The sequence below is a fragment of the Scyliorhinus canicula genome, chromosome 2 (assembly GCF_902713615.1).
Source record: "Scyliorhinus canicula chromosome 2, sScyCan1.1, whole genome shotgun sequence".
NCBI lineage: Eukaryota > Metazoa > Chordata > Chondrichthyes > Carcharhiniformes > Scyliorhinidae > Scyliorhinus > Scyliorhinus canicula.
This window is the reverse complement of record NC_052147.1, coordinates 110,249,576-110,307,019: the sequence shown is the minus strand read 5'-3', so window position 1 is coordinate 110,307,019 and position 57,444 is coordinate 110,249,576. Positions and strand designations below refer to the sequence as shown.

At 48.9% G+C, this 57,444-nt stretch overlaps 1 protein-coding gene across 1 annotated transcript; it reads right to left on the bottom strand.

Moving 5' to 3' along the window:
• Positions 1-6,129: 6,129 nt before the first annotated feature.
• slc10a1 (solute carrier family 10 member 1) lies at positions 6,130-40,018 on the bottom strand. Its single transcript, XM_038784714.1, has 5 exons — positions 39,313-40,018; positions 33,582-33,783; positions 27,405-27,583; positions 24,792-24,994; positions 6,130-6,869 (listed from the first exon to the last, which is right to left on the bottom strand). The coding sequence occupies exons 1-5, from the start codon at positions 39,714-39,716 to the stop codon at positions 6,748-6,750; spliced, it is 1,110 nt and encodes a 369-aa protein (XP_038640642.1). The 5' UTR covers positions 39,717-40,018; the 3' UTR covers positions 6,130-6,747.
• Positions 40,019-57,444: the final 17,426 nt, after the last annotated feature.

Genomic DNA, 57,444 nt, shown 5'->3' with positions numbered 1-57,444 from the left:
GCCCCCTCCGTCTCCCCCACTGCCCCCTCCGTCTCCCCCACTGCCCCCTCCGTCACCCCCACTGCCCCCTCCGTCGCCCCCACTGCCTCCCCCGTCACCCCCACTGCCCCCTCCGTCGCCCCCACTGCCTCCCCCGTCTCCCCCACTGCCTCCCCCATCTCCCCCACTGCCTCCCCCGTCGCCCCCACTGCCTCCCCCGTCGCCCCCACACTCCCCCCGCTCTGGACCCCCTCCCGTTCCCAGGGATGCCTTGCCCCGTTGTGGCCAGACTCGAGCGGTGCGCTGAGCGGTGCGCTGAGCGGTGCGCTGAGCGGTGCGCTGAGCGGTGCGCTGAGCGGTGCGCAGAGTGGTGCCCTGACCTCCTCCAAGCAGTCGTCAACCAGGCGAACCATTATGGAGAACCATTATAGGCTGTTCAAGCAAGGGAGAACCAACCAACCTTTCCTGCAGAAAAGACTGATGTAAACAAATCCACTCTCTCTTCAGAAAAGGTAGAGGCCTGGAACTAAACCACAAACTGAAAGCACAGTTTGATATGAAGCAAAGGGGCCTCTTCAGGAAAAGCTGTGACTAATACGTTTTGAAATTTCAGGCTGTAAAGCAAGGACTTTAGTCAACCAGCGTGCTGTGAGGAAAGCATGCTAAAGAACCACCATTTGAAGCAAAGGCATATCTTTCCTAGCTCTGTGTTTGTCTGTCTTGTATGTGTGGGTAGAGGGTGGGGCAGTTAAAGCGGGTTGTTGTTATTCAGATGCATTTACTGCATATTTCATCTTTATTCTTTTTAAAAAATATATTTATTTTTTTCCAATTAAGGGGCAATTTAGCGTGGCCAATCCACCTAGCCTACACATCTTTGGGTTGTGGGGGCGAAACCCACGCAGACACGGGGAGAATGTGCAAACTCCACATGATGGTGATCCGAGGCCGCGATCAAACCTAGACCTCGGTGCTGTGAGACAGCAGGGATAACCCACTGCGCTACCGTGCTGCCCTTCCTGGAATTCTGATTTTGATTAATTCACTTGCGTTGTTACTCTGGGTCACGTGAGGCTGGAATTGACCGTACACTTACCCAGGGTGTTGTAACATCTGCAGCAGTACTTTAATCTCCTATATCCTAGTGGCAAATCTGAACACCTGCCTATGTGACACACCCACAGGGCCCCAAGGCAAAAGTGTGATGAAAAGAACTGATGTGCATTTCCCATACCTAAGGCTAGAATCAAAAGTCGTGTGAAAATCATCTCCATTAAATTAACTAATGCCTGTTTTTCACTGCTCGCCTATGGGTGGCTTTGTGGTGCAGCAGTAGGGTCCCTATCTCTGGGCCAGAAGCTCTGGGTTTACGCCCCAGGCCAGGTCTTGGTGGTGGAAGGAGTGTGCATGACGTGATTCAATGGGCTGCTAAACTGCTGGGAATCCTTCCACCATCTACCCTCCAGAGAGGAAGAATGTGCGTGACAATGTGCTTTAAAAAAACCCAAATTACTTGGTTACACTTGCGGGTAGAGCAAGCGATTAGTCAGGGGAATAAGGTGCTCAGAACTGTTAGCCAATAAATAATTGCTGTGGTGTTGACAGTTCAACCTTGCAAGATAGTTCTAGTTGTTGGCAGGAATGCTTAAATCTATCTGGTGATGTTTCACTGGCCATTTCAGAAGTTTGAGAGCATATCCCACGCTCACACTGAAATTTGATGTTCTGGGGGCGGGGGAGCCAGAAAGCTGTGCACAGGCACAGTCCTCCTCTAACATCTATTTACTAACTACAAATTGGGTGTCTGCTCATTTAGTCTGTTCATTCCTTGATGTTAATCTATTTTTGATTGTAAGGTTGGAGCGGGATGGTAAACCTATTAGCAGAAAATCTAAAATGATTTACTATTCATTATTGTCCCAGATGCGTTGTAAACTATTCTGGATTGAAGAATAATGAAGATTAAGCACAATTGATCACAAGCTTTGAGTATTTTCAATGCAGGTAAGACACAAGGGGCAGGATTCTCCGTTAGCTAACACCGAAATCGGGAAAGGAGGTTGGGCGGAGAATCAGTTTTGACGGCACAATCGCAGCGGTTTGACGCTGAATCGCAATTCTCCAGCACCTCGACAGCGGTGTCAATGTGTTCCGTGACGCACGTACAGTAATCACTGTTTGCATATCATTAGCTGACACGACTCGGTATTCTCCTGGGCCTCTACGATTCTACGCCTCTGATGGACCGAGTTCCCGACGGCGCGGTTCACTTGTGCTTTTAAAACCCGTGAAACTGGCGTCATGGCTGCTGAAGGAGAGAGAGAGGAGGTACGACCCAGAGAGGAGCGATTGCATACTTCCCGGCAAAACATTGGCCGTGCTGGTTGGGGGTGGGGGGGGGGGGGGGGGGGGGGGGGGCGGGGGGGGGGAGCAGGGGGGGGGAGCGGGGGGAGCCTGTCAGAGCCGAGGGAGATGCGGGAACAGGCTGAGTGGCTGGGGTGACCCCACACGGGACTGGGCGATGTGCAGCCACGGGCTGCCTTTACCACAGCCTGCAAGGCAGCCATCTTGCTGCGCACCCCACTGACCATCCACCCTGGCCGCTGGTTCTGCAGAGCGACACCAACCATATGGGCACCCCCCACCCATCCCCACCACACCCCACCCAGTCGTCGCCAGCTGGCGGCCCACCCAGGGCAACATCCGCAGTAGCCCCTATGGGGGCTGTGGTGCCTTCCACTTGCGGGGGCAATGCCAGTCAATGGGACCCCTGGCATCAGGGGCGAGTGCCAGGGCCAGAGGCACCCACTATGGCGGCCACCGTCGGGGCCTGGGGTGCAGGGATGGGGGGCAGGGGAGGGACATGCAGAGGCGGAGCCCGCAGTGTCAACAAGGGCCACCATGTAGCCGGTGACCTGGTTAGGCACGGGGGGTACGCACCATGCTAACTTGTCGGCCTATCACCCCCTGCAGACAATGGATATTGGAATTCAACCAGCAATGGTGGCCTTCCTCCTAGTCGCCGCAGCCCTGGGGATGCCCTGCAGCTGTATGGGCTGGATGGAGTTACTCGAGAAGGAGGAGGAAGCTGCTGCAGCAGAGCGTGCAGCAGCGGGGCGGGACACAGCAGAATAGGAGGCAGCCACCCAGAGTGGAGAGCTGGCTGCCCAACAGGCTGAGGAGGAGCAGGTGCCAAAGAGGCCCCGCAAGAGGCCTTGTGTGTACTGCCAGCACCTGCCGGACCAGCCATGCCATCGAAGACTCTGGCTGAGCAGAGAGACAGTGCTACATATCTGCCAGATCATGGCGCACCTGGCACCGTGGGCTATGGGGGAAGACACCCACTCCCGGTGACCGTCAAGGTGACAGTAGTCCTGAACGTCTACGCACGAGCTCCTTCCAGGCACCGAGTGGGGTCCTGTCTGGGATCTCACAGGCCTCAGTGCACAGGTGCATCTTTGCAGTCATGGAGGCCCAAACCGAACGGAGTTCCACTCAATGAACATGCAGCTGATTTGTGACCACCAGCTGAGCATCATACATGTGTGCGAGTATGGGGCATGGATACTGCATTGCAACCCCACACTCCCTTACCACCACCCCCCCCGCCTGCAGCCCCATCTGTGATTCCTACCTTTCATGTTATGGGGTGGGGGCCCTGGGTTGGCAGTAACAGTGGGTCTGATCCATGGGATGGAGGATGATGACAACCCGCTCTGCGATGAGCTCTGGTGCTCCACATCATTTGACAATGTCTGACTCCTGCCCACGGTAGCATTCTCCACCGTCCATCTGGATGACCCCTGCATGCGAGTTGGCCATTACATCACATGGTCCCATCGGATCCCTGGGGTGGCGGTGGTGGGGCGATGCGGGGGGGTGGGGAACCGGGGCCTACCCAGAGGGTCTCCCCATTCTCCCCCTACCCCCCCCAACACCCGCCCATTTCCCCCCATGGCCAGCCCACACCAGCCCAACCCACACACCCATCAGACAGAGCACTGGGGCAGGTTGTAATGGTGGCACGCCGCCATCCTATCCCCGTAACCCCACCTGACCTTTTGGACACTAAGGGCCAATTAAGTATGGCCAATCCAGCAAACCTGCACATCTTTGGACTGAGTGGCTAATGCTTCAGGATGTTCTGGACGTCTGCAGGAGATTGACTTCTCAAATTCTGAGACCATTAGACCATAAAACATAGGAGCAGAAGTAAGCCATTTGGCCCATCGAGTCTGCTCCTCAATTCAATGAGATCCTGACTGATCTGATGCAATAATCCTCAACTCCACTTTCCCGCCTTATCCCATAACCCTTCACTTACTGACTAAAACTCTGTCTGTCTCAGCTTAAATATACTCAGCAACCCAGCCCACAGATTCACTGCCAGCTGAGAGAAGAGATTCCTCCTCATCCCTGTCTTTTTCCATCAATCCTGGAGAAAAGCCATCGGTACAGCCAACAAATGGGAAGCACATTAGAATTTTCTTTGCTCGCTTTCATTTATTAGTTATTTTTTAAAACACAGGTGATGGGAACAAGAGCTGTTTGATTTAAGTTAAAAATCATTCCATCAGTCAGGTAATGTATGAATTGCTTCTGAAGGTCATCTTCGATCTGAATTGGTGCTGGGAAGGTGCAAAATCAGTATCGTCCTATTGCTCGACGAATGGTGGGGTTAGAGCTATGAAATATGGGTGGTCACCTGGTGGAACCTCCAGGAATAACATGTCCAACCAAAGTTGGCAACCATTGCTATCTGAAGTAGGCAAAGGACGGTACCATTAAAGCACCATGGGTGGGATTCTCCCATCTGAAGGCAGAGTGTTGACGCATGCCAGGCCATGGTGGACCCCCCCCCTCCCCCCCCCCCCAAACCAGGCCGTCCCCGACAGGATGGACGGCGAGGTTCCGCTGGATAAGACCAGATGTGAATGGCGCTGGCGGGACTCGGGCTTTTTTGGGTGCCACTCGGCCCATCCCAGACGGAGAATCGCCGGGATCGGACCGGCGTCGGGATGGCGATGCGAGAATTACGCCCGGTCCGGTGATTCTCCGACCCGGCGTGGGCTGAGAGAATCCCGCCCCATATTTCTGTCTTCCTTCAGTTATGTTAAAATAATAAAAATATGATAACCTTCGGTATTCATTCAGTCTTACCCAATTTTGACATAGTTTTTATATTGGACCATGGCTGGCTGAACGTTTTTGATCTCAATCCTCAATGACAATATAAACTCATGGAGAAGATGATTTTAAAATGTTAGCATTTATAATCCTGCCTTTTTAAAGCAGCACATCCTAAAAGTGCTTCACAGCCAATGAAGCACTTTTGAAGTGCAGTCTCCACTGCCAGGTATGCAGCAGCCAATTTAATGTTTAACAGGAGTCTCTATTCCCACAATGACCAAACAATCTGGAGTTTTAGTAATGTTGATTATGGGGGTGTGTGTGTAAATATTGAGGAAAATATTGTGATAACTCCCCTACTCTTCTTCAAATAGTGTCCAGGGATCTTTTACGGTCAGATGATAAAGTAGACAGGGGGCGCGATTCTCCGCCCCCCACGACGGGTCGGAGAATAGCGGGAGGGCCTTCCTGACATTGTTCCCGACCTCCCGCTATTTTCCCCCCCTCCACGGCCGCCCCCCGACACGAATCGCTGCTCGCCGTTTTTTACGGCGAGCAGCGATTCTCCCCTAGCCGATGGGCCAATTTCCCAGGCCTTTACGGCCGTTTTCACGAACTGCAACACACCTGCTCTCACAGTTCGTGAAAACGGCCGCAAAGTGCCGTTCTGGGGAACCATGGCACCGATTGGCACGGCCGCACCACGGCCGTGCCAAGGGTGCCATGGGCCCGCGATCGGTGGGCACCGATCGTGGGCAGCGGGTCGGAACCCCGTGCACTCTTTGTTCCTCCGCCGCCCCGCTGGATCAGTCCGCGGGGCGGCTGAGGGGCATAACGGCCCGCGCATGCGCGGGTTTCACGCATATGCGTGATGACGTCATCCGCGCATGCGCGGATTGGAGTCATCCAATCCGCGCATGCGCGGCTGACGTCATCATTTGCGTCAGCCGCCGTTAACTTTGGCGCACATGCTTAGCGAAATTCGCTAAGTCCGCGATGCCGAGGTTCACGGGGCCGCGCTGCTAGCCCCGACCAGGGAGCAGAATCAGGTCCCGGGAGGGGGCGCGGAGGCTGCCGTGAGACACGGCCGGTTTTACGCCAGCCTTCACGACTCTCCGCATTTGCGGAGAATCGCGCCCAGGATCTCAATCCAACATTGGAAAGGGTCACGGTCCTTTAATTCTACACTGAAGTACCCATGATGATCTCCTCATCACTGGAGTGGAATGTGAACGAACAACCTTCTGAGATAAGAGAGTGACTATTGAGCCAGCTTGACATCTAAGCGAAAAACCTGGGAGAGAAAATTCACTGTCAATTAATAACGTACACGTACTCAGAGAAACATATTTAGAGAATAGAAGCAGGTGGAGGCCATTGGGCCCTTCGAGCCTGCTCCGCCATTCATTATGATCATGGCTGATCATCAAGTTTAATACCCTGATCCCGCCTCCCCATAGAAACTCTATGCAGGTACACACTATTTAGATTCCGTTATTTTTCTAACTATGTTTACAAACCACTTGGAAGACAAGTCCATATTATATGACGCAGGGAGTATCTAAGAACAATGAACTTTTGCACAAAAACAAATAGTTGTAATGAATTTCTGAACTTTTCATTGTTTTGACTGCATCCTTATTTGGGACTCTGTGTTTCACTGCTCTTGAAGGTCACCACGGGGCCACAAGGCTTTGCTAGTTCAGGAAGTGTAAGCTGTTCCCTCGTGTCCTCCACTGGCACGTAAATCATTTTGGCACCTAAAAGAAACCAAAAATTATTCTTCAGCAATTAGTTCATAAGTTCATGTGATATAGGAACAGAATTAGGCCATTTGGCCCATCGAGTCTCCTCTGCCTTAACTCCACCATCCTGCCGTTCTCCATAACCCTTCAATCCATTAAGATTAAAAATCTGTCCAATTCTTTCTTAAGTTTATTCACTGACCCACATCCACTGCACTCAGGTAACTGTGTGGAGTGTGCACTTTCTCCCCGTGTCTGCATGGGTTTCCTCCAGGAGCTCCGGTTTCCTCCCACAGTCCAAAGATGTGCAGGATAGGTAGATTGACCAGGATAAATTGGCATTAGGTGGGGTTATGGGGATTGTGTGGTGTTTGGGCCCAGGTAGGGTGCTCTTTCAGAGGGCCAGTGCAGACTTGATGGGCCAAATGGCCTCTTTCTGCACTGTAGGGATTCTATGATTTTCTGATCTTGTATATCTCAATTTGATCTCTCCACATTCTTCTATAGGCCTAAAATGTATAGGCCTAAAATGCTTAATCTCTCTTCATACAACAAACCCCTCATCTCTGGAAACAACAGTGAACCTCCTCTGAACTGCCTCCAATGCTACTACATCTTTCCTCAAATAATAGAATTTACAGTGCAGAAGGAGGCTATTCGGCCCATCGAGTCTGCACCGGCTCTTTGAAAGAGCACCCAAGCCCACACCTCCACCCTATCCCTATAACCCAGTGACCCCACCCCACACTAAGGGCAATTTTGAACACTAAGGGCAATTTAGCATGGCCAATCCACCAAACCCGCACATCTTTGGATTGTGGGAGGAAACCCACGCACACACGGGAAGAACGTGCAGACTCCGCACAGACAGTGAACCAAGCTGGGAATCGAACCTGGGAACCTGGAGCTGTGAAGCAATTATGCTAACCACTATGCTACCGTGCTGCCCTCAAGGGGACTATAACTGTGCACAATACTCCAGGTGTAGTCTCACCAATGCCTTGTGCAGTTGCAACAACACTTTCTTACCCTTATACTCTATTCCTTTAGATATAAATACCAACATCCGCTTTCTTTATTATCTGCTGTACCTGCATGTTAGTTTTCTGTGACTCATGCGCATGGACCCCAGAAAATTAGCTCCTCCTTCATGTTCACACCTAACTATGTTTTCTGGACCAGTTCTGCAGCTGTTCAACGATCTTGAATGCTGCCTAAAATCCTGACACAATGTCCATCATCTACTATTGTATTTGCCTATTTTATCAACAGATGATTTCAGATGTTTTTGGCATTGTGAACAAACTTTTAGATTTTAAAAAATTGGACATCCGGTGGTGTCTATGAAGGAGTAAGTCGCACATTTGGTGGCTCCCGCTCGGGTCGGACTTTTGGACGTTTTCCCCCAATTTTCTACCGGACTTGAAATGTGAAACTGATGACAGAGGCAATTGTGTACTGAATTCCCACATCGGTGCATGGAAAGAAGGACTAGAAGCGCTCGCAAAGGCAGAAACAGAAAGACAGAGAAGGCTTGGGCTGAAGCTGCAGCAGGAGACAGCATGGCGGAGGACCAGACCTCTGGCTTGTCGACCCAGCGGTCAACGGAGCAGCTGATGCAAGTTATTCAGGAAAGCTTTGCTAAGCAGAAACGGGACTGCTTGGACCCGATAAAAGAGTAATTTGAGCGGCTAGAGCTTAGATTGGATGCCCAAGATCGGCCGATCCAGAAGGTGGAGAAGGCGCTGGCTGAGCAGGAGAACATCAAACTGCGGTGGAGTTGGAGGTGGGGATGCTGAGAAACCAGCAGAAGAAGCTCCTGGAGAAGGTGGAAGACCTAGAGAATAGGTCCCGCCGGCAGAACCTGAGAATCGTTGGGCTCCCGGAGGGGTCCGAAGGAGCAGACGCTGGGGCATACATCGCAGACATGTTTGAGAAGCTGCTGGGGGATGGGGATTCTCCCGGCCCTTGGAGGTGGATAGGGCTCACAGAGCACTCGCGAGGAAGCCGCGAATGGGAGACCCCCCGAGGGCAATGGTGGGGAGATTCCACAGGTACTTGGATAAGGAGCGCATTCTACAGTGGGCCAAGCAGACACCGAGCTGTAAGTGGGACAACAGTATCCTGCGGGTCTACCAAGAACTGAGTGCAGAGGTGGCCAGGAGAAGAGCAGGCTTCAACCAGATTAGGTTGATCCTTTTTAAGAAAAAGGTGAAGTTCGGACTGTTGTATCCGGCGCGTCTCTGGGTCACGCACGAGGAACAGCATTCTTATTTCGAGTCGCCTGAGAACGCGCAGGACTTTGCGAAAAGGAAAGGACTGGTGGTAGACTGGGAACTTTTGAACTTTGCTGCAACGTTCTTGGTTTTTTCTTTGTTTTTCTGTTCTTTTAAAAAAAATAGTTCCTCGTTTTTTGTTTTGTGGAAGCTGTTTGTAATGCCATTTGCATTGATTTGGGACCAGCGGGAGAGCTGAGTGAGTTAAGGTTTTCATTTGGACTGTTGGCGGATGGAGGTGTGCTTGTTTAGATCTTGGTGTTTTACTGTCGGGCACTTGTGTGGGGATTGTTTGATGTTGGAGTTTGTTTGTATGAGCGGGGGGGGGGGGGGGGGGGGGGGGGAAGGGTGGGGAAGGAACAATAGGTAGGAGACTATCCGGCGCCAGGGATGGGGGCCACCAAGCTAGCTGGGTGGGCTAGCTCACAGAAGCGAAGTGGGGGGGGGGGTGCATATGTTTGGTTTATTTAAGGGGCTGGGTTACAGAGTGTTGTTACTAGGGGGGGAGGGTAAATGTTCTGCTGACGAGGGAGAGACTTGGGCTAAGGGACAGAGAGGAGGTTGGGGGTGGAGGCTGCCTGGGGATGGGCTGGTGGAGGTGCGGAGCATGGGCTTATTCACCTCAACTAGGCTGATGACCTGGAATGTTCGAGGGTTAAATGGGCCGGTCAAGAGGGCACGTGTGTTCGCACATCTTAGGGGACTGAAGGCGGACGTGGTAATGTTGCAGGAGACGCACCTTAGAGTAACTGACCAGATTATATTGAGGAAAGGCTGGGTCAGTCAGATCTTTCACTCTGGACTAGATTCAAAGACTAGAGGGGTTGCGATCCTGATCAATAAACGGGTGGTGTTTGAGGTGGGTAGAATAGTCTCGGACGTGGGAGGTTGGTACATTATGGTCAGTGGGAAACTGGAGGGGGTGCAGGTGGTATTAGTAAATGTGTATGCACCAAATTGGGATGATGTGGAGTTTATAAAGAGGATGCTGGGGAAGATACCGGACCTGGACTCGCACAGGTTGGTCATGGGAGGGGACTTCAATACAGTTATTCACCCTGGCTCAAAGTCAAGCTCAAAAACGGGCAGGGTGCCAGCAATGGCAAAGGAACTAAAAGGGTTCATGGAGCTGTTCGGGGGGGGGGGGGGGGGGGGGGGGGGGTCCATGGAGATTTGGGCAGCCGAGGGTGAAGGAGTTCTCCTGCTACTCACACGTGCATAAAGTGTACTCCCGGATTGATTTCTTCATTTTGAGCAGGGCCTTACTGGCAGGGGTGGGAGACACGGGGTACTCAGCGATCACAATCTCAGACCATGCTCCGCACTGGGTTGACCTGCAGGTTAGTAAAGACAGTAACCAGCGCCTGCAATGGAGGTTAGATGTGGGACTTTTGGCTGACAAAGGGGTGTGCGAGCGGCTGAGGAAATGTATTCAGAGCTACCTTCAGGTCAACGACATGGGGGAGATTTCAGCAGCGGTGGTTTGGGAAACACTGAAGGCGGTGGTCAGAGGGGAACTGATCTCAATACGGGCCCACGGGGAGAAGGTAGACAGGGCAGAGACGGACCGACTGGTAAAGGAGATACTACAGATCGATAGGAGGTATGTGGAGACCCCAGAGGCAGGGCTTTTAAGGGAACGGCGGAGGCTACAGGCGGAGTTCGGCTTGTTAACCACAGGGAGGGCGATGGAGCAGCTGAGAAAGGCAAGGGGGGATCTATGAGCATGGAGAGAAGGCCAGCAGAATGCTTGCACAGCAGCTTAGAAAGCTGGAGGCAGCCAGGGAGATAGGGAAAGTAAATGACGGAGATTGGAACCTGGTTGGAGATTCAGCAGGGGTGAATAAGGCATTTAAGGATTTCTATAGTAGGTTGTATAGGTCCGAACCCCCGACAGAGCCGGAGGGGATGAGGCACTTCTTGGAGGAGCTGAATTTCCCAAAGGTGGACGGGGAGCTGGTAGAAGGGCTGGGGGCCCCAATTGGGTTGGAAGAGATAGTGGAGGGTCTGAAGGCCATGCAGACGGGTAAAGCCCCGGGGCCGGACGGGTACCCAGTGGGGTTTTATAAAACGTTCTCTGAGATATTGGAGCTGGTGTTGATGAGGATGTTCAATGAGGCAAGGGAGAGAGGAGTGTTGCCTCCGACGATGTCACAGGCCACGATTTTGCTGACTCTGAAGCGGGACAAGAACCCGGAGCTGTGTGGGTCCTCCAGGTCGATATCCCTGTTGAATGTGAATGCCAAATTGCTGGCCAAAATGTTGTCCTCCAGGATTGAGGATTGTGTTCCGGACGTTATTGGGGAGGACAAGACGGGGTTTGTTAAGGGTAGGCAGTTGGTGGCCAATGTAAGAAGGTTGTTAAACGAGATCATGACACCCCCGGAAGATAGGGAGGTGGAGGTCGTGATCGCAATGGATGCAGAAAAGACTTTTGATTGAGTAGAATGGGATTATCTGTGGGAGATACTGGGACGGTTCAGATTTGGGCGGGTCTTTATTGACTGGGGTCAGGTTGCTGTATCAGGCTCCTGTGGCAAGCGTACGGATGAATAGGACAACATCGGACTATTTTAGACTGCACCGGGGGACGAGACAGGGATGCCCCCTCTCCCCACTATAGAGCCACTGGCAATTGCTCTGAGAGCCTCAAGTGGCTGGAAGGGGCTAGTCCGGGGAAGGGTGCAGCACAGAGTTTCGCTCTATGCAGACGACCTGCTTCTGTATGTATCGGGCCCAATAGAGGGGATGGAAGAAATCATGAGGCTTCTAGGGGAATTTGGCCGGTTTTCGGGGTATGAGCTAAATATGGGGAAAAATTAGATATTTGCAGTCCAGGCGAGGGGCCAGGAGAGGCGATTGGACAGGGTAGTTTCCAGAGGGTGAGTAGGAGAAGGGAGCATCTCTGATTTTTACGAGGAACTTATGGGGTCAGAGGAGATGCAGACCGAGGAGCTGAATCGCAAGTGGGAGGAGGAGCTGGGAGGAGAGATAGAGGATGGTCTATGGGCGGACACGTTGAGTAGAGTCAACACGTTTGCAACATGTGCCAGGCTCAGCCTGATACAATTCAAGGCCGTTCATCGGGCTCACATGACAGTGACCCGGATGAACAGATTCCTTGGGGTGGAAGAGAGGAGTGCAAAATGTGCGGGAGGACCATCGAACCATGTCCATATGTTCTGGACATGTCCGAAGCTGAGGGGATTTTGACAGGGGTTTGCGCATGTCATTTCCACGGTGTTAAAAACAAGGGTGGCGCTGAGTCCAGAGGTGGCGATTTTCGGGGTGTCGGGGTTAGTGTTGTGTTTGTTTGTTTTTTTGTTATTTTCGGTGGTCTGTGAAGACAGAGCCGTTCGGGGAAATATCTATTTTTGCACTATGTTAATGTTTAACGCCTATTGTTCCTCTTCTGTTTTTGTTATAAAAATTTACAAATATTTCTAGACCTGTAAGGGAGGGAGACAGCTGTTGCGCTATGTTTATAGTTTCATGTAGTTGCAAAGGTTCGGCAGCGCCAGCCCATCCTTCCCCCGACTGCGTTCCAGCAGCACTCTCTTCACTCTCGGGGCCTTATTCGGCCACACAAGTCCCGAGATGATCTAAGTAACCCACTTGAAAAAGGTTTTAGGGATGAAGATGGGAAGACACTGGAATACAAATAAGAAACTGGGGAGGACTGTCATTTTTACGGTCTGTACCCTCCCCGCCAGTGACAGCGGGAGCATATCCCATCTTTTAAAGTCCCCTTCCATTTGTTCCACCAGCCGGGTCAGATTGAGCTTATGCAACAAATCCCACTTCCGGGCCACCTGTATACCCAGGTAACGAAAGCTCTTCTCTACCCTCCTCAGCGGCAGCTCCCTCAGTCTCTCCTGTCCTTTAGCCTGGATCACAAACAGCTTGCTCTTCCCCACATTCAATTTATACTCTGAGGAACTGCCAAATTCCCTTAAGATCTGCATGACCTCCCCCATCCCCTCCAATGGGTCCAAAATATACAGGAGGAGATCAAGGAGATCATCCGGCCCTGGAGCTTTGCCCGACTACATGCCCTCCAGCTCCTTAATAATTTTGTCTGTCTCGATCGGTGGCCCCAGCCCCTCCACCAAACTCTCCTCCAGAACTTCAACTGGTCCAGAGATTGCCTCATCCCTTCCCCACCCGCCGGGGGTTCCGACTCATATAGTTTGCTGTAGAATTCCTTAAAAACTTCATTCACCCCCTCCGGGTCTGAGACCAAGCTGCCCTCCTTATTCTTTACTCCCACAATCTCCCTGGCCGCCTCGCTCTTCCTAAGCTGGTGCGCCAGCATCCTGCTCGCCTTCTCCCCATATTCATACACCGCACCTCTCGCCTTCCTCAACTATTCTACCGCTTCCCCTGTGGTCAACAATTCAAACTCCGCCTGAAGCTTAGGCTGCTCCCTCAGGAGTCCCGCGTCCGAGGCCTCTGCATATTTCCTATCCACCCGGAGTATCTCCACCACCAAACTCTCCCTCTCCGCCCTTTCCCTCTTTTCTCTATGGGACCGGATTGATATAAGTTCCCCTCTAATAACTGCCTTCAGGGCTTCCCAGACCGTCGCTGCCGAAACCTCTCCCGTGTCATTTGTTTCCAAATAGTTCTGGATACTCTTATTCACACGCCCGCAAATCATCTCGTCCGCTAACAACCCCACATCCAGCCTCCACAGCGGATGCTGCCCTCTCTCCTCCCTAAGCTGCAAATCTACCCAGTGCGGGGCATGATCCGAAACTGTAATCGCCGAGTATTCTGTCCCTGTCACCTTTGGGATCAACGCCCTGCCCAGAACAAAAAATCAATACGGGAATAAACTTTGTGGACGTGGGAGAAGAAGGAGAACTCCTTTACCCTCGGCCGTGTAAACCTCCAGGGGTCTACGCCTCCCATCTGTTCCATAAAGCCCTTCAGCTCCCTTGCCACTGCCGGCCTCTTCCCTGTACTGGATTTTGAGCAGTCCAATTTAGGTTCAATAACCTTGTTAAAGTCCCCTCCCATGACCAAGTTGTGTGACTCCAAGTCCGGGATTTTACCTAACACACGCCTCATAAAATCCACATCGTCCCAGTTCGGGGAGTAGACATTCACGAGCACCACTCAGACCCCCTCCAACTTCCCACTCACCATGATATACCTACCCCCTTTATCCTCCACTATTCTCCCAGCCTCAAATGTCACTCGCTTGCTGATCAGAATTGCTACCTCCCTTCGAGTCAAGCCCGGAATGGCACACCTGACCCACCCAACCCTTCCTTATCTCATCTGGCCTGTGACCTTCAGATGTGTCTCCTGGAGCATTGCCACGTCTGCCTTTAGTCCCTTTAAATGCGCGAACACGCGTGTTCTCTTCACTGGCCCATTCAGACCTCTCACGTTCCAAGTAATCAGCCTGGACTGGGGGGCGGGGAGGGGGCTACCACCCCCGAGCCCGTGCCCCACCTGCTTCCCCGGGCATCCCCTCAAGCAGCAGCCGCCGCCCCTGACCCTCCTTTTATTCCCTGAAGAAAATTTCTCCCTTGCCCGCAGAGCAGCCATCCTTGCCCCCCACCCCCTCCCCCCCCCAACACCAAAAACCTAACCTCCCAAACCCAATAGCAACTCAACACTAAGTCACCCCCCACCACGCTCCCGAGAGTCAGCTGATCCATGCTGACCCCGATGGCCCCCGCCCCTGGTGCCGGGCAGACTATTGCCCTATTGTTCGGGCCCCTCTCCCCACAGAGAAAAGCCTATTTACAGGATCACATTCCCCAGTAAGTAAACATCAGCTCTCCAAAACCATTAGCTTAACCATAAGCCAAATAGACACACTCACTTAAAACAGAACCCAGTCCCCCGAAGGGTAGTGCTAGCATCAGCTCCCCCCCCGCCCATATCAACCACCTTCTAAATGAAGCGCCCTCCAACCCACTCTCTCGCCCATGACTAACCACAATCTTATTTAAAACAGAACACAAGTACAAACCGCCGCCTCCCCCATCTTCGAAGCATTAAGTGTCTCTTAACTCGAGTGCAACTTCTTCTCCTTAATAAATGTCCAAACATCATTTGGCGACTCAAAATAATATAACGGTCCTCGTGCGTTACCCACAGTCTCGCTGGGTATAACACCCCAAACTTCACCTCCTTCTTAAAGAGGGTCGCCTTTGCCCAGTTGAACCCAGCACGTCTCTTGGCCAGCTCCGCACCCAGGTCTTGATAGATGCGCACCTCATTATTCTCCCGCTTGCTGCTCCGCTCCTTCTTGGCCCATTGCAGGACGTGCTCCTTGTCTGAAAATCGGTGGAAACGGACCACCATGACCCTTGGCGGGTCGTTCGCCTTGGGTGTCCTTGTGAGGGCTCTGTGGGCTCCATCCAGCTCCAGGGATCGAGGGAAAGCCCCCGCTCCCATCAACCAGTCCAGCATACTCACCACATACGCTCCCGCATCTGATCCCTCAATACCTTCAGGAAGGCCAATGATTCTTAAATTCTGCCTCCTGGTTCTGTTCTCCAGCTCCTCCGGCTTCTCCTGCATCTGCTTGTGGCGGTCCTCTAGCACCTCCACCTTATACTCCAGCACAATTATCTCGTCCTCTTGGTTGGAGAGTTTTAATTCGATCTCCTGGATCACTTTCCCCTGGGCTGCCTGAATCGCGACCATTTGGTCGATCGATGCTTTCATCGGGTCAAGCGTATCCCTTTTTAGCTCGGCAAAGCAACTCTTGAAAAACTCCATCTGTTGCTCCTTCGGCCAGTGAGCCGCCGCTCCCTGGTCCTTGCCGTCTGCCATGCTTCGCCGCACTGCCAGCTCCCCTCGCTTCCCTCTGTCGTGACTGATTCGTTTCACACGGCCAAATCTGGTCCAACAATCCATACACCGGGGGGGGGGAGCTATCGAATGTGCGACCTACTCTTCCATGGCCGCCACCTGAAGAGCCATCAAAATGCTTCTTAAATGTAATGAGGGTTCCCACTTCTATCACCCTTCAGGCAGTGAGTTCCAGATTCCCATCACCCTTTGGGTAAAAACATTTTTCCTCAAAACCCTTCAATGTCCTGTTCCTCAACCCTGGTTATTGACTCTTCTACAAAGGGGAAAAGACATTGTATCTACCTCTATGTTCTTCATAATTTTGTACGCCTTGATCATGTCTCCCCTCAGCCATCTCTGCTCTAAGAAAAATAACCCCAGCCTAACCAGCCTCTCTTCATAGCTGAAAATGTCCAGCCCATTCTGCTGAATGGTTTCTGCACCCTTTATAGTGCAGTCACATCTGGTGTGGCGTCCAGAACTGTGCACAGTATTCTGTGGCCTAACGAGCATCTTATACAGCTCCATCATAACCTCCCTGCTCTTATTTTCTATGCTTCGGGTAATAAAGGCAAATATCCCATATGCCTTCTTAATCGCCTTATCTACCTGCCCTGCTACCTTCTGGGATCTTTGGACATGCATCCCAAGGTTCCCTCTGGTCCTGTCTATTTCCTATTATCCTGCTGGTCAACAAAATGAGTGCTGTATGGTCTCTCCTTATAAATACAGGAGGCAGGCTGGTTCATCTGATGGCCCGTGTTACATGATGCTGCTCACTGCCTCTACAAGAAGGCAACAATACTCAATAATGTTGAAAAGAACAACAGCCTGAATCAGTGTCAGCCCCAAACACCTTCTCTTCCTTTGCCTGATTAATCATGACATATGGTTGGTTCACTGAATGTGGAATGCTTGCCAAGTAAGTTCAGCTATGGTGATGATGAATGCATGTCTGTGTGCACCATATTAAAAAAGTAATGATGATTAAACAAAAAAATCAAACTGATAAGTGAATAACGAACAGAGATTAAATTAAATAACAGGATTTATCAGAAATCCTTATTATTTTGGAGCAAGAAGTAACAACAAAGTGCAAATCACTGCTACCTGTACACCTTAAATCGACCACACTGTCTTTATAGCGAATCTCTCTGTCACAAACCCTATAGCGGGAAACGCACAGTTGTCATTCTTGCTTGTAAAACGTAGGACAACTACTTTATATCAAACTACCACCTCCCCCCCCTCCTCTCCTCACACCCATGTTCAATTCCCCCTTAATGCAATAATCTATTATGTACACAGAAATGGAGTCCTCTCTCAAAACCACGTTTTAGCTCTGCTCCCAGTCCTGATCTGATCCTTTGCAAGGTGATGCCATCATGACTGCACACTAAGGGGCAGCACGGTGGCACAGTGGTTAGCATTGCCGCCTACGGCGCTGAGGACCCAGGTTCGAATCCCGGCCCTGGGTCACTGTCCATGTGGAGTTTGCACATTCTCCCCGTGTCTGCGTGGGTTTCACCCCCACAACCCAAAGATGTGCAGGGTAGGTGGATTGGCCACGCTAAATTGCCCCTTAATTGGAAAAAGTAATTGGGTACTCTAAGTTTATTTTAAAAAAAAATTAAAAAATGACTGCACACTATGTTCATGATCTGATCACACTTAGTGCCAAAGAACGGCTGGTAGCTGGACTCATCCATGGCATGTGCACTGTCAATGGGAACGGTTAGCCTGGACAAATTTTGGAAACTTGCTCTTGCCCCTGCTTTCCATAAGCTCTCTGCACTTGGCTGATCTATGGTGTGAAGGTTTTAAAGGTGACTAGGCAGTGGCTGTTTGCCATTAAAGGGAACAGGGCAGCAGGCAAAGCACAAGCACTGTTACGAGGACAGACAGGAAGTAAATTCATTGTCTAAAATGTGTGTAGTTAGGGAGGATTCATTGAGCTTCCAGTTGACTCTCAGAAAGCCCCCCTGCCTATTAAAATACAGATTCGAGGTTGGAGATTGAGCGGTGAGTTAAAATACCTCAGAAGGATAATTTTAGGAGAAGTGTAAAGGTTAAGACACTCTTTGTTTATAGAACCCCTACAGTGGAAAAGGAGTCTATTTGGCCCATTGTGTCTGCACTGACCCTCTGAAAGAGCACCCCATCCAGGCCCATTCCTTAACCCGTAACCCGACCTAACCTTTGGACACTAAGGGGTATTTTAGCATGGCTAATCCACTGGACCTGCACATCTTTGGACTGTGGGAGAAAGCTGGTGCACCCGGAGGAAACCCACGCAGACATGGTGAGAACATGTAAACTCCACAGTCACCCAAGGCTGGAATTGAACCCGGGTCCCTGATGCTGTGAGGCAGCAGTGCTCACCACCGTGTAATCTTGCTGCCCTGTTTAGTTATTGCTGTTGGGGCGTGGAAGGCATGATATTAATGTAAATGTTCATCTCATTGTTCTCAAGGAAATAGCATAGAAACAATCTTTTTACAATTTCTGCATTTACTTTTAATGCATTGAAGTTGACACACAATCCTATTAAGACACAACTGTGCAAAGTGGTCCTGTGATGGACCGCTACCAGAAGCAACATACATTATGCATTGCAGTATCCTTGTATTGGGGAGCAGTTACACTGGGCACTGGGGTAGGGGTCAGGGGAAGAGGGTAGGTGCTAGTTAATATTTGGCTAAGGTGGCAAATTGAGTTTGTTCCTCTGTCACTATTGGCTATAAAATGGAGGACCGAGAGAACAGCTATGTCATATTAACTTGTACAATTTCTGGAGATGACTTTAGCCCAGTCTGGTTGTAAATCCAGGGAGGATACGTATGAGGACGGGTTTGGAAATGGGTGTGAAGTCACAGTAAGTATTCCTCATTTATTAATATAATTCCTACACTCTATTAAATCATTAGTCCAGGATCAAACAGCTGGAAGATGATGCACAACAGGATTTGCAACCTTCCCTCTCGTTGACCGCAACCTTGTCTATCTTTGACCCCATGTTGGAACCAACAGTTCTACGGACACGTGCTTGTAGGATTAGAATAGCGGTTTTAATATACTCACAACAGAGCCAGCCGGTTAGCCATTGAACTTTCGGTGAACTGGCCAGCTGACCATGTGGCACTGAGCTTTTATACAGGAGCTTCCGGGGGAGGAGTCCTGGGCAGAGCCAAGGGAGAAGCCCCATACAACTCGAGCATTCCCAGAGCTACTCCCCCTGGAGGACAGGTAGTGCAACTGCACTTACAATACAGACACATGTATATACAGATTACAATCCGGTGTGAATCACATTCACCACACCCCATCTCTCCCTATTGTTGACTGCACCCTTCCCTCTCTTTACTGCCAATTTCATTTCTCCCTTACTCTGGGCTATTCCTAGGATCATGATCGATGAGAAAGGGATACCTTGGAACTGGGCACATTAAACACTCCACGTGTGAAGCACCCTCCCCCCCCCCCCCCACCCCCTCCAGATCGGAGACCAGTTGTGATGCTGATCATTTCAAGTCAGCAGGAAGAGGAAGGTGAGGAAGAACGTGAAGAGGAGGTTGATGTGGAGTCACATGATGCGCAGGCCGCAAGATAGGCTTGTTAACGTGATCGAGAATTACTTTCAGTATCGGATGTGCCTGTTCTCAGCCCGTGTTGCCTCTTGAATGAAAGTAGAAGACGTTTTCATTATCAAACGGTGGTCAGTATATTTTCTGTTTTCTGCTATTGATGCTCAGTAGTCATCTTTCAGCCTCCTCTCATCGTTAATTACCTTTCCAAACCTTACCCTGGATTGGATTGGATTTGTTTTATTGTCACATGTACCGAGGTACAGTGAAAAGTATTGTTCTGCGTACAGTCCAGGCAGATCGTTCCAAACATGAAAAGAAAACATTGGACATACATAAATACATTATGTAATTACATAGACACAGGCATCAGGTGAAGCACGTACTACTCAGTAGAGAAGATGTGTGAAGAAATCAGATCAATCCATAAGATGGTCATTCAGGAGTCTGGTAACAGCGGGGAAGAAACTGTTTTTGAACCTGTTAGTGTGTGTTCTCAGACTTTTGTATTTCCTGCCTGATTGAAAAAGTAGGAAGAGTGAATAACCCGGGTGGGAGGGGTCTTTGATTATGCTGCCCGCTTTCCCAAGGCAGCGGGAGGTGTAGACAGAGTCAATGGATGGAAGGCGGGTTTGTGTGATGGACTGTGCTGCGTTCACGACTCGCTGTAGTTTCTTACAGTCTTGGGCTGAGCAGTTGCCATACCAGGCTGTGATGTAGCCAGATAGGATGCTCTCTATGGTGCATCTGTAAAAATTGGTTAGAGTTAATGTGGACAGTCTGAATTTTCGTAGTTTCCTGAGGAAGTATAGGTGCTGTTGTGCTTTCTTGGTCCTAGCACGATGTGGGTGGACCAAGACAGATTGTTCGTGATATGCACACCTAGGAATTTGAAGCTGTCTCCATCTTGGCACCATTGATGCATACAGTACTTTGCTACCTGAAGTCAATGACCAGCTCCTTAGTTTTGCTGACATTTAAGGAGAGATTGTTGTTGTTACACCATGCCACTAGGTTTTCTAATTCCTCCTGTACTCTGACTCATCGTTGTTCGAGGTCCGATATACTATGGTCGTGTCATCACCAAACTTATAGATGGAGTTGGACCTGCACTGTATAATAAAATGATTATCATTAACATGTTGATACTTACAATAAGCAGTGCTCAAATCTCTATCAGTATGTTTCCCTTTTAAGGAAACCCATAATGTGTCTTTCTTCAACTGTCCAATCTTGTGTTTCATGAAGTCATGGCTGAGAAGATTGATCTGGGATATATCAGGTTGCTCCAGGTTATTCTGTGTCTAGAGATGGCAGCAGCATTAAACCTCAGGACACAGATTCTGAGATAAATCCAGAATCTAGAATTAATTCTCGTTTAACAGCATCTCGGGTGTTACACTTTGGATAACTCCATGTTGACTTTTCAACACCCTTGTTTTCCTGGCCTCCAGACTGCTCTTCATCCTGACTTCACTCCCGATACAGAACAATGCAAGTTGTAGCAGACAGTTCTTACATTGCAGACTTGGCTGGAACATTATGCCAGGTGGGAGATGAGAAGATTTTGTTTTTGTATTTGTAGTTGGCTATTCTGACCTGGAATGCACTGCGTGAAATTGTGGTGGAAATGGACCAATGGTAACTTTCAAAACATTATTGGACATGTTGCTAACAAGAGAAGAAAATGCAGGACAGAAAGGAGAGTGCAAGAGAATGAGACTGATCAGTTAAGAGGAGACTTCCGGTGGTGACAATGTGGTGAGCAGTCACACACGTGGTGGGTCCTACCTGGGTACTGGTTTTCAGCTTTTCTGCCCGATTTGGAGCAATTTCTTGGAGAACATTGATGTAATTTGGGGATTAAGACTCTCTTGTTTGAGTAATGTCTGGTAAAAAATAGTTCAAAGAAGTCAGGCAAGGGAGCAGCGTTGGAATCAAAAGTTCCTTGATCATCAGTCGGGGGAACCAGAGCAGCGGCTCCTGCTGAGATGGAGGACCCTGGCAGCATGGTGGCACAGTGACTAGCACTACTGCCTCACGGTGCTGAGGACCCGGGTTCGATCCTGGCCCCGGGTCACTCTCCGTGTGGAGTTTGCACCTTCTCCCTGTGGGTGGGTAGGTCTCACCCCCACGACCCAAGCTTGGCCGCACTAAATTGAAAGAAACGAATTGGGTACTTTAAATTAAGAAAAAAAAATACGGTGGACCCTCAGCGGAGAATTGAGATGTTGGGTGGCTTCTTGACCAATGAATTTGCTTGGAGTTGTTTCAAACTCTGGGGGCGGGAGGGAGGGAAGCTTCCAGAAACTTCCAGTCCACCACCAAACTGGATCAACAGCAGGCTTCACAATCTCTGCTCCAGAAGTTGCACTTGTCCAACTTGTCTCAGGTTCCAGGGCTGCCTTCCCTTGACCAATGAATTTAAGAGATAGCGGCAGGCAGTCGCTGAGGATCTGGCGAAGGCAATAGAGAGGACTTTGGCCTCAATTCTAGCAGCCATGGACAAGATGGCCCGGCAGATAGAGGTACATGGGGCGACGATTCAGAAGGTTGAGGCGGCTCTCTCGGACCACAATGATTGGATTGTTTCCTTGGAGGCAGAGATGGTGGTGTTGGTGGAGGAGCGGGGAGTGCTAAAGGTCAAGCTTGACAATCTGGAGAACGGCTCCAGATGGCAAAAACATAAGGACCGCCGGTCGGGCTGTTGGGTGTGCTGGAAGGCTCCAACTCCATGGACTATATGTCCAGGATGTTTGCAAAGTTGATGGGGCTTCTGGACCCCTCCTGAGTTGGACTGGGCCCGGAGACAGTGATCGCTATATCGGATCATGCTCCGCATTTTGTGACCTGGGGCGGGATTCTCCGACCCCCCGCCGGGCACTCTTTTCCTCCACCTTCGCCATTGTCTTAACCATGGCGGAGGCGGAAGAGACCCCCTCCCCTGCGCATGCGCGGGGATGACGGCAGCAGCCGCTGACGCTTTGGCGCATGCGCGTACGTCCGCCGGCCGGCGAAGTCCCTTCAGCCCCGGCGCCAAAGGCCTTCCACGCCAGCCAGCGGGACGGGAACCACTCCGGCGCGGGCCTAGCTCCTCAAGGTGAGGGGTTGGCCCCTAAAGGTGCGGAGACGTCCGCACCTTTGGGGCGACCCGACGCCGGAGTGGTTCACTCCACTCCAACACGCCGGGACCCCCCGCCACGCCAGGTAGGGGAGAATCCCGGCCCTGATGTTGGAGCCAGGCCACTCTCAGCAACCCCGTGGAAAATGGGCACGGCACTGCTCGTGGATAAGAGATTTTGTAAGCGGGTATCTACTGCCATTGGGAGAATGTAGAGTTCAACAGGACGGAGGTGGTCTCACATCCCACACTCTGGGAGGCTCTGAAGCCTGTGGCTAGGTGGGAGATAATCTCTTTTAAGGCGCATAGGGATAACTCTGGGAAGGTGGAAAGGCAGAGGCTGGTGGTCCGCCACCTTTCCTCAAACCCCCCCCCCGCTGAGCCCCTTAACTCATACTTTATCTTCTCTAACCGCAGGAAGTCGTACAGGTCACCCAACCAAGCTGCTACCCCCGGTGGCGATGCCGACCACCACTCCAGCAAAATTTGCCGCTGTGCAATCAGAGAGGCGAAGGCCATGACATCGGCCTTCCTCCTCTCCATGAGCTCCGGCTTCTCTGAAACCCCAAATATCACCCCAATGGATCCAGGTCCACCTCCTCCTCCACTATCCTGGCTAAGACCGTCAACACTCCCACCCAGAATCTTCACAATTTTTCACAACCCCAAAACATGTGCGTGTGATTCGCTGGTCCCCGCCCACACCTCGCACACTCATCTGCTAGCCCCTGAAAGAACCCCCCTGAAAGAACCCACTCATTCTCAAATGCACCCTGTGCACCACCATAAACTGTATCAGGCTCTTCCTTGCACAAGAGGAGGTTGTTAAATGTTGTCGCCCTCCTTAGAGACTAAGCCAGATGGGTCGGAGCAGGCATTCGATAGGGTTGAGTGGGGGCACATCTTGAAAATGAAAATGAAATGAAAATCGCTTATTGTCACGAGTAGGCTTCAATGAAGTTACTGTGACAAGCCCCTAGTCGCCACATTCCGGCGCCTGTACGGGGAGGCTGGTACGGGAATGGAACCGTGCTGCTGGCCTGCCTTGTTCTACTTTAAAAGCCAGCGATTTAGCCCAGTATGCTAAACCAGCCTCTTTGAGGTGCTGGGGTGGTTTGGCTTCGTGCCAAAATTTATTTAATGGAGGAGACAAGGCCCCCATTGCAAATGTACGCACGAATGCCCTGAACTCGGGTTACTTCCAACTGAACAGGGGTACAAAACGGATCCCATTGTCTCCGCTTTTGTTTGCCTTAGAAATCAAGCCAGTAGCCATTGCATTGCGGTTGTCTACCGGACGGAGGGGGACAGAGCATGCCTTATATGTGGCTGATCTGTTTCTATGTATTACTGACCCTCCCTCCAATGTGGGAGAAATAATGGAACTGCTCAGGAAGTTCCTCTCCTTTTCGGTCAAGCTAAATTTGAGTAAGAGTGACTTTTTTCCAGTGAACCCCAGGGAGGCGAGCTGATCTGGGGAGACTAGGAAGCGTACGAGTGGGTTCTCCCCCGGGTGTGGAGGACAGGTGTAAGCTGTGCTCCAGGGGGCCAGTAAATCACATGCACATGTTTTAGTCTCGCCCCAAGCTCGTAAGTCTCTGGGTCTCCTTTTTTGATACAATGTCAGGGATTTGGGGCATTTGGCTGGAGCCGTGCCCATTGAGGCTCATTTTTGGAATGTCAGACTCGCCGGTGCTGCAGACAGGGACGAGGGCAGATGTCCCAGCCTTTGCCTCACTAATAGCATGGAAGTGAGTTCTGCTGGGTGGAAATCCCCAGTGCCGCCTCGGGCATCGGCATGGTTGGGTGACCTGGTGGAATTATTGCACCTTGAGAAGATCAAGTATACCATGGAAGGGTTCTTCGAGGTGGCAGTCTTTCATCTCCTTTTTTCAGGGAACTGATTACCACCAGCTGTTGGGAGGGGCTTATCTTTTTAGTTGGGTTAAGGTTTTGTTTTCTTTATGGTGGGGTGAGGGGAGGAGGGGGATTGGCAAGACTGTAGGTGCATTTTGGTAATAAGGTGGGGTTGGAGTTGTATTTGTTACAATGAAAATTTTGTTTGAATAAAACTATTTTAAAAAAACTCTTTGAATGAGCAGGCAAATGTTTCTATGACAGAAAGTCGGTTACTTACTCGGTTCCTTCGTTTTTTTTATCCTTTCGTAACTTTGATAGATCACTACAAGGATTAACGCTTCAGAAAGTTGAAACGCCAGGAAAATGAATGGGAATAAGTAAAGAGCACCAATATCTTCTTGGCGGAAAGCAACTTTGAGGATGGTGGCACACAGCTGAACATTCTGGCATCCGGTTTCCATAGAAACGGTCCGTTTGCACCTGTTAAAAGAGAGTAAATGGGTTGAAAGAGATTCTCTGTACTTTGATCTTTGGTGTGCTATTGCAAGCGGATGATCCGTGATGATGGTTTGGGTTGTTGTACTATTAGGGCTAATGTTGAATTTATAGCAAATAGAATGACCAGCTTGGAGATGGTACAGACTGCTTCATTGCTAATGGCTGAATTAAAAAATTAATACCATATACTTATTGTCTGAGATATTAACATTCCAGTACTTAATACGTTAACACTTCCACTTATATAACAGAAGAAAGAATATGATATAAATATTGCTGGCGAGGCAGCACGGTGGCACAGTGGGTTAGCCCTGCTGCCTCACGGCGCCGAGATCCCAGGTTCGATCCTGACTCTGGGTCACTGTCCGTGTGGAGTTTGCACATTCTCCCCGTGTTTGCGTGGGTTTCGCCCCCACAACCCAAAAAGATGTGCAGGTTAGGTGGATTAGCCACACTAAATTGCCATTGAAAAAATTAATTGGGTACTCTAAATTTATAAAAGAAAATGAATATTGCTGGCGGGAGACAAGCTTCTGATGCTTTTTGTCAAACACAAGGCCAAATGTAAGCATGCCAAATTTCAAATAATCACAACAATTCATACTACATTGCAAAAGTGTGCTGGTCGGTTGGTAAGCAGATTCTCATTGACTGAGGCTTTGGCCCATGGAGAAAACAACAGGGAACAATAAGTTTCTGGGTAATTCAAAAGGGTGCACGGTTTGAACATATTCCTTTGGTTTCAGAGAACAGGTCCCAGCGTATAGTTGACTTGTGATCTAATAACCCCCTTTTCTCCTGTGGTATAAATTGCTGTGAGGGTTTGAAATTTTGTATTCTTGTATTTTTCCTGATGGGTGGAAGAATCTTCTTGCTGCAACATTTCTCTCTTTTCAGCAATATTCAAGTTCTATATTACCATGCAATAATTTGATTTGAATGATTATATGATATATAGAATGATACATTTCATTAGATCACTGATTATTTTCTCGCTCTGCTCTTTTTTTTCACGTGGACACCTAAATCAAGGAGAAAATATGATTTAGTGGTATTGCCACTGGACTAGCAATCCAGGGGCACAGGCTAATGCCCTGGAGCAAGGGTTCAATTCCCATGATGGCAGCTGGTAAATTTAAATTAAACTAATTAATTAAAAATAATGGATTGAAAACTGGGCACATGACCATGAAGTGATCACCAATTGTCAGAACATCTGTTTCTCTGAATTCTCTTCAGGGTAGGAAATCTGTCATCTCTACCTGCTCTGGCCGACATATTGTTCCAGTCCCACAGCAATGCAGTTCACTCTTAATTGCTCTCAAAGAGCAAGTAGGAATTGGCAGAAAATGCTGCCTATATCCCACATAAGAATAAATTTAAAAAAAAATCTCATTGCTCCTCCATAGCTCCTCATCTCCTGTCATTAGGAAATAATCAGATGTCTCTCTTTTTTGGATCAAAGCCTTACATTTGCCCACACTGAGTAACATCAACTCTAGTTTTGTCCACTAATTTAATCTGTCTATAGAACGTTCCTTTGTAATTTTCTGCTCTCATCTACTTAGTGCATCTCCTAACTTTGTGTCATCTACAAATATGGATATACAACTCTCTATTCCTTCACCCAAGACATTCCCTCTCGGTCATCTGACATAGATATAAATAGATGTGTTTTAGTTTAGAGATAGTTTCTACTTTTCTTTGAGTCAGGAATTTTCACTCTCATCATAACACTCAAAGTTCTTTGACTGTGTTACTGATAGTCCCCACTGGACACTAAACGTCTACATACTTCAGCTTCTATTTTACAAGCAGGTATTTAAATGGTTGTTTGGTAGTTCAGACGTTGAGTATTGCTGAAAAACAATATGCTGTCAAATCTTTTCATCTTGCACTCATCAGAACAGATTACAAGATTATCAAGAGTAAAGGCAGCAACAATTTATACTGCATGGGAATGGGAGTGCTGATTGGTTGGCAAGTGGACTCTGATTGGTTGAGGCATTGCCATGGAGAATGCAACAGGAAACAGCTAACTACCAAGATATTGTTCAGTTAAACCAGCAAGGTGGGTTCTGATTTGACAAGGCATGGACATGGGGAATGAACCAGGGAATGCTGTCCCCCAAGCTTTTGGCATTCCCCATTGCAATGGCTTGACCAATCAGTCGACCATCCTGATTTGAATTTGTACAATGGCTTGGCAGCTGTTTCCTGCTGTATTCCCCCTAGCAAAGTCCCCACCAATCAGAGTCTAAATAGATGCAAAATATTTGTTATTATTCAGATGGTGAATCCAAAACAACTGCTGAAAAAGAAGGGACAAAAGAATACTATTTTGAATGTTAAGACAAAAAATAGGTGCGCTTTAATTAATTACTCACATTACCTTTCTGATAACCTGCATAAGCATGAGAGGGCATATCCCAAAGTATATCCGATAGCTGGCATTAGGGCCGTGGTGACAAGCAGGCGAGAGGAGAAAAACATCCAGAGAGCAGTCCCAATTGACATTCCTGACAAGATGCCAATTATTAATGCTGCGAGGAGGAGAATAAACAGGCCAGTCTGAAAGAGAAATGTGTGAGATTAATAAAACAAAACACTTCCAATAAGACAGTCTCTCAAAGGCTCAAATGCCCAGAGCATGTCCCTCATTGCTAAAGTGGCTCAACCAGTTCCTGAGGACAACTCAGATGAGTTGGGAAATGTCTCAGTGGCCACCACTGCCATGGCTGCAGTACGGTCAGTGTTTTGGGGCAGTTGGTCGGAGTTAACCATTAGTGTGGTGTGGTACTGGGGACAGGCTGATAGAGGGGAAAAGACATATAGGCTGAAAACAGGAACAACCAAATAAGGCCCTGGCTGGAATCAATATTGGCTATCTGCCAGCCCACTCAAGTTAGGGTTAGGGCAGAAATTAATTATCGCTGTATGGAACTTTGTGATTACCCACTGACAGTAGTTATCATATTTTTACAAAAGACCATGCTAAGAATACGTAGCTAACTTCAAGGCAGGAGTGATCAATGTTGCAGCAGGATGAACGATGAACAAAGGAGCCATCAGACACCGTAGTGAGCTAATAGTTGGTCAAAAATGAGTGTTTCAGAGGTCAATGGATCGTGATTGAATAACCCTGCCTGAACAGGAGTATCCTGTTTATTTTATTAATGAATTTAAGCCTTAATGAGACAATAGAACTCAGGCTGGGTGTTTGTGTATCACGATTCAGCACTAGCAGAACCTGGATAAAAGAATGGACATCAGAACACATCCCTGGGCTCGGAGCTCAGAGGAGAAGACATCCACACCGAGTAATTTGCAGCCCGGTCAGCCTCCTTCACAACTTGTGGGTAATACCTGGACCTCAGCTGTAAGTCATATTCTGTGTGATTGATTTTCTTGTGTCTATCTGAGCTGATTGAGAATGATTTTCTCGGTCAACAGTAGAAATCACGCTGTTAGTGGGCAAACACATATTGGAGTCTGCCGTATGTTATTTCAGCCCAATTGTTGAAAAGTGTTTTCTTAATAAATTTAGAGTACCCAATTACTTTGCTTTTCCAATTAAGGGGCAATTTAGTGTGGCCAATTCACTAACCTGCACATCTTTGGATTCCGCCAGTCACCGCATCCGGAGTGGTCCTATATGAAAACAAAAAATGAGCCTGTCTAGTGTCCATTGACCCGTAAGACTGTTTCATTAGGCCCCGTTTGAAAGTCTGCACTGCGAGCTCCGCCAACCCATCGGAAGCCGGTTGGTATGGAGCGGCGTGGATATGGTGTATGCCATTCACCTTCATGAACCTCGTAAACTCCTCACTTGTGAAAGGAGTGCCGTTGTCTGTGACGAGCACCTCAGGGAGGTCATGCATACTGAAAGACAAACGCATCTTCTCGATCGTTGGGCAGGACGTCGTGCCCACCATCATATGCATCTCTAACCATTTAGACTGGCCATTGATTATGAAAAGGAACATGGATCCTTGAAAAGGGCCGGTGAAATCCGCATCCAAGCTCGCCCAAGGGCGCCCTGGCCATTCCCAGTGATATAGGGGCGCAGCTGGTGGAAGCTTCTGATGCTTCTGGCAAATGGAGCAGTTTTGGGCCACCTTCTCAATGTCAGTGTCGAGGCCTGGCCACCAGACATAACTCCGGGCCAACATTCTCATTTCGGTCACACCCATTGTGTCATCCCCCCCCCCCCCCTCTCTCTCTCTCTCTCTCTTCCCCTTACAATACCCCCCCCCCCCTCCTTCTTTCTCCACAAGGGGTGAATGTGGTGGTATGAATGGGAGCACTGCCATTGGTGCAGAGCACTGGTTTCCCATTGGCTCTGGCTGGTCATGTGCCTCTCGTCTGATTGGCTGGGACTAGTCATGTGACTGCTCACCAATTGGTCGAGAGGCAAGTAGACCTTTCTCTGTAGTCGACAGAGTAGTAGACCTTTCTCTGAGGTCGGCCTTTCTCTGTAGTCGACCACCGGGCTAACATCTAGCTGATTAAAGCCTAAGTTTGGACCTTCATCGTGCCTCGCGTCCAATTGATGGTACATCAAGGGGCTTGGAAAAGAATTACAAACTGGATTAAAAATGGATTCGAAGGGAGAGAGCAGAGAGGTAAGGGCATGTTTTCTGAATGTTTCCAAGTGGGTAACATTGTGTACCTCAGTTCTCGGGCTGCCTCTCTTCACTGTGACTATCCATGATTTGGATATGGGCTTCAAGAAAGTAATGTTGATATTTGGAGACAATTAGGAGGGATAGTTAACTATCTGGAAGACCACAGCAAATGGCAAAAAATAGGTAAATTGGGAGAATGGGCTAAAAAGTGGTAGATGGAGTTCAAGGCCGGTGAGTGTGAAATGATGCATTTTGTCAAAAAATAATAATAGTTATCCACTAAATGGAAGTAGGCTTTATGGTTGGATAAGTAGAGGAATTTGTGTTCACAGGATATGAATGGGTTTTCTCCGGGTTCTCCCGCGATCCAAAGATGTGCAGATTAGGTGTCTTGGCCATGCTAAAAGAAAATTGCCCCTTAGTGTTCAAAGGTATGCCGGTGAGGTGGGGTAACAGGGTTAGGGGATAGGGTGGGGGAGTGGGCCTAGGTAGGGTGCTTTTTCATCGAGTCTGTGTAGATGCGTTGGGCCGAATGGCCCCCTTTCTGCACTGTACGGATTCTATGATTTGAATGACAGCATCTATCTGTGATAAAACAAGATAATCTAGTTCTAGGTTTTACCTCAAGAAACACTGAATACAAATGTTAACAGTAAGACGTCTTACAACACCAGGTCACCTGAGGAAGGAGCAGTGCTCCGAAAGCTAGTGATTTGAAACAAACCTGTTGGACTTTAACCTGGTGTTGTAAGACTTCTTACTGTGCTCACCCCAGTCCAACACCGGCATCTCCACATTATTACAAATGTTAAGAAATAGTTGGGAGCTGATATAAAACCTTAATAAGACCTATATGCAGGAATGGGCTTCACATTAAAGATTGATGCTATAGCTGATGCTATAGAAGGCTGTAACAGAGTTCTCATGGCGCAGTGGTAGTATCCCAACATCTCGGCCAAAAGCTCCAGGTTCACGCCCCACGCATGTCAATGCAATGTGTATTCATAATGTGGTTAAACAGGTTGATTATCAGTATATACATTTTTCTGATTAAACCCGATGGCTGGTGGTAAAAGTGGGAGGGTTTCTTGCGTAGCCAGTACTGTAGAGGCAAGGGCAAACCACGGCAGTACTTTGCCAAATATAATCATGGAAATCTGTGGTTGCTAATGGCACCTTGGGGCATGGTCCCTGAAGGAGGAGAGAGGGGATACAACATTGATTTATTTGGTTACTGTCTGAAATGTGTAAGTGCCAATACAAAGAAAGAAAATGTGGGGCGTTTTTTTAAGCCACACAAATTAAAGGATGATATGATATAAAGGCTTAGACTGATAAAAGGCTACTCGACAAAGATAGAGTTAAGCAGTCAAGGACAAGGAGCCGTAAATATTCTAAATGATCATGAAGCTGTGGATTTGACTACTGGCGGTCGCAATTGAGACAGAAATAATGGCTAAAAGGTGTTTTGTAAAGGTCAGGCAGCTTTCCAGTAACATTAGGCATTATGAAATGCGATCATGACCTGTCAAAGTGACCGGTACCGAAGGCAGTGGTCTCTATGGGCACAGAGCAGGCTTTCGACCAGATGGAGTGGCGGTATCTGTTTGAGATTTTGGGAAGGTTTGGGTTTGGACCGAAGTTTGTGGCGTGGGTGCGAGTGTGCAGACAAACAAGACGAGTTCACGGAGCTTCGGGTTGCACAGGGGAACGAGGCAGAGATGTCCTCTGTCGCCACTGCTATTCGTGCTGACGTTAGAGCCCTTGGCGACGGCCCTTATGGGATCAGTAGAGGGGGAGTGGGGAATACCGGATGTACGCTGTACGCAGATGACCTGCTGCTGTTCGTGTCAGACCCACTGGAAACCATGGGGAGAAGTATGGACACATTAGAGAGGTTCGGGGTCTTCTCGGGCTATAAGTTGAATGCTGGAAAGAATGAGGTATTTCCGGTGAATGCAGTGTGTCGGGGAGCCAATCTGGGTGTTGCCATTTAGGGGAGCCAGGGGTTGGTTTAGGTATTTGGGGGTTCGGGTGATGGGGGTGTGGGCGATGATGCACAGATGGAACCTGACAAAGTTGGTGGAGAGGGTTAGGGAGGACTTTTGGAGATGGGATAAGCTACACCCAACATTAGTGGGGTGGTTAGCATTGCTGCCTCACGGCGTCGAGGTCTCAGGTTCGATCCCGGCTCTGGGTCACTGTCTGTGTGGAGTTTGCACATTCTTCCCGTGTCTGCGTGGGTTTCACCCCCACAACCCAAAGATGTGCAGGCTAGGTGGATTGGCCACGCTAAATTGCCCCTTAATTGAAAAAAAAAATTGGGTACTCTAAATTTAAAAAAAAACATTAGTGGGGTGGGTCCAGGTGGTACAAATGAACGTTATACCAAGGCTCCTGTTCATATTCCAGACCCTCCCAATCTTTATTCTGAAGGCCTTTTTCTGGAAACTGGATGGAGCGATTTCGGAGTTTATATGGTGGGGAAGGTACCTTGAGTGAAGAGAGTCCTGCTGGTGGTGAATTTTGGGGTATTGGAAATGTCGGAGCTGATGAAGGGGAGGAAGGCCGACATTGTGGCCTTCGCCTCACTAGTTGCCCGGCGAGGGATTCTGTTGGAATGGCAATCGACGACGCCATTGGGAGTGGCTGGCTGGCTGGGGGACTTGTAAGACTTTCTCCAGCTGGAAATGATCAAGTTCAAATTGAGGGGATCAGCGGAGGGCTTTGAGACACGGTGCGGACTATTCATGACCATGATTGAGGATTTGTTCATCGCAGGGATGGGAGGGGAGGAGGTGAAGAGGGGAAAAACTTGCACAAACTGTGAGGTGTGCCAAATGTTTTTTGATGTATTTATGCTTTTGTACCTTTGACTATGACTGAAATAAAATAGATTTAAACAAAAGAGACAGAAACTTTAAAAAAAATAAATTTAGAGTACCCAATTATTTTTTCCAATTAAGGGGCAATTTAACGTGGCCAATCCACCTGGCCTGCACATCTTTGGGTTGTGGGGGTGAAACCCACGTAGACACGGGGAGAATGTGCAAACTCCACGCAGACAGTGACCTAGGGCCGGGATTCGGACCTGGGACTACAGCGCCGTAGGCAGCAATGCTAACCACTGTGCCACTGTGCTGCCCAAAAGAGACAGAAACAATGGCCACCTTCAAGAGTGCATTGGATAGGTGGATGAAGTAAAAGGATTAGAATCAATGTGGTAACAAAGTATGATGCCTTCATGGAGGGGAAATATCTACACAGGTTGGATGGGCCAAATGGCCTCTTCCTGCATTGTGTGTTCTGAGCAGTGTGCAGCTCAGTGTCAGTGAAGAGATAGCAGGCTGCTCGGCGCTTATCCCGCCCCCTGGTAAAATTCCAGACATGTTGGAGGTGGGCGAATCCCCTGCTGGTGGAGATGGGAAGGCCAAGTGCAAGGATTTAGGTGCTCCTTCACATTCAAACCCACCAGCAGGAGAGTGCAAAAATCCAGCTCAAAAGTGTTTTGTGTTTTTTTATAAATTTAGAGTACCCAATTTATTTTTCCCAATTAAGGGGCAATTTAGCGTGTTTAATCCACCTAGCCTGCACATCTTTTGGGTTGTGCGGGTGAAACCCACGCAAACACGGAGAGAATGTGCAAACTCCACACGGACAGTGACCCAGAGCTGGGATGGAACCTGGGACCTCGGCGCCGTGAGTCAGCAGTGCTACCAGCGCCGTGAGACTGCAGTCCTACCAAATCCAGCCCAAAGCTAATGTTCCAAGTCAATAACCTTTGGTCCGAACTTGTGAAAGATTGCCGCACCAGATGCAATCAAATGTTCTCATTCAAAGATGTCATTAGCGTGAAGGTTTGCTTAATTTGTAAACATTTATTTGACAGAAAATGAACAGAGAGGGTAAGACATGCGGCAACACAATGACAAATATCTTACTTTAGTTATGATCTTTGAGTACTTTGGGTACTTGCTATTGATGAAGATGCCAATTCCACAAGGAATGAGGGTTAAGAACAGGCTTGTGGAGATTTCCTTGTACGGGACTTTATTTGCCAGCGATAGGCCCTTGCAGTAGAGATAAAGGAGAAGCGGCATCATGCCAAGTGCCAGAACTGTAGAACACGTGGTCATCACAATACTGCAAGGAGAATAAAGGAGACAATATTAGATCAAGTTTTAGCAATGATCAAGCAAAGACAATTTAGTTGCCACTTCTGAGATACTCTGTTACTGACTCTAACAGTGCTGCGTAATATTTATCTCTTTACTGATCCCTGTGCAATCTGTGCAGAGGGACTGTAACACCTACCCGATGGAATGGGGGCAAACTCTCTGAATATTTAGCACTCTGTGCTTGCTCTATTCTGGCACCGCTCTAACTGGATCCAGTCTTTCAATGGCCGAAGGTGCCAGCCTGACTCAGTTGTAGTTGCTGGGGCAATTTTCAGGAATATTTCTGAATGTGCCTTCTGGTTAATTTTAGCACATCGCAATCGATAAGATTTATAATTTTCAGGAAGGAAACCTGTGCTATCTGGGTTTTCAAACATTCCATCATTTATCCAAGAGCTTACATTTACGATCACTCTCTCCCTCCGGCACGCTATATTAGTTCACGGAGACAATGGACCCTGGTGAGTTTCGGGACTGCTATATTGGGATCAAATGGGGATCCGGAGTCTGTCTTCGTCTGGAGCCAGCCCGGCTCAGCCATTTCAACAGAGGTCTACTGAATGACTTCAGCTGGGCGATTGTCCAATTAACGATGTTGAGGGGGACTGTGGATGCTGACTGCCCAATCAGAGGGTGGGCAACACTGAAGCTTCAGCAGGGTGGGGCGAGGTGGGCACTGTTCTGAGGCGGGGGACACCTCAGAGAGGTCACAGTTATTTAAAACTCTGGAAGGCCGAGGACGGTGGTAAGGTCTGCTGAACAGAGGGGAAGCCCAAATGGGAGGATTATTGGAGTTCTGGGGACCGCCTCGCCTGTCTGTGACCCCCCCCCCCCCCCCCCCCCCTTTGACCCACAGGAAGCTAGCCGCCTCCTCTTGTGGCAGAGGTCACCCAGCTGTCAATAATAAAGCCTCAAAGAGGGGCTTTAAATATGCAAATCAGCTGTCCCCCTCCCTGGAGCAAGCAGCCAATCTGCACACCAGCTCATGGCTGGAAAACTCCCATGGCTGGACACTGCGCCAGGGAGCCCATCTGTCATGGCACAGGTGGCATTTTACTGTCCCCTGCCTTTATTCCTACCACTCCTGGGCTAGTAAAATTCAGACCACAATGTGCTAAAATTTCGATTGCCATATTATTCGAGCATGGTGGTGCAGGCAGTATTGGTTGTAATTGACTGATTTCTGCCTTCAGCCTCTGTGAATTAGAGGGGGACCCAGCAGCATTATTTGCAGATCATGTGGTACAAAGAGTCTGCTCTTCTTAATGGTAGGCTGTCCCTGGAAGGAAAGCTGCACTCAACAATACTGCTGCAATATAAATGATTTCAAAGTGAAGATCAAGACAAACAGAGGGTTCTAGATTGATGGATGTGGTTCATACTGCAGATGGGCTGGAGGAGATGTGCCAGTTGTCTAAGGGGGGACCAGGAGAATCTCATATGCCATCCTCGGAAAAGAGTTGAAGGGGTGACAAGGAGGCTGAGCAACTGAATTTAGGGCCCGAGAACCTAGCTCTAATGCCACAAGAAGTCTAATAACTCCACATTAGTGGTCAAGGTCAATGACTGCATCTTCACAATGACATCTCCAATCCACCACACCACCAACTTCTCACACTGCTCAATACACCGTACACCCTCCACTCACCAAACAGCATTCCCTGGCATTCAGGACTCGAGCTTAGCATCCAGATACTTTACTTCACCTACCCATGCTTCCAGCTTCACACCCACCTCCCACTGCCTCCACATATCTCTAGCTATCCAGCAATGGTGGGAAAAACACCTGAATACAGTACAACACCATCACTACCTTTCTGCTGTCTCTGATGGCACACAAGGGGGTAATGCAGGGCCAGTGGGAGGCAAAGATGCCTACATGCCTTGAATCCTGCAGAGGAAATGGTTCTCAGCATTATGAGCCTGGCTGCAATGGGGCCCGTGTTATTCAACATCACCCAGATTATTAAGTGTGATGGTATGTTCCTGGCTCTCAGCTTCCAGTCATTCTCATGCTGCTATCTGGCCTGATCAGCAAGCTACAGATTGCAATTGTAGACCTCTTGGTTTTCACCCCAACTCCCTTCCCTTACAGAAACATAAGAACATAAGAACATAAGAGCTAGGAGCAGGAGTAGGCCATCTGGCATCTCGAGCCTGCTCCGCCATTCAATGAGATCATGGCTGATCTTTTGTGGACTCAGCTCCACTTTCCGGCCCGAACACCATAACCCTTAATCCCTTTATTCTTCAAAAAAAGTTACATCATTGAATAAAATCATGTTGGATCTTCTCCAGTGTTGGAGGTCTGTCTCTCGCCACACTGCATCAAGTGCAGTCCACGTCGAACCAACCTGCCTAACACATCAGTAATGATCCCTGAGGTGACAATCTTTGGGGTTTCGGAGGACCCAGGAAAGGAGAGAGGCCAACGTTCTGGCCTTTGCTTCCCTGGCAGCCCGGCGACGAATATTGTTAGCATGGAGGGACACAAAGTCCCCGAGGGCTGAGGTATAGCTATCGGACATGGCGAGCTTTCTTGGCCTAGAGAAAATTAAGTTTGCCTTGAGAGGTTCGCTATTGGGGTTATTGGGGTTTGCCCGAAGGTGGCAGCCATTTATTCACTTCTTTGCAGAGGAGTAAGTGTCACTGGGGGAGGGGGGCATGGTGGTGGGGTGACAGGGGACCGGAGGGGGGGGGGGGGGGGGGGGGACCTTCTCCTTGTTCTGGTTCCGCCTTCCTTTCATGAGAGATGTGGGAAATTCATTGTTCCAGTTCTATCCATCCTGTTCGCAAACTCTGGGCTGACTTTTCCTAAACATGACTCAGTGTCATTTTGGGTGTGAAAAGCGGTGCGAATCATGCCAGCTGTTCTGGTGCGGTTTCGATCGTGATCTTCTCGCACTTTGTCATTTTGTTTGAGCTTGGGGTTATTTGTGCCATTAATGAGATGTGCAGGAACCAAAGGCACCGGCTATGCTGGATCAAAGAGCGATCTGATCTCAAAGTAATGCTGCAGACTCTTCTCACTGGTAAAGACCCATTCCCATCTTGCCGGTGAAAACCCTCCCCCTTCTTGCCAGCATCAGGCCCCCCCATCGCTAGCATCAGGCCACCCACCCTCCCCCAGGTGAGCGACACCCTGCTATGGGGTCGCCAAAGGCCTTGCCGGCTTCATGTCCTGCCCCTTCATGCCCCATCCATTGGCAGTGCTCCTTGGCACTATTGGCATTGCCAGGGTGCCAGGGGAAATACCATGGCACTGCTCTGCCATATTCCTCACCACTTGAGGGTTACGATGGCCTCTGAGCCGCCTGACATGATCATGATGCCTGGTCTCCATTTGTGGAGACTAGGAGTGATTCGCGCCAGCTTCACGTGGTTCTGATTAGTGGGAGAATTTCAGGAGCTGGGAAAATCTGGTTTATAGCCAATTCTGAATATTTAAATTTGAATTTTAATATGGGGGGTCCATTTGCTGGGGAGATGGGGGGAGGTGGTGGGGGGGTGGGAGGGTTGGGGGATGGGGGTGTGGGAGTCCAGGAACCTTATGCATCACTTGGTGCCCAGCGCAAATCCCGTTTCAGGTTCTCCTGTAATATCCTAGCATCGCATGATTTGCTCAACATTTCTGGAAAATCACCCCCTCTATTTTTAAGTGAACATTATGCTAAGCATTTACAAGGTGGACCCTGCATGAGGCACTGTATAAAACTATCTCTCGCCGTGCTCTGTTATCTTGTGATCCGATATCACTGATGATGTCAATTATGGGTACGATTCAACCAAAGACTTTCTATGTCCGGTTTCGGGCGGGATTAGCTGGGTGTTTCTAGGCACCTGCAGCGCCGAGAAAGACCCCGCTTTTCAACAGCACTTTGGGCGCGATTCTCCCAGACAGGGAGAAATCGTAAGGCTGGTGTCAAAACCGGGCGGGTTTGACGCCAGCCTCCCCCTCCCCGACCGGGAACCGATTCTGGTCCCCGGTCGGGGCTAGTATGCCGCGGCCGTGAACTCCGGCATCGCGGGCTTAACGAATTTCGTTAAGCCCGCTTGCCAGAGTTTGCGCCGGCTGACGTGTCACATGACGTCAGCCGCGCATGCGCAGATTGGAAGACTCCAACCCGCGCATGCGCGGGCCGGGATGCCCCTCAGCCGCCCCGCGAATTGATACAGCGGGGCGGCGGAAGGACAAAGAGTGCGCGGGAATCGGACCCGCTGCCCGCGATCGGTGCCCACTGATCGCGGGCCCATGGCACCCTTGGCACGGCCGTGGTACTGCCGTGCCAATCGGTGCCATGGTTGCCAAGATCGGGACTTTACGGCCGTTTTTACGAACGGCCAGACCAGCGATTCGTGTCGGGAGTCGAGCGTGGGGGGGGGGGAGAATAGTGGGAGGGCGTCGGACTAGTGTGGCCGTAAAAATTTACGACCCCCGCTATTCTCCGCACCGTCGTGAGTGCGGAGAATTGCGCCCGTTTTGGCCTCAGCAAGGAACTCCCCGTTGAGACTGCACTTTACTAATTTCCTGCACTGGTGATCTCAGCTCCGTTGAATCTAATAAGATGTTTCGATCATTGCAAAACTCGCGGGAGGCCTCTCGCCAGATTCGCCAAGTTGACACCAAGTTGTGATATCAAGTTATTTATTTACCATGAACCCTTTATACTACAGCGCTGTTTTCCTAACTCTCACAGTGCCCCCCTGATTTGCACTGGGCCCTGGTGGTTGCCATGACAGTGGTTGACGGTGTCCCCACCAGCAGGTGTGGATGCCAGCAGGAAACCAGCAGGGAGCGGAATTGTTCAGCTCTTCTGAGGATGCTGATAACTGACAAGTTAAGTTGGCTGTCAAACATTGTTAAACACTCACTTGAACTAAGGCTCCAAATTTAAAGGATGCTATATTCTTGGCAGAAAACATTTGGCAATTTTCTTTTAGCTCAGGTAGGAATACGGGCAAATGTTTCAATTTTTAGCACAGTGATGGTGCAATCAAAAAAAGGACTTTGAGGGGAACTATGCTATTGCACCAAGCATTTGTAAACAAATACAAAAATCGCTGGCTCTCTTTTTATTGAAGACAGCATCCTTTTTATAAAATTAATTTAGAGTACCCAATTATTATTTTTTTCCAATTAACGGGCAATTTAGCGTGGCCAGTCCATCTACCCTGCACATCTTTGGGTTGTGGGGGTGAAGCACACGCAGACACGGGGAGAATGTACAAACTCCACACAGTGTCCCGGGGCCAGGATCAAACCCGGGTTCTCAGCGCCGTAGGCAGTAGTGCTAACCACTGCACCACCGTGTTGCTCCATGAAGATAGCATTCTTTAAACTGGTCTTCAAAGCATGTGTGAAAGGGCAAATGGAGAATGGAAAGACTGTTTTACACAGCACCTGGTTCCCTTTTTCAAATGTTTTGCATTGTTACAGAAGACCAATTCTAATTCCCTGAAACACATTAAGCCTCAGTTGACTGGCTGATCATACCTGAGATTCATGTCTCCATTCAGTGCCAGTGAGAAGATATTGGAGAGTGTTCCTCCCGGGCAGCAGCCACAGATAAGGACAGACAGAGACTCCATGGTGGACAGCCTGAATATCTTGGCAAGGCTGAAGGCTGTAAAGGGCATAATCCCATATTGAGAAAACACTGCAATCAACACCCCCTTAGGTTTCAAAGTGTGAAGCTTGATCATTGGCAACTCCATCGTGCACCCCAGTGAGATCATCGTGATGAACAGGGCAATGACTGAGATGACAGTGATGGTTTGATCTATTAGCGTTCCTTTTGGCTGCTCTGTCCATCCCACAGTTCGGTTTGAGACTGGTGTTAAGTTCAGAAGCGCATTCCAAGCATCGTCCACCAAATATTCCTCACCGGTGACGTTCATTTTGAATCCAGGATTTGTTGCTTATCCCCAAATCTCTTCTGCACTCCAGGTGAAAATAGACACCACTCCTTCCCCCCTCCCCACGAGAAATTAAACATTTACTGCACTATCGATATTCGGGAGATTATGTTGTACCCTATAAACTTGCAGGGTATTCACTTCAAGTGCTTCCAGGTAGCAGGATGTTTGACAAAATCTGCCAAATGCTCTGAATTTACAACAGAACAAACTCTGTAAGGTCATGTTTTGCGATTGGGCTGTGAGTTAAGTGACTGTATTCAGCCCAGTGTCTGGACAGCAACAAAGAACTAGTCATTCAGCTCTTTTTTGGAAAGCAGTTTAAAATCCTTTGCAATGTCTCTAATTTAATTACTTGGGAACTGCAGAGCAAACAAAATATATGACCCCCCTCGCTAGTGTACGACTCAGTTTCTTCAAATTCTGGAGTAGGACAGTACATTTGTCACTAATATTACAACACCAGTCCAACTTTACATATTTTCTCTACTTTTTTCTTACATTTTTCTCCCCTCCATTCCTGAAGGTCATGATCGACCTTGTCATGGGTCCCCCTCTGTCTACACAGGGGAAAATCTGTCTAGGTCCGCACTGGGACATGTCTCCCTGGGTCCGGACTTCAACATGACTTTCTGGGTCCACACTGGGACATGTCTCTCTGGGTCCAAGTGGGACATGTCTCTCTGGGTCCACACTGGGACAAGTCTCTCTGGGTCCACACTGGGACATGTCTATTTGGGTCCGCACTGGGACATGTCGCTCTGGGTTCACACTGGGACATGTCTCTCTGGGTCCAAGTGGGACATGTCTCCCTGGGTCCACACTGGGACATGTCTCTCTGGGCCCACACTGGGACATGTCTCTCTGGGTCCACACTGGGACATGTCTCTCTGGGTCCACACTGGGACATGTCTCTCTGGGTCCGCACTGGGACATACCTCTCTGGGTCCACACTGGGACATGTCTCTCTGGGTCCACACTGGGACATGTCTCTCTGGGTCCACACTGGGACATGTCTCTCTGGGTCCGCACTGGGACATGTCGCTCTGGGTTCACACTGGGACATGTCTCTCTGGGTCGAAGTGGGACATGTCTCTCTGGGTCCACACTGGGAAATGTCTCTCTGGGTTCACACTGGGACATGTCTCTCTGGGTCCACACTGGCACATGCCTGTCTGGTTCCGCACTGGGGCATGTCTCTCTGGGTCCACACTGGGACATGTTTCTCTGGGTTCACACTGGGACATGTCTCTCTGGGTCCACACTGGCACATGCCTGTCTGGCTCCGCACTGGGACATGTCTCTCTGGGTGCACACTGGGACATGTCTCTCTGGGTCCGCACTGGGACATGTCTCTCTGGGTCCGCACTGGGACATGTCTCTCTGGGTCCACACTGGGACATGTCTCTCTGGGTCCACACTGGGACATGTCTCTCTGGGTCCACACTGGGACATGTCTCTCTGGGCCCCCATTGGGACATGTCTCTCTGGGTGCACACTGGGACATGTCTCTCTGGGTCCGCACTGGGACATGTCTCTCTGGGTTCGCACTGGGACATGTCTTTCTAGGTCCGCACTGCGACATGTCTCTCTGGGTCCACACTGGGACATGTCTCTCTGGGCCCACACTGAGACGTGTCTCTCTGGGCCCACACTGGGACAGGTCTCTCTGGGTCTACACTGGGACATGTCTCTCTGGGTCCACACTGGGACATGTCTCTCTGGGCGCACTGGGACATGTCTCTCTGGGTTCACACTGTGACATGTCTCTCTGGGTTCACACTGGGACATGTCGCTCTGGGTCCACACTGGGGCATGTCTCTCTGGGTCCACACTGGGATATGTCCCTCTGGGTCCGCACTGGGACATGTCTCTCTGGGTCCAAGTGGGACATGTCTCTCTGGGTCCACACTGGGACATGTCTCTCGGGGTCCACACTGGGACATGTCTCTCTGGGTTCACACTGGGACATGTCTCTCTGGGTCCACACTGGGACATGTCTCTCTGGGTCCACACTGGGACATGTCTCTCTGGGTCCACACTGGGACATGTCTCTCTGGGTCCACACTGGGACATGTCTCTCTGGGTCCACACTGGGACATGTCTCTCTGGGTTCACACTGGGACATGTCTCTCTGGGTTCACACTGGGACATGTCTCTCTGGGTCCGCACTGGGACATGTCTCTCTGGGTCCGCCCTGGGACATGTCTGAATGGGTCCACATTGGGACATGTCTCTTTGGGTCCACACTGGGACATGTCTCTCTGGGTCCACACTGGGACATGTTTCTCTGGGTCCACACTGGGACAGGTCTCTCTGGGTCCACACTGGGACAGGTCTCTCTGGGTCTGCACTGGGACATGTCTCTCTGGGTTCGCACTGGGACATGTCCGTCTGGGTCCGCACTGGGACATGTCTCTCTTGGTCCTCCCTGGGACATGTCTCTCTGGGTCCGCCCTGGGACATGTCTCTCTGGGTCCGCACTGGGACATGTCCGTCTGGGTCCGCACTGGGACATGTCTCTCTGGGTCCAAGTGGGACAGGTCTCTCTGGGTCCGCACTGGGACATGTCGCTCTGGGTTCACACTGGGACAGGTCTCTCTGGGTCCGCACTGGGACATGACTCTCTGGTTCCACACTGGGACAGGTCTCTCTGGGTCCACATTGGGACATGTCTCTGTGGGTCCGCACTGGGACATGTCGCTCTGGGTTCACACTGGGACATGTCTCTCTGGGTTCACATTGAGACATGTCTCTCTGGATCCGCACTGAGACATGTCGCTCTGGGTCCACACTGGGACATGTCTCTCTGGGTCCACACTGGGACATGTCCCTCTGGGTCCACACTGGGACATGTCCCTCTGGGTTCACACTGGGACATGTCCCTCTGGGTTCACACTGGGACATGTCCCTCTGGGTTCACACTGGGACATGCCTCTCTGGGTCCGCACTGGGATATGTCGCTCTGGGTCCACAGTGGGGCAAATTTCGCTTTGCCCACACTGGAATGTATCTCTCTGGGTCACATTTCAACATGTCCGGACCACCCTACGTGGCAAAGCAGTTTGTGCCTTCCTCCATTGTAGAGCTGGACAGTGAAGGCTGCCACAATGTCTATGAGTAGAATTGTAGATTAACCTGATTCTAGGCGGGATTCTCCGCCAGCGTGATTCTCCATTTTGCTGGCAGCCCGAGGGTTTCCCGGTAGCATAGGACTGCCCCACGATGGGAAACCCCATTGGCATAACTAAGAATCCAGCCGGTGGGTCGGGGCAGAAAAGTGGCGGGGCGGGGTGGAGAATCCAGCCCCCTGTCTTTACTGAGAAGGTAAACTGCCAGCAAATAGTCAGAGTCATAAATGTTCACAGCATGGAAACAGGCACTTCAGCCCAGGTTGTCCACACTGCCCAGTTTCTATCACTAAGCTAGTCCCACTTGCACGTATTTGGTCCATATCCCTCTACCCTGCCCATGTAACTGCCCAACTGCTTTTTAAAAAGACAAAATCGTACCAGCCTCTACCACTGCCTCTGGCAGCCCGCTCCAAATGCTCATCACCCTCTGTGTGAAGAAATTTCCCCTCTGGTCTCTTTTGTATCTCTCCCCTCTCACGTTAAACCTATGCCCTCTATTTCTAGACTCCTCTACCTTTGGGAAAAGATGTCGACTATCTACCTTATCTATGCTCCTCATTATTTTATAGACCTCTATAAGTTCACCCCTAAGCCTCTTACCCTCCAGGGGAAAAAGTCCCAGCCTATCCAGCCTCTCCTTATAACTCAAACCATCAAGTCCTGGTAGCAGCCTCATAAATCTCTTCTGCACTCTCTCTAGTTTAACAATGTCCTTCCTATAAGAGGGTGACCAGAACTGAACACAGTATTCCATGTGTGGTCCAATGTTACTGGTTAGAGATTAGAAGTTAGAACAGTGTTTTATCCTTTCAATTCTCTAAATAAGAAAGCTATAACAAATTCAAACATGCCCAGGTCTGCCCCAACTAAGATGTTGTAACTCAGCAAAAGCTAGGTGCTAAACCAATTGTTTTATGAACTGACGCTTCTACCAATTCTGTTTCTTATTAAGGTGTCTAATATGTTTAATTTGTGTATTCCTGAGTTGTATTCACATTTGTGTTAATGGCCGGACGTTTAGAAAACACTTCTGAAAAAGGTATCTCACTTTTCAATGGAAACCAGCTCTTCCACACAGGCATTTATTCCGATTTCAAACAATGTATATTTTAGTATTTCACCTTCCCCTGTACGATATTGACAAGATTTTAAAAATTAGTAAATTTGTTGACGCAATGTGGGCATCCCTGGCTGGGTTAGTATTTATTGCCCATCCCTGACGGCAGTTAAGAATCAATCACATTGCAGTAGGTCTGGAATCACATGCAGGCCAGACCAGGTAAGAATGGCAGATTTCCTTCCCTAAATGGCATTCGTGAACCAGAGAGGTTTTTACAATAATCGACAATTGTTTGTAAAATTCCAAAGGAAAAGTTTTTGAAAATACAAAATTGAATGCATAAAGGAGCAGTATTCCAGTATGCACCATTTACGATGAGCTCAGGGCAGCAATGAAAGGGATGGCAAAGCATGTCCAAGTTGATAATAATAATCTTTATTATTATCGCAAGTAGGCTGACATTAACCCTGCAATGAAGTTACTGTGAAAAGTCCCTAGTCGCCACATTCCGGCACCTGTTCGGGTACACGAAGGGAGAATTCAGAATGTCCAGTTTTCCTAACAAGCACATCTTTCTGGACTTGTGGGAGGAAACCGGGGCACCCGGAAGAAATCCACGCAGACACGGGGAGAACATGCAGTCTCCGCACAGACAGTGACCCAAGTGGGAATCGAACCCGGGACCCTCGGGCTGTGAAGCAACAGTGCTAACCACTGTTCTACTGTGCCGCCCATCTGGGGGACACTGTTGAAGATGGGTCAAGAAGTAGCAAAATGTCTTGATCAAAAACTCGGGGATATTGCCATAGCACTTCACTGTGCGATCAATTGAATTTCAAGGGTCAATTTTTGGTTGAGAGTTAGCATTGTTGAAGTGTAATTGCGACTGAGGAGATTAGTAAAGTCTGTCATCTCAGCAAATATACTGATTGTACTGCATTCCCCCCATTTAACGTTAATTAACGCTTCCTGTTGATATTAGCCTGAGAAACTGGTGTTCCATTTTGAATTGGGGAAGGGATCACATGGAGTCATGTGTTATTTTCCAACAAGCTGGGGACCTACACTTCCGTGAACAACAGGACAATTTGGATTTTATTAAGCATTTATATCTGAACTTTGCAAAGAACACTTTCAAAGTCTTAAGAGGCAGTTAATGTTGATTCCTTTAATACACAACTAAAACATTACAATGCAGAAACGGCTTCAAAAATATTGAACGTAGTAACAATTTGAGGTACTAAGGGCCTGCAGTACCAACCAGAGCAACAAGGTTATCAGATTGCTAATTAAATGTTACTGTGTATCACTGTGAGGAAATAACAATTTATGGAAGTCAGAAATGTTGAATATTTTATTTTTTGTTCATATTTGCCGTTTTATACATCCCTGCCTGAAACATTTCGGAAGAACCTCGAGCTGAGGTGTCATTCTCAGTAGGCATAGTACTGTGTGACAGCCCAATATTTACCTCAAGATAGTTGCCCGATGAATCTATACAGGCCTTACTGGCTGTGAACCACCATCAGCTGTTGTATGCATTTTTATGGAAGCAATGAAACACACCCTTTTCAAAAATTAATTATAAAATTTAGACTCATTTAGACACTTAAATTTTGAAATCTAGAAGTTCTGGGAAAATTAAGAGATATTTGGATTTTTCCTTACTTAACAAAGCAACCATGACATTACTTCCACAAAAGCTATCTCAACAGACTGTCCAATTCATTAAATATTTCCTGTCTGCTACATCATGGGGTCACTCTGTCCTTTTAACCAACTCCAGTCAATTAGCGAGGTCCTCAGGCTAGCCTAGCTATGCCTTGCCCAGTTCATATTGATACACTTCTCCCTCTGTTCTCTCCCAATTTACATTGGCACTCTTTCCCTCTTCAATTTATGCGAGCACTTTTCACCTCATCTGTACAGCTGAATTGTTTCATTGATCTGTGTGTCATTGTCCACTGATCTATCTCTCGAAATTGATAATTTTGCTAATGTTAATATAAAATTTTAATTCCCATCTTCCTTCCTTGGTTCTCTCCTGTGCCTCAGGCACATGAGGCAGACGAAGAATGTCTTTATGGCTGCTTTCATCGCTAGTTTATCTGGAACAGTTTGCCAGCCTGTCACTGGAGAGGCACCACTCCATGTGAAAACATGACTGACCAGGAGACACGGCCTGCTTGCCATAAGCAAATTAGAATGATTCACAGGCTGCTAATCAATGAGTTGTGAATTTAAAAAAAATTTTTTTTCCAAAAAATATACTTTATTCATAAAATTTATAATAAACTTTACAGAACATTTCAAATTGTCTTGACTGTACATTTCCATCTGAGTTACATTAATTTGTCTTTCTTCAATTCAATTGGGATAACGTTACACACGTATCCTACTTTAAGTTACAGTTCTTTCTTAAATATTTACATTGCTTTGTTTCTTTCATACATTGTGGTATTGAAGACCCGGGCCGAGGGGTTTTACACAGTTACCAACCCCTCGGTGTACATTTGCTGGTAAGACCTTACACAGTGGTCTTTCCCCATTGCGCCTTGGCGGCAGCTGCCCCAAGCTTGAGTGTGTCCCTCAGCACGTAGTCCTGGACCTTGGAATGTGCCAGTCTGCAACACTCGGTCGAGGACAATTCTTTGCACCGGAAGATCAGCAAGTTTTGGGCAGACCAAAGAGCGTCTTTCACCGAGTTGATGACCTTCCAGCAGCAGTTGATATTTGTCTCGGTGCGTGTCCCTGGAAACAGTCCGTAGAGCACATGTACAGAGCTGGTCGGGATGAATCTTGACAGATACCACTGCATCTCTCTCCAGACCTTCTTTGCAAAGGCACATTCCACAAGGAGGTGTGTGACTGTCTCATTTCCCCCACAGCCACTCCGAGGGCAGCGTGCAACGGTGCTGAGCCTTCGGGTGTACATGAAGAATCTGACGGGGAAGGCCCTTCTCACCACCAGCCAAGCTAGGTCTTGGTGCTTGTTTGTAAGTTCTGGTGATGAGGCGTTCTGCCAGATGGCTCTGACAGTCTGCTCAGGGAACCATCCAATGTCCTCCACAGTCTCCTTTTCCCTGAGGGCCTCGAGGACATTACGTGCTGACCACTGCTTCATTGCTTTGTGGTCAAAGGTGTTTTCCTTCAAAACTTTTTCCACGAGGGATAGGTGGTACGGCACGGTCCAACTACTTGGAGCGTTCCGCGGCAATGAGGCCAGGCCCATCCTTCGTAACACCGGGGACAGGTAGAACCTCAGTATGTAGTGACACTTGGTGTTTGCATACCCGGGGTCTACGCACAGCTTGATGCAGCTGCACACAAAGGTGGCCATCAGGATGAGGGCGGCGTTGGGTACGTTCCTCCCTCCTTTATCTAGAGGCTTGTACATTATGTCTCTTCGGACCCGGTCCATCTTGGATCTCCAAATGAATTTGAAGATGGCCCGGGTGACTGCTGCGGCGTAGGTCCGAGTGATGGGCCAGACCTGCGCCACGTACAGTAACACCTAGAGTATCTCACACCTGATGACCAGGGTTTTGCCCGCAATGGAGAGGGAGCGTTGCTCCCACCAGCCCAGTTTCTGTTTAACTTTGGCAATGCGCTCCTCCCAGTTTTTGGTGCACGCCCCAGCCGTTCCGAACCATATCCCCAGCACTTTCAGGTAATCTGACCTGACCGTGAAGGGGACAAAGGACCGGTCAGCCCAGTTCCCAAAGAACATGGCCTCGCTCTTGCTGCGGTTTACCTTGGCTCCCGAGGCCAGTTCAAACTGGTCGCAGGTGTCCAAGAGCCTGCGTACAGACGCGGGATCCGAGCAGAAGACGGCGACGTCGTCCATGTACAGGGAGGTTTTGACTTGCACGCCTCCGCTGCCTGGGATCGTCACTCCTCTCATACCCGGATCCTTCCTGATGGACTCGGCAAAAGGTTCTATGCGGCACACAAACAGGGCCGAGGAGAGAGGGCAGCCCTGCCTGACTCCAGATTTGATCTGGAACTTTTCTGATTCCCACCCATTGATTGAGACTGCGCTATAGATGTTTGTGTAGAGCAGTTTGATCCAATTGCAAATTCCCTCCCCAAACCCCATTTTGGAGAGCACATCCATCATGTAGGTGTGCGATATTCTGTCAAAAGCCTTCTCCTGATCAAGGCTGATGAGGCAGGTGTCCACCCTCCTGTCCTGCACGTAGGCGATCGTATCCCTGAGTAGCGCGAGGCTGTCAGAGATCTTCCTGCCGGGTACAGCACAGGTCTGGTCGGGGTGGATCACCGACTCCAATGAGTTGTGAATGCACATTCCATGACCATCAAGTCCTTGAGTGAGATGCAAAGTCAGGGTGGCCATTTCAGAGGGCAGTTCAGAGTCAACCACATTACTGCGAGCCTGAGTCACATGTCGGCTCGACCGGGTAAGGACAGCAAATACCGGGTGGCATGGTAGCACAGTGGTTAGCACGGTTGCTTCACAGCGCCAGGAACCCGGGTTCGATTCCGGCTTGGGTCACTGTCTCTGCAGAGTATGCACGTTCTCCCAGTGGGTTTCCTCCGGGTGCTCCGGTTTCCTCTCGCAAGTCCTGAAAGACGTGCTTGTTAGGTGAATTGGACATTCTGAATTCTCCCTCTGTGTACCTGAACAGGTGCCGGAATGTGGCGACTAGATGATTTTCACAGTAACTTCATTCCATTGTTAATGTAAGCCTACTTGTGACAATAAAGATTATTTGAAAAAAAAATTCCTTCCTGAAAGGACATTAGTGAACCAGATGCAATTGGACAAGGCACTCCAATATAAGTGGGGGCACATCCGGTCACAAAAAGATGGGCTGGATTCTCCGCCCCACCGTGCCACATTTCTGCCTCGACCCGCCGGCGGGTTTCTCCAATATGCCAGCCGGTCAATGGGGTTTCCCATTGTGGGGAAGCCCCATGTCATCGGGAAGCCCCCAGGCACCGGCAAAACGGAGAATCCTGCCGGCGGAGAATCATTGTCTTGAGACCGTATGGTGTGTCTGTACCGCCACCTGCTGGTTGGAGGTCGCACCACCAGCCATCTATGATATTGCTTAGAGGCATATCACCATACTTTGGCACCCATGCCCACCTTTGCGACCCAGGCTGGCTGACCTTCACCATCCATGCCAGCTGATCTCCATAACACACCATTATTGCTTACCTTAAATGTGACAAGTGAGCCTGCTTGGTCCTCATCATCTCACTTGCTTTGACATTCAATGTTACTTTTCTGCTAAGGACTTCAGTTGATGATTTAAATTCTCGCTGCAACCTTTGAAAAAAATCAAAAGGTTTGTCCTCGAACTCGCCATGCTTAGCCTTCCAATGCCTTTGAAGTTTTGAGGGTTTTAAACTTTCATTTGCCAGTACTTCCCTGCATATAACACACATTGGCTTTGCATCCTGATTTATTAATAAAGCCATACCTTAAGGAATCATCTTTATACTGCTTTGTTCTGATTTCAGCTTCTTCTTAATGGGTTGTTCACCAGAGGCCCTGGAGCTCGCACCAGCCCTGCTTTGTCCTATTGTGAACTCTCCTGAGCAGCTCATACCACCACTGCTTTGACCTGCCGTGGACTCTCCTGTGCAGCTATATCCAGCAGATTTAGTTGTGAGATCCTGGCCTGTTTGTGTCTCTGGCCCTCTCTTCCTTATTACAAAATGATCCATTTTCAATTCTTCAGTCCTGTTGCTTGCTTGCTGGCAGCTCAAAATGGAGGAATCGCTCTCACACGCAGAGCAGGTGATGTCAGTCCACGGGCCACGTGACCTACTATCTGCCGATTCTGGCAGCAAAAGCCCATTGATCTTTTTTAAAAAACCTGCTCCTGGGTCAGTGCGCTGACGTCAGGAGAAGGCGGTCTGCCTCGCTGGGCTCCGGGCCAGCTCACTGCTGAGGGGGCATGAAGTTGTGGGATGGACGGTATTCCGAAAGCCGGTTGTGGCTGGCGTTTTTAAAAGCTGGTCCCAGCCATTGGGCACTTCTTCCCGCGATCGGGAACGCTGCGACCGATGGCATTGCGGCCCTCCCGACACCTACCGTGACCCACCCGTTGCTCGCGACCCTCAGTTTGAAAATGACTGCACTTGAACATTTTATTCTGAAAGCAAAGTAAGACTCTATATGCCATCAAATCACTTGAATCTGTCTCTTATGAATCCCCAAGCTCTTGTATCTTTCAAACGTTTTCCATTTTCATTATAAAGACATTGCCTCTTTAAAATTGGTGTTATAATTCCTTGGTTGTTCAAAAGGGTTTGTCAAGTTGGCAACAGTCTCTTCTCATCTAGAATGTGTTGGAGCCACAATGAGCTGGAGCCAAGGCTGAAGTTTTGCTCAGTTTTATGTTGACAATCCATTGATGATTTCTCCCCCCCCTGGGGCGTGGGAACATGCATCCAAAACTGTTTTCCTCACTGGCAACAAAATAATGATTTTGGCGTGTGAAGTAGATGCACTGCTGGTTGGAAACCATCCAAATTCACGTCCTTTGTGTGCTGGAACAACTTTCAATTCTTCAGTAACAAAATAATCTCCAGTTACGTAACACATTGGATAAATCGAGTGGCTTTTCCCGGCCTGCAATTGACTGCAAAAAAAGCCATGTTCTCACCATTTAATTATGCATGATAATGCTGCATCATTCTAATATGACAAATACCCTTAACTATTAATGTAGGCACACCCATGTGACTGTAAGATTCAAAGACACGCCAGCCTAATCAGTAAACAGAATTTCTCTCTGATTGCTGGAATATTGGTGGGGGATAACTAATTTCTAAATATACAGAAACATTTTCTTTTGTGATATGGGCATTGCCAGCATATATTGCCCATCTCTAGTTGTTTCGGAGAAAGCAGTGGTGGGCTCCCTCCTTGAGGCCCGCTGTTGTATTTTGTGGTATGTGGCATCAATGCTGTTAAGAGGGAGTTCCAGGATTTTGACCCGGCCCACATGAAGAAAGACTCAAATCGAATGTGGTGTGATTTTATCGCTGCTCTCACTTGCTGAGCTGCCTCAACCATAAATCCTGCGAATTGGTTGCGAAACTACCAAACGCTTGGTATATGACTTTGATGAACTGATTTCAGGCAGATTATTGCAGTTTGCAAAACTTTCTTTCAATTAACCGGATTAGCATTTAGTATCTCCTTGATGACCCTGCCAAAGGAATCAAAGCCTACGGTAATTTGCCTTTCTACCACAGTGAAAGATCCCAAAGAACTCCACAGGATTGTTATCAAACAAAATTTGGCCTTGAGCCACATAAGGAGATATTTGGTCGGGTGACTAAAAGCTCGTTCAAGAGGCAGATTTTAAGGAGTGTTTTTTAGGAGGAGAGGGAGAGATGGAGAGAGGGAAAGGCTTTGAGAGGGATTCCAGAACTTAGGGCCTAAACACTTGAAGGCCAGCCTCCAGTGGTGAATTAAAATCAGGGATGTTCAAGATAGGGCAGCACGGTGGTGCAATGGTTAGCACTGCTGCCTCACGGCACCGAGGTCCCAGGTTCGATCCCGGCTCTGGGTCACTGTCCGTGTGGAGTTTACACATTCTCCCTGTGTTTGCGTGGGTTTCGCTCCCACAACCCAAAGATGTGCAGGGTAGTTGGATTGGCCATGCTAAATTGTCCCTTCATTCGAAAAAATGAATTGGGTACTCTAAAATTTATTTTAAAAAAGGGATGCCAATTTGGAAGAGTGCCATGATCTCAGTGGGTTTAAGGGGTTACAGAGATAGGAATATCAAGACCATGGAGGGATGAACCTCCGTCCTCTTCGACTATAGTGTCAAGTATAAAGTCGCCATAGTCACAGATGACCATTGGTTGCTTTCCCTTTTGAGGGGGAGAGCTGACTGATTTAACCTGAGGATCCCCACACTTCACGCAAGGGGCGAGGTTGAGAAAGTGGGACATTCATGAATAACCTCAGCTGGTACGGGAATTGTACCCATGCTGCTGGACTCACTCTGCATCATGAACCAGCTGTCCAGCCAACTGAGTTAAACTGGACTGACTCAACTGGTTCAACTAAGCTCTACATGTACATACAGATATCAGTAAAATGCCAACGGTCATAGTATTATGACCAGGTGAGAAGGAGTGAAGTAGCTCCCCTCTATTCAGCCTCCTCGGTTGGTCACAACAAAGGTTTAAGTTTCTTTGGTGTTATGGGCCAGGGTTTAGAGAATCCCAAAGTGTATCATGAAGTTCCCCTGACCCACAACTTTTAATAGATTGTGGTATGGGGAGCACACGGCTCACTTTACAGGTATTGTAGAGCAGAACATGGACCAGTGGTTTTTAAAACAAAACAATGTTTATTCTATGAACTCAAGTTGACCTTTCTAAAATAAGCAGTGAACATCTTAGCAACCAATAAAGCAAATACACCGTCCAAAGAATACCACACTAAATCATGTGTATGCTGTCCTTTTAACATCCAAAAGACTTAACAAATCCTTCAAGCAGGAGCATATTAGATTTCTATTCAATACTGAGACCATTTTACAATTCTGATTTCACCAAATGATTAAGAGATAGTCCTTCATGGCAGAGATCAACAGCAGTGCAGCTCACAGCCACACCCAAGCTTTTTCAAACTGAAACTAAAAAAAACCAGAAGTGAGCTCAGCTCCACCCACACTCTGACATCACTCCAGTAACTCGAGCAGCTTCATTTCTTAAAGGTACATTTCTTAAACACCCATTTCTTAAAGGGTACTCTCACGTGACATTGGTCACGAGGATATGCATTTTCCAAATCCAAATCCATTGAACTATTTAAGCTGTAACCAATAAGGAGCCAATCAAAGAAAGTTATCTTCAGTTAAAGAATTTATTATCCACTAAACGTGAGGACAAAAATAAACGTCGCACACACACATGCATCAGAAATAAGGGAAGTTAGAGTCCAATAAAAAAGTTTAAAGAATATATGGTTAAGTGCCCTTTGATTGTCCTTGAAGTCTAGATTTTTGAATGTTGCGGCCAATTTGGTTTACCTGAACTTGTGGATACGGTTAGTTATGGAAGATTTTACGTTTATTATGAAATCTCTGTTTGCTGGTAGATTTCTAGTAACATTGGCTTCTGAGTTGGGTAAGAGAGTGTGGTGGTATGATTTGCATAGCTGTCTGCCATTGGTGCAGAACACTGGCTTACCATTGGCCCTGGTCGGTCATGTGCCTCTCGACCGGTTGGTTGAGACCAGTCATGTGACGGCTCCCCGATTGGTCGAGAGGCTGAGTAAACCCCGCCTCCAGAGCAAGGTATAAATACCCAGAACGCCCGGCGGTCGTCCATTTACTGTAGTCGACTGCAGGGCTAACTTCTAGCTTATTAAAGCCTAACTTTTGTACAGCAACTCGTCTCGCGTTCGATTGATGGTTCATCAGAGAGAAAGAGAGAGAGTGAGAGCAACTTTCAGCCTGTTTCCTGCTGAAAGGCTTCTTGTAATCTTTCTGCAATGGTTGCAGCCTGGTCTGTTATACTTCACAAAATGTGTATATCTAAGGGATTTAGGGTGGATCTGTCAGTGGCAGTCATCTTTTCAATATCAAGCACTATGCATTTTAATGTCCCTTCTTTCAACAGTGGCGCATTCCGATGGGTCTCTGAATTATAGTAAATGTCTCTCTCTTGACCAGGGGTGGGCAAACTTTTCCGTGCAAGGGCCACATTCAGAAATTCACAATTTTAAAGGGCCGCATAGTATATTAAGTAAAATAATTACTTCACCCGGTTATGATTCTGGGCGCCTCATATAGAACATAGAACATAGAACAGTACAGCACAGAACAGGCCCTTCGGCCCTCGATGTTGTGCCGAGTAATGATCACCCTACTCAAGTCAACGTATCTACCCTATACCAGTAAGTAACCCAACAGCCCCCCCATTAACCTTAAAAAAATAATTTAAAAAAATTTTTTTTTTTTAAATTTAAAATTTTTTTTTAAAAAAATGACTTGGTGGGCCGCATAAAGACCTTAGGCGGGCCGCATGCGGCCCGCGGGTCGTAGTTTGCCCACCCCTGCTCTTGACACTCCCCTGAGGGCGACTTGTTTGTTTTTCACCTTCATCTTGGAAGGTGACCTTGCATTTTTAAGTAGATTGCCCTGTCTCATTTCAAAGTGCCACATTTCCAGTCAGTTGAAAGTTTAGAAATCATTTAAAAATCCAAATTAAAAGAGCATAGCCTCGTGACAATACTTTTAGATGACAGAAATAAATGAACAAAGTCTGAGAAATGCAGGTTGCAAGCTGAATTTATTTTGTTGAAAGACCTCTGGAACATCACCTAACTTCACCAATCAGCTACCTGCGGCTGAAACCCCAATCTGTAACTTTGCTGTGTTGAGACTTTAAAAAAAAACTTTTGAGTACCCAATTAATTTTTTCCAATTAAGGGGCAATTTAGCATGGCCAATCCACCTACCTTGCACATCTTTGGGTTGTGGGGGCGAAACCCACGCAAACACGGGGAGAATGTGCAAACTCCACACGGTCAGTGACCCAGAGCCTGGGATCAAACCTGGGACCTCTGCGCCGTGAGGCATCGGTGCTAACTACTGTGCCACCGTGCTGCCTACTGTATTGTGAATTGACTATTCCGCTGCATTCCAGGCTTGTCTTCCACCCTCTGTAAACTGGACACCATTGAAAATTCACCTGCCTGTATTCTAATTCAGACAAAGTCCCAATAACCCCTTGAGATGAAAGCAAAATATCGCGAATGCTGGAAAAACAGAAAATGTAAGCATCTGAGGAGAGAGAAACATTCCGAAGAAGAGTCGTACACCACTGGAAACATTAAATGTTAACTCTGTTTCTCTCTCCACATATGCTGCCTGACCTGCTGAGTATTTCCAGCGTTTTCAGTTTTTATCTCCAATAACCCCTGTGCTAGCTGACCTATTTTGTCTCCAGGTCCGGGAAGTCTCGCTTTCAAAATTCTCCTCCTTGTTTTCAAATCGCACCGTTGCCTCGCACCCCACTATTTCTAACTTCCTCCAGACCTACACCCCTCCGAGATTCCTGCGCTCCTCCAATTCTTGTCTCCTGTGCATCCTCTGTGTTATAGGCAGCTAGGCCGATGGCCACCAAGTCCCTGGGCTCTGAAATACTTTCCCTCAGTCTCTCCATCCTGCTTCCTCCCTTTCCTCCTGGAAAACACTTCTCAAAACCTACCAATTCGACCCAGTTATTGGTCACCTGGCCTAATATCCCCTGATATGGCTCAGTGTCATATTGTGATAACGCTCCCGTGAAGCACCTTAAGATGTTTTGTGGTGTAGACTTTGCCATAAAAATACAAGTTGGTGCAGAATTGGTTTGTTTATTTCGCAGATATCAGCGAGATGTAGGACCTTTCTATTGTGGACAAAAAAACAGCGTACAATCCCTACAGTGCTGAAGGGGGCCATTCAGCCCATCAAGTCTATATTGACCCTCCGAAAGAGCGCCTACCTAGGCCCGTTCCCAATCCCCGTAATCCTGCCTAATCTTTAGACATTAAGGGGAAATTTATCATGGCCAGTCCACCTAACCTGCACATCTTTGGACTGTGGGAGGAAACTAGAGCACCCGGAAGAAACGCACACACACACGGGGAGAAAGTGCAAACTCGACACAAACAGTCATTTAAGGTTAGAATTGAACCCAGGTCCCTGACACTATGAGGCAGCAGTGCTTACCACTGTGCCACCGTGCTACCCAGAATCTGAAATCCCAAGGAGTGCAAAACTCTTCTCTGCAAGTGCAAACCTTGTGAATAATTTAAAAATTGCTTTGGCACCGGCTGAACAATGTTCTGAATTCAGCATGTGTCTGAGCACTAAGACCGTCACTGTGGCATGATCAGACTGGTTGACCACTGTGATGAATGATTACTGCACCTTTAATGTAATGATCTCTTTAAGACCGGGTTTGGAACCCTGGGGGACTCCGGCTCCGGCTCCATCCCCCCAGGGAGCTATATATAAGGTAATGTTCAGTGGGCAGTGTGCAGTGAGCACACTTCTCGGTAGCTATCTGGGTCTCTGCTAATTAAAGCCTTTGTATTATCAACCATCTCTCTTGAGTTGTAATTGAGGGTATCTCCATTTAATTAGCAGATTACTTCAAGATGGACAGCGGTCTCAAGCTCGGTCACCGGAGGCCACAGAAATTTTTAAATATTGGCTTCGGTGTTTTGAGGCCTACCTGAACTCCTCAGACACTCCAGTCGACGGACCTCACAAGCTGAGCTTACTACACGCCCGTGTGGGCCACAGACTCTCCTCCGCGATCAAAAAGGCCACCACATACGAGGCCACGGTCAAAATCCTGCAGAAGCGCTTCGTTAAGCCAATAAATGAGGTACACACCCGGCATTTGCTCTCGACCTGCCGGCAGCACTCCGGGGAAACGCTGGACGAGTACGTGGAAAGACTCACCGTGCTCGCTAGGAACTGCGACCACAAGTTGGTGACGGCAGAAGTACATATGAACTTGCACATCAGAGATGCTTTCGTGTCCGGTATACGATCCACATACATCAGGCAGCGACTCCTCGAAGACAGAACAAAAGACCTCCAAGGCACGGTAACGCTCGCCTCCTCTCTGGAAGTGGCCCACCATAATCTCTCTTTGTACTCCGCGGACCTTGCGAGCCCCTCTCGGTCCCCTCCAGACTCGGCCACGCTACAGGCCTGTGCCGCGCGGCGACCCGCTCACACCGGGGGCACACCGTGCTATTTCTGTGGGCAAGGCCAGCACCCATGTCAGCGTTGCCCAGCCCGCTCCACTATCTGCAACGACTGCGGAAAGAAGGGGCATTTCGCAAAGGTCTGCCTAGCTGGGCCCAAGGTCCAGAAATAAAAGTCTCATCAGGCCCAAAAATCGAGCTCCCAGGCCCACAGGCCCCGCAACGCGGCTGTGCGCCGGCCGTACACGCCCCCTTCTGACGCATCATCGGCCTCGTGTGAGTCATGGGGGCAGCCATCTTGACGGTGGCCATCTTCAAAATCTAACACGTGCAACCGACGGCAGCAGCCATTTTGTGATTCCGGGTGGCCATTTTGTGAGTCCGACTCAGCTGAGGACTGACTACCCGCAACTGGGAGCGATCACCCTCAATGAATCACGGCCGAAGCACCTACGCAACTCCATGATGCAGGCCCAAATCAACGGGCGCGACACCCAGTGCCTTTTCGACTCCGGGAGCACGGAGAGCTTTATTCACCCAGAAATGGTAAGGCGCTGCTCCTTGCGCACCTATCCCGCCTCCCAGACTATCGCCCTCGCCTCTGGGTCCACATCACGGGGTATTGTGTCGCGAACCTCGCGACCCAGGGCGATGAATACGCCCATTTCAAACTGTATATCCTCCCTCACCTCTGCGTCCCCCTGCTGCTCGGTCTGGACTTTCAGTGTAGCCACCGAAGCCTGACACTGAAGTTCGACGGACCCCTGCCCCCACTCACGGTATGTAGCCTGGCAACACTTA

What these genes read in the sequence shown, in the direction of transcription:
- slc10a1 (XM_038784714.1), bottom strand. Translation starts at nt 39,716, where the DNA reads ATGAACGTCACCGGTGAGGAATATTTGGTGGACGATGCTTGGAATGCG. An exon ending in ACTCAAAGATCATAACTAAA is followed by an intron (nt 27,584 to 33,581) that starts GTAAGATATTTG and finishes TTTCTCTTTCAG; the next exon opens with ACTGGCCTGTTTATTCTCCT. An exon ending in AAAAAAAACGAAGGAACCGA is followed by an intron (nt 6,870 to 24,791) that starts GTAAGTAACCGA and finishes GGTTTCTTTTAG; the next exon opens with GTGCCAAAATGATTTACGTG.